The sequence below is a fragment of the Trichechus manatus genome, unplaced genomic scaffold (genome assembly GCF_000243295.1).
Source record: "Trichechus manatus latirostris isolate Lorelei unplaced genomic scaffold, TriManLat1.0 scaffold00007, whole genome shotgun sequence".
NCBI classification, from domain to species: Eukaryota; Metazoa; Chordata; class Mammalia; order Sirenia; family Trichechidae; genus Trichechus; species Trichechus manatus.
Window position 1 is genome coordinate 22,868,477 of NW_004443943.1, and position 72,089 is coordinate 22,940,565.

The 72,089-nt window shown below is 36.5% G+C and overlaps 1 protein-coding gene across 8 annotated transcripts; it reads left to right on the forward strand.

Moving 5' to 3' along the window:
- Positions 1 to 24,491: 24,491 nt before the first annotated feature.
- ZNF518A (zinc finger protein 518A) lies at positions 24,492 to 54,132 on the forward strand. Of its 8 annotated transcripts, none has more exons than XR_002825569.1 (6): positions 24,492 to 24,552; positions 27,169 to 27,254; positions 32,628 to 32,756; positions 37,934 to 38,078; positions 43,474 to 43,522; positions 53,926 to 54,132. XR_002825569.1 is itself a non-coding variant. In XM_023740268.1 (6 exons), the coding sequence occupies exon 6, from the start codon at positions 44,434 to 44,436 to the stop codon at positions 48,895 to 48,897; it is 4,464 nt and encodes a 1,487-aa protein (XP_023596036.1). In that variant the 5' UTR covers positions 24,492 to 24,552; positions 27,169 to 27,254; positions 32,628 to 32,756; positions 37,934 to 38,078; positions 43,474 to 43,522; positions 44,303 to 44,433; the 3' UTR covers positions 48,898 to 52,504. The 8 variants fall into 8 exon arrangements, 7 of the variants coding, with proteins under 7 accessions (XP_023596036.1, XP_023596040.1, XP_023596059.1 ...); XM_023740268.1 differs by lacking the exon at positions 53,926 to 54,132 and adding an exon at positions 44,303 to 52,504; XM_023740275.1 differs by lacking the exons at positions 24,492 to 24,552; positions 53,926 to 54,132 and adding exons at positions 24,857 to 25,060; positions 44,303 to 52,504.
- Positions 54,133 to 72,089: the final 17,957 nt, after the last annotated feature.

The following is a 72,089-nucleotide window of genomic DNA, read 5'->3' on the forward strand; positions in this document are numbered from 1 at the left end:
AAGTGTTTTCTCATCCGTTAACAACTCAGTGCTTTGCACATACAGGTAATTGTGAAAACAAATCCAAGGTGCTTTATACTGGCATTTTATTTTTTGTTCAAATACTGGGATATTCACATAGGGGGTAAATATATTTCTTTTTTTGTTTTTTAAGGCTTTCTGGGTTTAAAAAAAAAAAAAAAAAAAAAAACCATTGCCTTCTAGTCGAATCCAACTCATAGTGACCCTATGGGACACAGTAGAACTGCCCCATAGAGCTTCCAAGGAGTGCCTGGTGGACTCAAACTGCCGACCTTTTGGTTAGCAGCCACAGCACTAAACTGCTACACCACTAGGGCTTCCTTCTTGGTCAGTTCTTCTAATTATTCAGATTTAATTAAAACTCCAAATTATAACACATTATATTATGTAGAGAAGCCCTGGTGGCATAATGGTTAAGGGCTGGGCTGCCAACCAAAAGGATGGTGGTGAACCCACCAGCCACTCTAACAGAGATGTAGCAGTTGGCTTCCAAAAAGATTAAACCAAAACCCAAACTTGTTGCTGTCAAGTGGATTCTAACTCATAGCAACCCTATGGGGCAGTTCTACTGTCTCCTATAGGGTTGCTATGAGTTCGAATTGACTTGATGGCAGTGGGTATTATATAAATTGGCTCTAAATATTAGTTTCCCCATTTTTGTTTCTATGAAATTAGTAACATTCTGTACATGCATTTTACAAACCGGATCATTACATATTTCAAGCAAATAAAAGTGGTTTCCACTGAAATTCTGAATCCAGTTCAACTGAGATTTTGAATCCAACAGATAGGCGGCGCTTAAAATTAATTTTTACTAGGAAATATTAACGAATCAACTCACATTTGTTCCTGTTTCACCTGATGACAAAACCTATAGGACACCCTCCAAGCAGGAAAAGCAATTCAAATTAATATATCTAAACGATTATATTTTCAGAAGCTCTTGGTAGTTAATACCTTGTCTTGAGTTATAATTTTGGTGTCTTCGTGTTTTATCATGACAACTGAGCAGTAGCAAAGTTCAACAACTTTCTGAATATCTTAAATATTAACCTATTTTCTCATACCAGTTATTTAAATTTTTAGATAACAGGTCGAAAGAATGCTTTTGTTAAACTCTCACAAGCACTATCAACCAAATTTAAACCTTAACAGAAAACAGTTAAATGACAGTATGTGAACTTATTCTGAAACTTAAAACTAACATTCGTTTATGTTTAAGTGTTTTAAAAAACCAATCACATACTGCACTATACCCACCCTAGATACTTTCAAAGATCAAAGTCGATATAGGGCAGGGCCAACTATGGTGGAGTGTGGTTAGGTCAGCAGGAAAAGAGCTCTAAGAAGGCCAACTCTAAGCGCCCCACGGTGAGAGGACCAGGCCACAGGGGGCGCCCGTCGAGTCCGGGCACTGCGGCCCCACAAACTACAACTCCAGATTGCACTATGCAAGGCGCCCCAGAGTCTTGACCGCTCCCGAGCCATCGGCGCACCCCACCTCTCTCTATCCCAGAGCCGGCCCGCCCCTTCCTCTCCGGCCGACCGCTGCACTGCCCGCCCAGCTACTGGGCTGCGGGAAGTGACCGGAACAAAAACTCAGCACACAAAGAAGGCCCGGATAGGAAACTAGGGCTTGTCCCCCGCCACCCCCTTAAGTACACTCCGACAAGAATAGGACTTCTTTAGAAAACTTGGTGTCAAGTTAACCGGAAGCGCGGAGGCGCAGTTCCTAGGCCCGTTTGGGAGACCCTGTCGCCCGGAACACTCATCCTTTATCCCTTAAAAGTCCACCCTGAAGCCCCAAGCTCTGGGCGCCTTTTGGAACCCTCGACTCCATCTCCATTGCGGGCCCTCACTGATGAGCAGACATGACACTTGCATCCGGGTATTTAGGGAAGCTGTGGTTTCTCCAGGAAGTGACGCGACCGCGGAGGGATTCGCGTTCTGCTAAGGGAGACTAGGTCGAAGAGAATCCCGGAAGCTGGTCCGGGTGCAGGGGCGCTGCCAATGGTGGCAAGAGGCTTACCGTGTTGAAGAACCAACGACTTATGAAACATTTTACATGACAGTTATTGAGCTAAACACCAGCATTGCCTTACTATTTTATCATTTCTTCATAACAACCCCAGGAGACAAAGTATTATTACTGTTTAATGCTCATGGTGAAACTTAAGGCTGGGAGAGGGGAAGTGATTTGTTCAGTACCGTACAGCTGGTATTTGATGGAGCTGGATTCTAACCCAGGCAGTTTGGCTGCAGAGCCTGTGCTTTTAACTTACTTCATAGCGCATCTGCTTAGGAAAGTGCAAGCCCCTGGCACTTGGCATTCTGGTAACCCACTTATGCAAGCAATACGCTAACCTGAGCTCAGCATCCTATTACCTAAAGACGGTGGCCAAGTGACAGCCACTGTCCCTTTTACAGTGGACACAAGGCTGACCTGTGTGTTAGGGTCTCTTTCGCAAACCCCGTGATCCTGGGATTTTACCTGGTATCGCAACCCTTGCCTCTGGAGCAAAGATTAACTGAGGCAACTGCCATAGGCTATTGGACTCTGGGAAGAGCCCTGGTGGTGCAATGGTTAAAGCGCTGCTGCCTGCTGCTAACCCAGCCGCTCCACGGGAGAAAAGACCTGGCAATCTGCTCTCTAGGAAATCCTATGGGGCAGTTCTTCTCTGTTATATAGGGCTTCTATGAGTCAGAATTGACTTGATGGCACACAACAACCAGGCACTTATTAATTCAGGCCTGTTTAGACAACTGGAGGCCTGTCGTCATCATCAAATAGTGGCTCTGGCTTTAACAAAGGGCTGATGACTATTGTCTTTGACTTTCCATCCAAACAATTACGTTTCTTTTCACTCCCATTTCTTTAGAATATGACTGGAAACCAATCTACTGTCTGATCTTATTTCTACATTAACTATAATGGGCCCTCAACTAAAAAGTGTAAATAGCCATTAGAAAAAAGAAAAAAACATTAAACACCAAACTTGTTGCCATTGGGTCGATTCCAACTCATAGTGACCCTATAGGACAGAGTAGAACTGTCCTACAGGATTTCCAAGGCTGTAATCTTTATGGAAGCAGATTGCCGTATCTTTCTCCCTCATAGTGGCTGGTGGGTTTGGACTGCTGACCTTTCAGTTAGCAGTTGAGCACTTAACCGCTGTGCCACCAGGGCTCCTTGTGAATAGCCATAAGGTCCCATTTTTGTAAAAACAAATTATGCATTAAAAACAGTACTAACAAGAAACACATCAAAGTTAATGATAGTGTTCAAAGAGTGGGTGATTTTATATTCCCTCTACTTTCTATTTTCCATATCTTCTATGATATTTTTTAAAATAGAAAAGTAAATTAACCATGGGAAAGCATCTTGGTCTGTTATTATAACGGAAACAAAGGCATGTTGCCACATTTTGCCAAATGATGGACCTTGACACAAATCACATAGAAGAATCCTGTTTGCTTGGGAAAGTTTTGGGTTTTTATCAAGGTATTATCCAAGTACAGTTTGGGGTCCATAGTCCTCACAGGAAAAATAAAGCAAATGAGTAAAAACCGATAGGTTTTTCATACACTTTTGCATAAAAATACAGTACAACCAAAAAATTTCCTTCTTAAAAGAAGTGGGAGAGGGCACAGAGGGGGTCTTAAAATGCTGGAGAACATTCTTTAGCGTACAGCCTCAAGCAATTTATCTATTTCAGACTCTGCAAAATAAAGGCTTCATTCTTATTCTCTGCTGTATCCTCATACTCCACTTCCCACTATTGCTTTTTAGTGACCTCTCAAGCAGTGACATAACAAGAAGTTCAGAAGATAGAAGAGAAACATGAAACACGATCAGGGGAAGAAGAAAATGTAGAGGGATAAAAGAAGATGCTGATATTGAGGTTGAGTTTTCTTTGGCGTTTCCAAGGTAGCATGTAGCAGCTTTCTCACCTGAGTCTTGGCACAAGCCTGGCTGCCTACTAAAAGGTGGATTCGGATATACAATGTTCCCACTCACATACTCAGAAACAATGATAACTCTTGCAAAATCCACATTTATACTCGTAAAAATTGGACATATATATTAACAAAACTTGGGTGGTTGAACAACAAAAGATGCAGAGTCAAATCCGATAGTTTCCTCTAATGGCTGACAATCCTTCCCACAACTTCATTCATTCTATGGTTAGTAGCATAACTGGATATTGAACTGAAAGTTTTGCCTGTGACATCCCAATGCAATAACTATGAAATAGCAAATTGAGGTGCTGATGAAATTTCAAAGGAAATATCTTCATGTTAGTTTGGGTCTTCTGAGAAGCAGATATTAGAAGGGATTTAAATGTACAAGGATTTTATTAAAGAAAATACCTCTGATAGAGAGAGAATAAGGAGGGCGCCAGGGGAGGCTGGGAGAGCTGTGGTGCAAGTCTGTAACTTAATGAAAGAGAGAGGGAGGGAAGGTAGGGTGGAAGTCTCCTAGATTTCTATTTTGTCTAAGGGAGATTCAACAAGGCCACTAGGGAGTCTTCAAGCTAAAATTGCCTGTCAGAGAAGTCCTTCTTCTCCCAAGAACTAGCCTGCCATATTATCCATGCTACACTCAGTCAAGTCATTGGCTGGGAGAAGCCCATGGGAAGCTTAACCTAGCCCATGGGAAGCTTAGCTCTTGGTGCAAATGTAGCAAAGGATTTCAGAGGTTAGCATCTGGGGCCCTTGATCAAGTTTACTCCCTGAGTTTGTCAGCCACAATCCAAGAACTGGTTTTACAATCATTGGAAACTTTCACCAGTCTCAATGTTTAAAAGCAGATTTTGAAAAAGACGATTTTACAAGGAAGAGTTTTGGAAAGAGCTCAAGCTCCTTCAAGCCTAGTGAAATGGGCTTCAATGGCACTACTCAGAGATCTTGCTATGTGTTCTCTGGGTTTTAAGAGGTAGTGTCTGACTCACATCTGAGAAGTCCTGAGGACAGTAGAATTGGGCCAGTGAGCAGTTTTGGCAGAAGAGTGTAGGAGAGTGGCTGCTACGTTCAGATCAGCTTGCACTCCCATTGTTTGTCGAGACAAATGATGACTATTTCTTGTGCACCAGATGTGGGCCATAAGAGAGAACAAGAGAGCTGGCCTGGAGCCTTTTTGACACTTGTCCAAAAGGACTGCCTGGAAAGAAGACAGAACTCCAACAGAGACAGTCTGTGTGGTGTGGGTTTTTTAAAAAAACCTTTGGATGGAGCAGTAACTGGAGGAATAGAATGCATTTCCCATCCTGTTGTTGTTGTTAGGTGCCGTCGAGTCAGTTCCGACTCATAGCAACCCGATGCACAACAGAACGAAACATTGCTCAGTCCTGCGTCATCCTCACAATTGTTATGTTTGAGCCATTGCTGCAGCCACTGTGTCAATCTATCTCATTGCGGGTCTTCCTCTTTTACACTGACCCTCTGCTTTACCAAGCATGATGTCCTTCTCCAGGGGCTGTTCCTTCCTAATAACATGTCCAAAGTACTTGAGATGAAGTCTTGCCATCTTCACTTCCAAGGAGCATTCTGGCTGTATTTCTTCCAAGACAGACTTCATTGTTCTTCTGGCAGTCCATGGTATATTCAATACTCTTCGCCAACACCATAATTCAAATGCATTCTTCTTCTTCAGTCTTCCATTGCCAATCTAGGATGATCGATTTATCTCAGTGCTCGTGGGACTTTTCCAGCTGTAGTTCTGAAATATCCTGGGCAAATTGGGTTGGTTTTTCACTCTCCATGTCCTAGGAGTTGCAACAGAGTCACCCCAGCAGGGAGCCACCAAGAACCCAAGAAAGCACCCATGAGAGTAAGAGTCAAGTTTAAGTATCAGGCATGTTTAGAGTGTGTGAAGCCATATTATGACTATCCCAGTGTTAAAGTGGATTTTATCAGAGTGTAAGCAAAAAATGGTCTGAAGCATGACTGTCTTAGGCTGAGTTCTCTAGAGAAGCAAAACCAGTAAAGCCTATAAATATATATAGAGAGAGATTTATATCAAAGAAATAGCTCACATGCTTGTATAGGCTAGAAGGTCCCAAGTCCATGGGTTAGGATAGAGACTTCTCCAGATTCACATAGCTCCAGGGGCTGGTGAACCCAGGATCAGCAGGTCGGAAAGCAGGGCTCTTGCTCACAGGCTGTGAGTATTGTCGAATCCCAATATTTGCAGGCAAGACCACAAGGCTTCTCCTGATTCACATAGCTGCAGGGGCTGGCGAACCCAAGATCGGCAGGTCGGAGAGCAGGGCTCCACTCACAGGCTGTGAAGATTGATGAATCCTAAGTTCGGCAGATAAACTGATAGCTCAAGTCCGGAGAACCGGAGGTCAGACAAACAGGAGGCGGCCCCAGGATCCACAGCCAGCAAAAAGCCAGAATGTCTGCTTATATTCAAATGCAGGCCACACCCCCAAGGAAACTCCCTTTCAACTGATTGGCTACTCACAGCAGAGTCAATCATGGGAGTGATCACATATTAACACTGAGAATCATGGCCCAGCCAAGTTGACACACAATCTTAACCATCACAAGGGCCTTCTTTACATTATCATTTTGGAGTGTGACTCTAGAACTCAGAGATGCCCTTTTTGTGACCATTATGTCTGTCCAACACCTCACACCCTTATGGAGAAGATGTGCTATGGTGACTTTGCAGTCCTGTGTCTCTTTATGAACAAGAGTAGACATTATTATGTTTGGAGATTGTGATACTTAGAGATCTTTGAACATTATTTTAATCTTGTCGAGGTAAAATTGGACCCACCCAGAGACCTATGCTTTTCCTGTCCTGCAGTGCAGCTGAAGCTGCAAACTGGTTCCCATCTCTGAATCTATGCAGAAATCCACAACAGATTCTGCATACATGGTGATCCAGGCTTGGACTGAAAAGGGACTTAGTAAACAGTTTATATGGTACTGCTTATATTTACAAAACTTGATTTTTTAAAGTTCCATAGGATTGACTCATCAGAGAATATATCTTCTTATAGCTTTGCTACAAATATGTAAGACATTAAGTAGTTGTATGACACCAGATTAAAAGGCCAGTGCATTAAGAATAAGTGCTATAAAGAAGCCATAGAATTGGACCTATCCACATCCACTTGAATCCCTCCAGGAGGCATTTCTGATTTTTAAACCCTTGAGGGCTATAGTAGTCAGGGCTAGGTTCCGCTCTGAGCATGGAGCAACAGAAAGCCTCAAAATAAAAGTTACATAAGCACAATGTAAATTTATTCTTTCAAGAAGTCTGGATAAAATCAATTTAGGATTAGTATGGTGATTCATGGAGTGAGAATTCTAGGCTCCTTCTATCTTGTTTCCTCACTATGTGTGACTTCCATCTTCCAAAGTCATTTCATGGCCCAAGATGGCTGCCAGAGCTCTAACCATTATATTCACATTCCAAACAACAGGAAAGATGAAGGAATTCAAAGAAAAACACACCGCTTCCATTTAAGGACAATCACCAAAAGCTGTACACACTCTTCTGCAAGAGAAAGGTAGCATTTTTTTGATGGTGTCCTTAGAAGCACAAAAGTTTTAAAATTTTCATGAGGCCTGGTTTATCAATTTTTTTTTTTGTTGTTGTCCATGCTTTTGGCATTGTCTATGGCTGCATTTGTGCTACAACAGCAGAGTTGAGTAGTTGCCATAGAGACCACATGGCCCTGGCAAGCCTAAAACATTTACTACCTGGCCCTTTAAGAAAAAAAAAGTGTCAACGTCTGTCTAGAAAAAGGGGAGAATGGATATTGGGGGACATGCTGCAGTCTCTGTTGTGAGGAATACAATTTGACTGTCTGAAAACCTTTCATAAAGCATCTCAGTGTAGAAACATGGTAAATGTTTCAAGTACATCTTTTCACCTTCTAATAGTCTCTTGCCCTCATAGCTGTTGAAAGGATGCCAAACACCAGAGGCTGTATATTTTCTGGTAGCTTCACTACTCTTCCAGAACTTTTAAAATCTGCTTGAGTACTGACAACAGAATCATTGTCTTTACCATGATACCAACAGTAATAGAACTGGGACCCTCTTTTTGTGTTTACATAGATGAACAGATAAGTTAATTACCACTAAAGTGGCCCATCATCATTTCTGCTCACCTCAGTTGACATCGGTACAAGTGGTAAGTCCAAGGTAAAGGTTAAGAGGATCATACTGAATATGGGGTGTGTCTCCTGAGCTTACTACAGTCCATCTCTGTCCTTTCTAGAACTGGAGCTGATCAGAGAGAAGTCTATGTCCCCTCACACATGGGCATATAATTCTAAAGGAAAAAGCTAATACACATAGAGAAAAACGGAGACAAGCAACAAAGAGAGCCCTAATTTTATTCCATTTGTTGTAAAGGTAGGGTCTATCCCTCCCTTACCTGAGGATTGATTACATAAGCAAATAAATCCTCCTTTCTATTTAAGCTAGTTTGCATTGTTTTCCTGACACCTGGCAACCAAAGGAGTTCCAAGTATCTGTGAATAATTACAATTTTGTTTCTTCCTTTCTAATCTTTATACCTATTATTTCTTTTTCTTATTATAGTGCACCAGCAAGTATACCAAATACAGTGTTGTAATAGAAATGGTGTTATCATTCTTGTCCTATGCTAACCTCAGATGGAATGCATTTAATGTTCCAGTATTAAGTATAATGTTTTCAGTAGTTTTTTGGTATATGTCTTTTATCAGATTAAGGAATTTTCTTTCTTAGAGATTTTTAGTGCCTATTTAGTTATTTTATTGGTGTTCCACACCTAACAATTATATACTAGTTCCTTATTTCGGCTGTAATAAATACCACAGACTTACTGGCTTAAAGCAACACACATTTATTATCTTACAGTCCTGCAGGTCAGAAGTCTCACTGGGCTAAAAATCAAGGTGACAGCATGGCTGTGTTCTTCCTGGAAGCTCTAGGAGAGAATCTGTTTCCTTGCCTCTTCCAGCTTTGAGAGGCTGCCTGCATTTCTTGGCTTGTGGCCTCTTCTTCCATCTTCAAATCCAGCAGCATAGCATATTCGAATCTCTCTCTCATTCTGATACTCTTGCCTTCCTCTTATAAGGATCCTTGTGATTACACTGGACCCACACAGATAATGTAGGATAATCTTTCCATATCAAGATCCTTAACTCAATCACATCTTCGAAGTTTCTTTTGTTGTGTAAGGTAACATAGCCACAGGTTTTGGGGATTAGGATGTGGACATTTTTGGAAGGCCATTATTCTGCCTAAAACAGATTCAAGTATTGATATTCCCCTTTTTGGTTGATTTTTTAGGATAAATCCTGAAATACAGATATGGTTTCAATGTATCACTTTTTAATTTTATATTCAATGTTTAAAATAGTATACTATATTTTATATACTGTATTTTAAATCTCATGTTTTTACACTCAGCATCTCTCCCATTCTTCTGAGAACTGCTCCTAAACCAATCCCAGCTGTGTAGCTGCTACAGAGGAGGCATGTGACCCTAACTGGGCAAATCAGAAATCTTGGAGTTTTTCAAACTGATCCTGGAAAAGACAATTAGGTTAGTTTTTCTCAGCTGGTAGAAGAGGTGAGATGAAAGGCTTAGACACTGTCAACAATGATGTTCTCTACCATCTGGACAAAGCTTTTCTTGCAATGAGGTAGCATGAAGCTGACATGCAAAGAGAAGTCAAGACAGGAGATTGATGGAGAGAGATCTGAGAACTTTTATGTCTCAGCTTCTAGTAACTCCTGAGGCCCAGCACCATTCCTGCCCCTTCAGTGGTTGTTTTTGAAAACCCTTCTTTCATTACAAAGGAGCATATATAACATAGTATTTTTCCAATAAATTTATCTTTTCCAGCCAATTTTATTTATTTTTTGCATTTGCAACCAAAAGAAACAAGACTCGATGCATATGTGTTTGCTGCAAAAAGAAATTAAAAAATTATCACACAAAACATGAGGGGTTTTCCCGTCCTTCGTCCACCTTAGTATTCCCATTATACTGAGTTAACTACTCTTAAGAGTTTGATTAATACCTTTCCATGTTTTTTTCTAAGCATATTACACATGAGAGATCATATAATTTTATAACCCACTTCTGTTACTGTTTCAACCAGCAATATATTGTAGAAATCTATCCATGCATGACATATAAGATATACTTTATCTTTTTAATAACTGTATGCTATTCTATTGTATGTATATGGCACAGTTTGTTAATTAATTTCCTGTTGATGGTTATTCAAAAGATGTGTCTTGATTTTATAGTATTACAAATATTGAATATACCACGGATTGTCAGAACCAACAAATCTGTCTTCGAAGAAGCGCAGCCAGAATACTCATTAGAAGCGAGGATGGCAAGACTTCGTCTCGTGTACTTTGGATATGTTATCAGGAGGGACCAGTCCCTAGAGAAGGACATTATGCTTGGTAAAGAGGGTCAGCAGAAAAGAGGAAGACCCTCAACAAGATGGATTGACATCAACAATGGGCTCAAACGTAGCAACGATTGTGAGGATGGCGTAGGACAGGGCAGTATTCTATTGTACATAGGGTCACTATGAGTTGGAACTGACTCTACAGCACCTAACAACAACAAAACAAAGGTATAAAATTCTTTCATTCATTTATTGATTACAAAAATTATTGTGCCCATACTATGAGCGAGGCACTTTTTTAACGCAAGATAATTTCTCAAGCCTGCGTTTGGAAGGGGGTGGGGGATAAATAAACAAGAAAACAAATAAATATGAACTAAATAATTTTACCTAGTAGTAAGTTCTTTGAAGACAATAAAACTGGATGATTTGATAGGTAGTGAAGAATGTGAGTGTAAAAATTCTTTTGATGGAGGAAGCCGGGCCTTTTCCACAGGTTACATTTTACCTGAATCCTCAGTGATACAAATGAATCAGCCTTGTGAGATCAAGGCAGACAAAACAGCAAGCGCAAAGGCCCTAAGGCAGGTTGGAGGAAAAGAAAGGAGTCTTCTTATCAGTTACAATTATAAGTTGCAATCAGTAGAAACCAATCTAACTAGTTTAAGCAGAAAACGAATTTATAAAGTGTATTTGGTGGCTCACAGAATCTCTGGAATGGCCACAGAACCCATCTGAGAGACTGACCCACCAAGACAAACTCTCAAAATCACACCACAGAACTGTCTAGTGGGGACATTACTGCTGTGACTGATAGTTATAGATACATGGGGTAGCCATGAATCAGAATCGACTCAACGGCAACTACCAGTAATAACAAAAGCCTCTGTAATTTTGGGTCTCCATAACAGTAGCTGAAACTATATCCTAATGAATACAACCCACTTTATTTAACATTGCTAAATATTAAATGAGATAATGTAAGTGAAGTGCCTAGCTGAGGTATATAATACATGTGTACTGAAGTAACTTGCCTTAAAATCTCAAAATAAGTCATGGTAGATTTTAAATTTTAACTCAATTTGTTTTTCTTTTCTTCATGCATTCAATAAATGTTTATCAAGCATCTACCATATGCCAACCTACTATGTTTGACCCTAGATATAGAAAGGGGAACAGATACAATAATATGTAATAATCAAATATCCCCAACTAAAAGCCAAGTGCTACATCACAGGTAGGTAGGTGTTCATTCTCCAGGCAGAAGCAGGTCTTGAGATGGAGAAATGTGACTGATAATGCTGGGAAGGAGTGAGGAGCAGCCCAGAAGACCAGCGACTCAGGCACCCTGCCTGGCAGCCCATCTCCCTGTCCCACCACTGCCATTCACTGAAAATGGAACAGACCACAGCCCTGAGCAACTTGCTTTCATCTCCCCTACCAAGAAGACTGCATTAAGAGCAAGAATGGAAGAGTTCAAATTGTCATTATTTCCAGATGATACGATCAATCACAGAGAATAATCTAAGAATCAAAGGAAAAATTGCTATGAAAAATAATAGAATGCAGTAAACTTGCTTAATACAAGAGGACCATATAAAAAAACAATAATTAACTACTAAACAAATGATGCTAGGACAGCTGGAATTCCACATGCAAAAGAATGAAGTTGGACCCATACCTCACACCATATATGAAAACTAACTCACTATGGATCAATGGCCTAAATATAAGAACTAAAATTATAAAACTCTTAGAAGGAAACATAAAGGATAAAGCTTCAAGACCTTGTTTTTGACAATAGATCATTAGACATGACACCAAAAACACAAGCAGCAAAAGAAAAAAATGGATAAATTAGACTTCAAAATAAAAAATTTTTGTGCATCAATGGACTTTATAAAGAAAATGAAGAGACACCCTACAGTACAGGAGGAAATATCTGGGAACCATATATCTGATAAGGTTTCATATCCAGAATATACAAAGAATTCCTACAACTCAAGAACAAAAAGACAAACAATACAATTAAAAAATAGGCAACAGAATTGAATAGACATTTCTCCAAATAAAATATACAAATGGTCAATAAGCACATGAAAATATGCTCAGCATCATTAGTCATGAGGGAAATGTAAGTCAAAACTACAATGAGACACTACTTCATACCCACTAGAATGGCTATTATCAGAAAAACAGAAAATAACAAGTGTTGGTAAGGATGTGGAGAAATTTGAACCCTCATGCATTGCTGATGGGAATGCAAAATGGTACAGCCACTGTGAAAAATAGTATGGCAGTTCCTCAAAAAGTTATACATAGAATTGCTATTAAAAAAAAAATGAAACTCATTGCCATTGAGTCAATTCCAACTCATAGTGACCCCAGAAATTCCACTCCAAGGTATAGACCCCAAAAGACTTGAAAGCAAGGGCTCAAACAGATAACCTGTACACCAATGATAATTGCAGCAATATTGACAATAACTGAAAAGTGGAAACAACCCAAGTGTCCATCAGCAGATGGATGGATAAACAAAATGTGGTATATACATACAATGGACTATTTATTCGGTCCTAAAGAGGAAAAAAATTCTGATACATGCTAGTACATGAATGAACCTTGAAAATATCATGCCGAGTGAAATGTCAGACACAAAAGGGGCAAATATTGTATGATCCCACTTACATGACATATCTGGAATAGGGAAATGCATAGACGCAAAAGTTTATTTGTGGTTACCAGGGGCAGGACGGAGGGGAGAATGGGGAGTTTTTGCTGAAATGATATTGAACTTTTGTTTGGGGTGATGAAAAACTTTAAAAAATGGATAGTGGGGATGATAGCACAACATGGTGAATGTAACTAATATAACTGAATTGTACACTTAAATTTAGTTAAAATGGCATAAAAAACACCCCACAATAATCTAACAACAAAATTTACAAGACAGAAAATATAGTTATCATATAGTACTTGGACGTGCACTGAACATCATAGTCATAAGACCACTGTTTATTGATTTTTAAGTTTTAAATTACCAGACAAAAGGCAAAAGACTTATAGAACTATACAATTATATAGAATGTGTAAGCTTTGACAATGAGAAGGTAGAATTAGATATGCCAGAAGATGGGAAGTAGAAGAAAGGGAGGAGAGATGAAGGGAAGGGTATCTGGCCTGATATCTTTATCTTACAAATTAGGGCATCAAGAAATACTGTCTATATTGATGATTTTATCAGTATAGAAATAAAAAACAATATAGAACTTAAAGTGTAATCATATTGTTTAAAGTTACAAAGGTAATCAATAGAGGGACTAAAATAGTGCCATAACTAAATTCAGAAAAAAGGAGCAAGATTGAACCCTCAACTATCATAGCAGCAAGTCAAATGATGACGTTTAAAACTGATAAATCAAAAAATTAGCAGTATCAAACGCTAAGAAGGGTGAACTTTATGTGAATTATACCTCAATAAACTTGATTTTTTTTTTAATTAGCAGAATTACCATTTTATTTAGAGATGTGGAAGGTAACCACCAGAGGAACAAAAACCAAAATGGTTAAATGTGGTTATCTTTTGGTGGTAGTGGTGTGTGTGGGGTTTGTGGTATCGAGTAGGGAACCATTGCTTCGCATTATAAATTTCTTTTCACTCCTTACTTTGATAAAAAGAAATAAAACCATGACAACCAAAAAAATACAAACAAAGGAAGCAGGATTTGTGAGACTGATATATGACAAAGCTGAAATCAAGACAACTTTATGGTGAAGGTTATAATATAAATTCATTAATTGAATGCACACATTTATTAACAAATCACTGTAGGCACAGGAAATACAACACTGAATAACATCTACCCACCCTCTGACTTTATGGAACTGAATGTCTAATGAATAAATACTAACCGAAATGGGTTTTTAGGCACTGAACAAGACAACATATGAAAAGAAAGCCTACAAAAATGTACAGTGAGAAATTGACTCCCATGGTATCCTTTTGATTAGTGTTTGCATGGTACATCCTTTTACTTAGCCTATTTATGCTTTATTTTTAAAGGCTGTTTCTTTTAGGCAATATATAGTTGGGCTTCCTTTAAAAAAAACAAAAATCCTTGCTGACAATCTTTGTCTTTTAAGTGCTATGTTAAGAGAATTCACATTTAATGCAATTATTGGTACGGTAATTTAAAGTTAAAATAATTGTTTTCACTTAGTTCCACCTATTCTTTTTTTTCCCTCTTTTTCAGTGATATTTTGTTAATTGTGTATTGTTTATCATTCCTATTAGCTTATTATTTATACATTGAAGATAACATAGTGGTTGCCCTAGGGTTTATAATACATCTTTAATTAATCGGTCTATCTTCAAATATTATTATACTGCTTCATTATAGTATAAGAACATTACAGGAGTATACACGAAATCCTTTCTTCCATCCTTTGTGCTATTGTTATCAAAATGTCACTTTTACGTAAGGTGTAAACACACAGTACATTGCTACTATTTTCACTAAAACTCACTAAAAAAATCCCATTGTTGCTGAGTCAATTCATTCAAATTTTTTTCTAGAGATTAAAAATAAGAAAAAAATGTTGAATTATTTTGAATGCTTTTATTACATATATTGAAATGATCATGTGATTCTTGTGTTTTAAGTTTGTTAATGCGGTATGTTACATTAAAAGGTTTTTTGATGCTGAATCAACATCCCTTGAGTAAATCAAAACTGGTAATAATGCATTAACTTTTATTGATTGATTTCTTTATAAAATATTTTTGTTTGAATTTTTCATCAGTGATATTGACCTATAAATACTATTTTCCTTGAATTGTAATTGTTTGGAATTAAGACTATTCTAACATCATAAAATAATTTAGGCAGCAGTACCTCTTTTTTCATTTCCTGAAAAAAATTGTATAAAATTAGAGTGAATAGTTTCTTAAATGTTTAAATTTGTGGGTGACAATGAGGGGCAAAATATTTAATCGCTGATTCAATTTATGCAATGGTTAAAGAACCACTCAGATACTCTATGTGTTCATAAATTATTGTTGTTAACTTATATTTCTTAAGAATGTGTCAATTTTTTCTAAATTTTCAAATTTACTTGCCTAAATTATCCTTGGTATTCTTATCTTTTAAACCTTCTATGTCTGCCATTTTTAAACTTCTGACTTTGCTTGTGTATTCTTTTTTTCCCATGCTCATTCCTGCTAGAGGTTTACTTAGCTCATTAATATTTTCAAAGAACCAACTTTTAAAATTTACTTACTTTTTAAAATTTCCCTTATACTTTTTTTGAGTTTATAGTACTGTTACTTTTATAACATCTTAAATTAGATGCTTGGCTCATCAATTTTTAACCTGCCTTCTTTGCTAAAGCAAGTATTTACAACTATATATATCAATCAAACTCGAGAAATGCTTTGTTTGCATCTGACACATTTGATACACAGTGTTTTCATTATCATTTAGTTCTAAATATTTTCTGAACGTCCTTAGTATTTCTTCTTTGAAAATGAATATTTGGAAGTTTAAAAATCCAAATATTTTCTTTAATTTCTGTAACTTAATTGCGTTGCGGTCAGAGTATTTGATCTGTATGATTGCTAATTATATGACATTCTTAAAGACCTTTTTTTTTTTTATTGTACTTTAGGTAAAGGTTTAAAGAACAAATATTTTCTCATTAAACAGTCAGTACACATATCGTTTTATGACATTGGTTAACAACCCCACAACATGTCAACACGCTCCCTTCTTGGCTTTGGAGGACCTCTTGCTTTTTTGGTGAAAATATGCATAGCCAAAGATACACCATTTCAAAAATTTCTTCATGTACAATTCAGTGAGGTCAATTACATTCTTCTAGTTGTGCTGCTATTCTCATTTTAGATGAAGGTTTACAGAACAAAATAGTTTCTCATTAAACAGTACACATATTGCCCTATGACAATGGTTAAGAACCCTACTACATGACAACACTGTCCTTACTCAACTTTGGGTTCCTTATCACCAGCTTTCTTAAAGACTTTTTATGGCCTACAAAAGGGTAACTTTTCATAAACATTCTGTGTGTGCTTACAAGCAATGTATAGTCCACAGTTGTTGGGTCAGTGTTCTATATATGCCCATTAGACCAAACTTGTTTATTGTTTTCAAATATATTCTATATTCTTACTGATTTTATTCTTTTCTGGAGCTAGTAATTACTGAGAGGGTTATATTAAAATCTCCCTACTTGAAGGCTGTTGTGTGCCATCCAGTCGATTCTGATTCATAGAGACCCTATATGACAGAGTAGAACCGCCCAACAGGGTTTCCTAGGCTGTAATCCTTACGGAAGCAGACCACCACATCACATCTTTCTCCTGTGGAGAGCTGGTGGGTTCGAACCACTAACCTTCCGTTAGCAGCCAAGCCCTTAATGACTGCACCACCAGGGCTCCTAGGGAAAGCAATAGTAACGTCAACTTTTAAAATTTACTTGCTTGTTAAATTTCCCTTCTACTTTCTTTGCATTTATACTGGCTTACTATTTAACTCTTCTTCTTTGCTAATGGAGCCCTGGTGGCACAGAGGTTAAGAACTCGACTGTTAACCTAAAAGTCGGCAGTTCGAATCCACCAGCCGTTCCTTGAAAACCCTATGGGGCAGTTCTACTCTGTCCGATAGGGTCTCTGTGAGTCAGAATTGACTCAACAGCAACAGGTTTGGTATGGTTTTGGGGTTCTTTGCTAATAAAAGCATTTACAACTGTATATATATCCCTTGAACTTCAGAAATGCTTTGTTTGCATCTGGTACATGTGATACATAGCGTTTTCATTATCATTTAGTTCTAAATACTTTCTAAGTTTCCTCATTATTTCTTCTTTGAAAAAATGCTTATTTGCAGATGGCATACTGGTGTGTATAAGAAATCCAAGATAATGTTTGGATAAATTAATGTTAAAAATAAGTTTAGCAATGTTTTTGGACATAGTCAACATGCCAAAATCAATTGTTTTCTAGATACTAGGAACAAAATATTAGAAAATAATTGATTGAAAATAATATTTACAAAATATTAAAATATTACATATGTAGGAATATATGGAAGACTTTTATACAGAAAACTATAAAGTGTTACTGAGTGAAATTAAAGAAGACTTAAATTAATTGAAGAATATGCCATTTTTGGGAATTGGAACATTCAACATTGTAAAGATGTCAGTGTTCCACAAATTGGTATGAACTTAATTCAAATTCCAATAAAAATTTTTGTAAAAATCGACAGATTATAAAAGTATATGGAACTGCAAAGGACCAACAGGTATTTTTCTGAAGTCAGATTCAATGCTACTTCTATTATAACTGATGTTTCTTCCAGAAAATATGGGTATGAAAGCATAATTCTATTAAGATAAATATCATACCACAAACGTGACTATGAAGTTTATAGTGAAAACACTGGCTCTACAAAAATCCTCTCTTTCAGGTATATATATATACACACACACACACACACACACACACACACACACACACACACACATATGCTGCAGTGAAATCTGAATTAAACAAATGTTCTTGGAACCTCCATATCCCTCAGGAGGAGGAAGAAACTGACAGTAGATAAAGTAGTGGTTCTGCTGCAAGATTATTTCCTACACCAGATCAAATACATTTATAATAACTGGAACATGACAACATTAAAATTAATATAGATGATTTTATTTGGAAACTAATCTATATGAGATAAAATTAAAGAAGATGAAAACTTACTGGAAATGCTTTCTTTGAAATAAGATTATAATCATTCACTAAAAATAAAAAATACAGTCTGAAAAAGTTGTTTAAAAGAGCTCATCAGAGTGATTAAATAGAGATGCAATTATTGGCAATGAAGAAAACAGAAGAAAAAATTTGGCATGACTTACAACTAGCTCATCATTTTCCAATTCCAGCATAAAATAAGAGATATTTTAACAGCTGGGAAAAAATGTACACAAAATATACTTACAACTCAATGATGTCACCGTTGATACACTTTGTTTTTTAAGGTTACACTTTCTAACAAAAATCACCATAAGTGATTTCATTTTCATTTTCAGTTATATTTAAACCCTTTTTGGGCAGTGCATAATTATTTTTCCTATATCTTATCTTTAGTTACCTCTCTTAAAAGTTTATTATCTTTGAATGAAAAAGTATGTTTAATTTTTATAAAATTAATGAAACACGAAAGAAGGCAGTAAGGGTGGAGTTAAGGAACAAAAAAGACATAAGACATAGAAAAATTTAGAAAAATAACGAAGTAAGTCCTTTCTTACCATTAATTAAATTACATGCAAATGGATTAAACTCTCCAATTAAAAGGAAGAGGTTGGCAAAATGGAGGAAAAAAAAAACATAATCCAACTATATGCTGTCTACAAGAGACTCATTTTAGATATAAAGACACAAAGAGACTGAAAGTAAAAGGATGGAAAAATACATGTCATGAAAATAGTAGCCAAAAGAAGTTGAGTGGCTGTACTAATATCAGACAAAATAAACTTTAAGTAAAAAAATTGTTACAAAGGTGCATATTATATATTGATAAATGATCAATCAAGAAGATATAACAATTATAAACATATAAACACCTAACAAGATAGTCCCAAAATATATGAAGCAAAATTTGACAGTATTGAAGGTAGAAACAGACAGTTTAACAGTAATAGTTGGAGATTTCAATACATAACCTTCGATAATGGCTAGAATAATGATGCACAAGATCAATAAGGAAGTAAGGACTTGAATAACACCATAAATCAATTAGATCGAACAGATACGTATAGAACCTCCCTCCAACAACATCAGAATATACATTCTTCTACAGTGTACATGGATCATTATTAAGGATAGACCACATGTTAGGCTACAAAATAAGTCTCAATAAATTGAAAAAGACTGAAATCATATGAAGTATCTTTTCTAATAACAATGGAATGAAGCTAAAAATCAGTAACAGAGAAAATCTGGAATATTCACAAATATATAGAAATTAAAAAATACAACCAGTGGGTCAAAGAAGAAATCACAAGTGAAATTAGAAAGTACTTAGAGATGAATGAAAATGAAAACACAACATACCAAAATTTATGGGATGCAGCCAGGGGTGGATTAATCAGTAAGCAAGGTATGCATGGGCTTACTTCTGTGTATTTACTAATCTGTAGTGAAAAATTTCACGAGTTTCACCACATCTTACACCTTAAGGAACTAGAAGAGAAAAGCAAACTAAACCCAAAGCTAGGAGAAGGAAGGAAATGAGAAAGATTAGAGTGGAGATAAATGAAACAGAGGGAAACAAAACAAAACACTCGAATAAACAAAACCATAAGTTCATTCTTTGATGTGGTGAAAAACAGGTGAAATTGTTTGCTACAGATTAGTAAATACACACAAATAAATGCATGCATACCTTGTTTATTGGGTAATCCAGCCCTGGATGTAGCGAAGGCAGTGCTCAGAGGGAACTTTTTAGCTGTAAATGCCTGCATTAAAAAGAAAGCTCTCAAATCAACAACCTAACTTACACCTTAAGGAACTAGAAGAGAAAAGCAAACTAAACCCAAAGCTAGGAGAAGGAAGGTAATAAGAAAGATCAGAATAGAGATAGATGAAATAGAGGGAAGAAACCAAAACAAAACACTAGAAAGCATCAAAAAAACCAAAAGTTCAATCTTTGAAAAGATCAATAAAACTTATAAACCTTTAGGTAGACTGACAAAGAAAAAAAAAGAACAAAGATGCAATAACTAAAATTAGAAATGAAAGTAGGGACGTTACTACTAATCTTACAAAAATAAAAAGGATTATAAGAGAATAGTATGAATAACTGTATGCCAACAAATTAGATAGCATAGATGAAACGGACATTACTAGAAATACATAAAATACCTAAACTGACTAAGAATAAATAGAAAATTTGAACAGAACTGTAACAAGAGATTGAATTAGTCATCAAAAATCTCCTAACAAAGCCAAGTCCAGGACCATATGGCTTCACTGGTGAATTCTACCAGTCATTTAACAAAGAATTAACATCAATCTTTCTCAAACACTTACAAAAAAAAAATAGAAGAGGAAGGAATAATTTCCAACTCATTGTATGAGGCCAGTATTACCTTGATACCAAAGCCAGATAATGACAACATAAGAAAAGAAAATTCTAGATTAATATCTCTTATGATTATAGTTGCAAACATTCCCAACAAAATACTAGGAAACCAAATTCAGCAGTACATTAAAAGGATTATACACCATGACCAAGTGGAATTTATCCCAGTAATGCAAAGGTGGTTTATCAAAAGAAAATCAATGTAATACACCACATTAATAGAATGAAGAAAAATAACCACACGATAATCGCAATTGATGCTGAAAAAGCATCTGACAAAATCCAACACACTTTTATGATAAAAACACTTAGGAAACTAGGAATATAAGGAAGCTTCCTCAACCTGACAAAGGGCATTTATGAAAAACCCACAGCTAACATCATACTCAATGGTGAAAGACTGATAGCTTTTCTCCTAAGATCAGGAACAAGACAAGGATGACCGCTTTCATCACTGACATTCAGTATCGTGCTGCAAGTTCTAGCCAGAGCAATTTGGCAAGAAAAAGAAATAAAAGTCACCCAAATTGGAAAGGAAGAAATAAAACTATCTCTAGTTGTGAATAACATGATCCCATATATAGAAAGTCCCAAAGAATTCACAAGAAAGTTACCAGAGCTAATAAACGAATTCAGCAAAGTTGTGTGGTGCAAGATCAACACACAAAAATCAACTGTGTTTCTATACATCAGCAAGGAACAATCTGAAAAGAAAATTAAGAAAGGAATTCTATTTACAATAGCATCTAAAAGAATAAAATACCTAGGAATAATTCGAACCAAGGAGGTAAAATACTTGTACAGTGAAAACTAAAAAAACATTGCTGAAAGAAATTAGAAAAGACCTAAATAAATGGAAAGACATCCCATGTTTATGGATTGGAAGATTTAATATTGTTAAGATGACTACTTCCAAAGCAATAAAACATTTCAAATGCAATCCTCATTCAAACTCCCAACAGTTAGGTTTTCGTTTGCTTGTTCATTTGTTTTGTTTTGTTTTGTTTTCCCACAGAAATGGAAAAGCTGATCCTCAAATTCCTACGGAATTGCAAGGGGCTCTGAAACTGGCAAGACTACTTCACAGGTGCTATTGTGTCCTTCCACAATGCCTCATTTTCCCACTTTTTTGTAATATTGGAAGATGTCAAACATCTTTAATTGCCAACCAAAAATTATTCACCTTTCCTCCTTACGATTAGAACTAGTATTTTTTGCTCAGATGGCAATTTTCCCTATCCCAGTGTATAAATCATGATTGGTTTAAGCCCATCACAACAAACCCAATTTTCTTTTGCCACAGATTGTTTTATAGGTGGGCTTATAACTGGTCAATGATACCTAAAGAGAAGTTTACTGGAAAAGAATTTTCTCCCTGATAAAAGGTGAAAGAGTGTGAGAACAAAGACTTTTTTTGCTTTTCCTCATTTCTTCCTGTTTAGAATACAGGCAGTCCCTGGATTATCAACGTGTTCCATTCCTAAATCTGTCTTTAAGTCAAATTCATACAGCAGTCAGAACAGTTGGGTACGGTTTGTATCTAACATCAGTTAGTCAAACGTTGTCTTAGCATATAGTATATAGATAACTATATATACTGCATAAAAAAATTAAAGAAATACTTCCAGATACACTAAAACATCTTTAACATAATACCACAGTAGTAATAATATTCGGATGGGTGTCAAAAAGTAGCTCGTTTCTTATTATGAACTACTGCATGTACTTTGAATTTTTAATATAATAAGGTTACAGGGTTGGTTCTTAACTATGGGTTATATGTAAGTTGGACGTCTGTAACCCAGGGACTGCCTGTACTGCTGAAGGATAACATCTAGACATTTAAGAATCTCCCATTGAGCTGGTGGCTCCTTGAGGAATCATGTCTAATTTATTATTAGTCCAGTTTCTGGCACATAATAGGTATTCACGGAAATGTATGCGGAATATTGAGTAATGTACGTTGCAAGGAGCCCTGGTGGTGCAGTGGTTAAAGCGCTTGGCTGCTAACCAAAAGGTCTGTGATTTGAATCCACCAGCCACTCCGTGGGAGACAGATGAGGCGAGTCCCCTTCGGTAAAGATTGTTACAGTCTTGGAAACCCAATGGGGCAGTTCTACTCTGTCCTGTAAGATTGCTATGAATCAGAATCGACCCAAGAGCAGTGAGTTTCGTTTTTTTTTTTTTTTTTTAACATACATTGCAAAGAACATTGGGAAGGACAATACTTAAAGCTCATTTTCAACTAACATTTGGTTGATAGATTTAAGAGTGTTATCAATGATAATATCCTTGACCAATGAATGTGACCACTCTACACTAGATCACCCAGGCTCTTGGTGTCTTTTTTCTACTTCTGGTTGCTGTGACTATATTGTTGGGGTTAGGGAGACTGGACTTGAGTTGAGAGATCAGCAAAAAGAAGATAGCCATATTTATGAGCCTCTTGCTTCCTAAATACCATTTAACTGTAATGATGAGTATATTTACTTATTTATTCCTTAAAAACATGCTTATATTTTCGTAAATGCATACATAAGTTTATAGCTAAAACTTTATTATGCCGTTGTCGTTAGGTGCTGGTGGAGTCAATCTTCCACTCCTAGCAACCCCATGTGACAGAGTGGAACAGCCCCATAGGCTGTTATCTTTTTAGGAGCAGATCACTAGCTCTTTTCCAAGGACCGCCGGGTGGGTTTCAACTGCTAATCCTTCAGTTTGCAGCCCAAGGCTTAACTGTTGTGCCACCAGGGCTCCTTAACCTTATTACAGTATGCTTCAGTGGAGTGAATCCCTACATTGAAATTTAAGTCCAAACTATATTATTTTTTGGAGAAAATCTGACAGTCTCATATAAGTGATCTGCTTTTTAGCATAGTGTTCATGAAAAGCAGAAAGTGGTTTGTAATCAAGATGGAAATTTTGTGACCAGAACCACTACCATCATTTTCACCATTTGCATTACATAGTGAATGCAACGGATTACTCTCTTCAATCTATCAACCAAGTATTAGTTATGCATTACCCAGTTCTCTGTGGCTCAGAGGTTAAATATCCTAAACATTTTTAAAAGTTTTTTTTTTTTTTTAATTACAAAAGCCATACATGCTTAAGAAAATATAGGACATAAAAATTAGAACACAAAAATTCGATCTTAGTTCTGCCATTGTTTTTTTTTTTTAAACATAGCAACTATGCCTTTTTTTTTTTTAAGAAAGGTAATTTATATAGAAAATGAAATTAATTAATGCGTTGGATTTTTCATAAATTCTCTAAAGGAGGGAAGAGGAGCCATACTGGCCTTTGGGTGAAGTCAACCATAATATTAATTGACCTCTTTGTCCAGCCTTGTTGCGTGATGTATACAAAGGATTCCTTTGATGTTGACGAATGCTTCCCTCGTTGTTAAGACAGATTTTCAAATTAATTATTAAATATGTCCATGTTTGGAGTTCAACATGTCTTCCAGAGCTGCTTGTGCCAGCTGACTTCATTGACCTGGGCTGCAATGGCTGCTAAATCCTGCGTGTCAGAAGCAAAGGGTGGGGAGAGGCCATTTGCAAAGCCGGAAATCTTAGGGTTGAGACCATCCCCAGTCAGGAAGAGCTGCCTAGAGAACGCAGTTCCCAGCCCTTTGGTGCCTACTCTGAAGAGCATAAAGTCGTCGTTTGTCTAATATTCCATTAGCAGTAGGATCTCTGCAGCTGCTAGCAACCAAAAGGGGAGCAGTCAGTCACTGGAGTAGCGAGCACCGGGAGAGCGCACTCCTTTCAGAGGTCAGCCGCGAGCCCAACCCTATGGCCTAGTCTCACTAGGATAAGGCGCGGTTCCTCCCGGCCTCCGTCCTCTTCCGCTTGTCTCAGGTACAGCGCGGATCCCTCCGCCGCAGCGTGCGCTCCCGGTAGCGCTGCGATTGGCTTTTCGAGAATACCCGGATGAAAGTATAATGGCCGCCGTCAGGGGCTCGCAGGCAATGGGAACCACGGCAGGTATTTCCCGTGAGCGGGGCCGCCCAGACCGCTTAGCATGCCGGGACTCCTAGAGGACCAGACAGGGTGCAAAGGGCGAGCTTGTAGGGCTTCAGGGTCCCCCGCGCAGGCCCAGGGATAAGCTTTTTAGGATAGGAAGCGCCTGTTAAATAGTCCCGGCCATTCAGTGCTTCCGCCTAACTTGCCGCAAAGTTTTTCTAGAGAAGTCGGCCCTTTTATCCAGTGCTTTTACGGGTTGCTAGAGTTGACCATCGCCTCTTAGCTTGGGCTTTCTACGCCTGTGGGCTTTTTTGACCTGTCTACTCTCTGAAAGGCTGTGCGGTGGAGAGTCAGCGCGGCGACCGTGTGCCTCCGCGCACCCGAGGGGCAGCAGAGCGCCGGAGGAAGGGGCGGATCGTGCGCGGCTTTTGGGGCGTAGCGGGGCGCGCGGCGCTCGAAGCACCCACTCGGAGGAATCCTGGTCTGGTGAAAGCAGTATGGGTACCACTCAGATCTCACCCCTCGAACTGTAGGTTCGCAGACACACCGCGGCCCGACTCGACGGCGTTCCTGTTGTGGGCCTAGTTTTGGTCATTGGGGGCCAATTCTTGCAGTCAAGATGCCCAGCTCCCTGGCGCGCGCTCCCTCTTCAAGAGTTGGCCATAGCTGTTCTTGCAAATGCCAGCCATGCCCAGTCGCAGATGGATTTCTTTGTAACTGGTTTTCTCACTTGTAGGGTCCATTTTGAGTCTATTCTTAATGTGGTGTCCGCATTGTTGAGTGGACAGTCTCTTTCTAGATGTCTATGATAATTTAAAATGTATAGGGTGAGTGTATTTACTTAAAACTCTTTAGTAGACCAGCAAAGCAGATGCAGTAGCTTTAAGGTTCAGTATACAAAAGTTAAGGTTCAGTTTTTTTTTTTTTTTAAAGTTTAATTTGGGGTTATTTAGTGTTTGTGCTCTATTTTAGCAAAAACATTCCTTGAGTGTTTTATCTAAAGTCTAAAAGACTCTAGAAAAGTAAAATAAGTCAATGTTTAAAGAATTCAGAACAATGCTGAACTTTGTACCGTTGTCACAGTGATCCATGAAGATGCCAAACGGTACATCAGGATAGAAATTTCGTTAAATTGAGTTTTTATGATATATTAGGCCTACTTTTCTGATGTTGAATTGTAAGGGATCTATTTTGAGTATATGCTTACTTTAGTATTACCCTCAGGTTGACTAGATAGAAACCATTTAAATTGGTTTCTTGCAATTCCCTAACATTTGCAGAATTTAATTGCAAGTCTATACAAATGGATACATTATCTTTCATTATGAAAACTTAGTAAAGACATCACATTGTAGTAACGTTTTCAAAACATTTCATGGGGCTAGTAATCAGAGTAGACCATGTAGATTTTTGCTAAAACTCACGAATGAGATAAACCTTAGATCTAGAAAATTGCTAACAGCGATTATGGGGAGAGGCAAAATATCTAAACTGTTTTGGACATCTAAAAATTTTCTTATTGTTGCAGTGAAAATAAATATAAATACTGATTCAGAACATTTTATATTTTGTTTATGGGAAGATAAAAGGATAACATTCACAATGAACGCCTACTGTGTGCACTGTTAATGGATTAAAAACTGCTTTTAAGTGGTTGAGATGTTTTATCATTGTCAGACTTCTGTTCAAATCCTGTTCCCTCTAGTAATAATAGTATGCAGTGATCTAAAAATTTTTTGTATCTTGAGACATTGTAGAGGAAGTATAGTTTAGCATAAATCTACAGTTTGACTTTTTTTTTTTTTAAATGTATTTTTATTGTTTGCTCTTCGTAGTCGTTTGGAATTGTTCTTATTGAAGCATTGTGTGCCCTAGAGCACTTAATTTTTTTAATGATAAAATACTTGAATCTTGCCCAGGCTCCTTCAGGTACTCTACAGTTTTTGGCAAAGCACTGTATGTAGAAAAAAAGTTATAATAAAGTTGAAATTGTTTTGGTTATTTATTGGTCATTTCTGCTGCTAACTGAAAGGTCAGTGTTTGGAATCACCAACTGCTTTGTGGGAGAAATATGTGGCATTCTGCTTCCGTAAAGATTTACAACCCTGGAAGCCCTATGGGATGGTTCTTCTCTGTCCCGTAGGGTGGTTATGAGTTGGAATTGACTCATCTGCAGTGAGGTTTTTTTTTTTTTTTTTGGTATTCAGGCTGTTAGTTCTTTAGCTAGGTATTGGCTTCACGTGGTAATATTCGTGGAACGTTAGATGAAATCAGACAGAAGTCAGTATTAAGAGGTAGCATTGTGGTGTTAGGATAACTGGGGTGGAATCAGACCCAGATAATTGTCCTAACTTTGTGACTTTGGAGTAAAACTCACTTATCCTGTCTCGTAATAGATGGAGATACTGAATTTAAGCTTCCTTCTAAGCTTTGACTTTTGACTTTTGTAAATTTATGACATGTTATCTCTGGGTATCAGTTGTATGTTGTTGCCTAAGTGCAGAGAGGTTTTCGTTGGTTTGTTTTAATTTATAAACTTAAGTTGAATATGGAAGTGTAAGAGAATCAAGAGAATAGAAATATTTGATTAACTTTTTTTTTCAATCAGAGTTTTAAAATCTTGCTCTTCATTTCCAGATACCATCTCTTCTTTTGATCACTCTTCCTGATTGTGGCATTGTCTAAGCATTAAATTGTATCCTTTTTGTTCCTTGAAGAAAAAGGTATGGTGGATATTGAACTACTTGAGTATGTAGTCTCTTAAATCATAAATTAATATGTTCTAATATTGTACTAAGTAAAATGAAACAGTTAGGTATACATAAGTTTTCACAAGTTATAGTTTTATTTGTGACCTAAATAAAGTACTTCTCCATAGATTTTCATTTTAATATAAGCAGAAAAGTAATTCTTTGTTTCATAGTTTATTATTAACATTTTAGTAGCAATGTAAGGTGATTTTAACTGTATTATCCTTCTAAAGCTGGCAGTAAGGGCTTCTGGGTAATGAATGATGGAGATAAATATGGTAGGAAGATGTTTAGAAGCTATATAAACAGCCAGAAACGTGTTTTGGTCTAGTAAGCATAAAGTAATGCATCTGTCTTAGTCATTTAGTGCTGCTATAACAAAAATACCAGAAGTGGATAGCTTCAACATAGAGAAATTTATTCTCTCACAGTCTAGTAGGTTATAAGTCCAAATTCAGGGCATCAACTCCAGGGGAAGTGTTTCTCTGTTGGCTCTGGAGAACCGTCCTTCTCATCAGTCTTCCCTTGGTCTGGGAGCATCTCAGTGCAGGAACCTCAGGTCCAAAGGACACGCTCTGCTCCTGGCACTGCTTTCTTGGTATGAGGTCCCCCTATCTCTCTTCTTGCTTCTCTCTTTTATATCTCAAAAGAGATTGGCTTAAGACACAATCTAATCTTGTAGACCTCATCAGTATAACTGCCACTAATACATCTTACTACATCATAGTGATGGAGTTTACAACACATAAGGAAATCACATCCGATGACAAACAGTAGACAATTATACAGTACCGGGAATCATGACCTAGCCAAGTTGACAGATATCTTTGGGGGACACAATTCAATCTATGACAGCATCTAAAGAAAAATTTCTCCAGTATGTATGTGTATTATTAGTAATAGGATCTACTTATGAGTCAGAAAAGGGGCTTGGGAATTGAGAGTCCTAACTGGTTTCCTGGAGACAATCATCTGAATAGCCTGATGTGGACAAAAAGAAAGGGGAAAAAGGCCAACAAATCCATGGTATTATAAGGGAAGCTTTGGGAACTCGGTGGAAAATTTTGTACCCTTGTACAAAAAAACATGATGTAGTTACCCTTGAAACACAGTTGTCCCTTGCTCTTTTTGTTGAATGGGTCCTAGGATCTTTCAAATCCATAAATTCGTGTATACCACAGTATCATATTATTCCCCTCACTGAGTGCAGTAAGCGTATCTATAACTGAGTTAGGAATAAAACTATGTACTTAACTGTTAAAATAACGAAAGTAGACTATACCACCTTACGTTATTTAGTAATCGTAATCCTGTTTTTCACTGAACTTTACCAGCAGATGGCTTTTTATTTTGTTGTAGTTGTTGAGAATATACAGAGCAAAACATACATCAATTGAGGAGTTTCTACGTGTACCATTTAGTGATATTGATTACATTCTTGGAGTGGTGGAACCATTCTCACCCTCCTTTTCTGAGTTGTTCCTCCTTCATTAACATAAAATCACCGCCCCTTAAAGTTCCTATCTAATCTTTCGAGTTGCTTTTGTTAATTTGATCCCATATAGATAGTTCTTAAAAGATCATAATGCTCAAGGCAGACATTTTTTATTAGTTAAGCTAAACTATTGTTTGGTTTTAAGAAGATTTCAGGGATATTTTTGGTTTAAGGTTTAAAGATTATCTCAGGGCAGTAGTTTCAGGGGTTCATCCAACCTTCATGGCTCCAAAAAGTCTAGAGTCCATGAGAATTTTAAATTCTGTTCTGCATTTTACCCCTTTTGGTCAGAATTCTGTGGAATCTCTGATCAAAATATTCAGTAATGGTAGCCTGGTGCCATCCAGTTCTTCTGGTTTTATGGTAAAGAAGGCAGTTGTTCATGGAGGCAGTTAGCCACACATTCCATATCCTTCCCCTGTTCCTGACTCTCCATCTTCCTCTGTTGTTTCAGGTGAATAGAGACCAATTTTTATGACTTGGATGGCTGCTTGCAAACTTTTAAGACCCTAGGCACTACACATCAAACTTGAAGGTAGAATAGAGGCACTAAACGTATTAGGCCAGTTAACTGGGATGTCCTGTGAAACTATAACCCTAAACATCCAAACCAAGAAATCAAATCCCATGAGATTTTTGGTTGTACATAATCAATATGACTTTTTTCTCAAGTCAATTTTTCATAAAGGCACAATTTTTTAATTTAATTAGAAATTAGTGTTTAACAACTACACTGAGTAGGGAGCAACAAAGGTGAATTAAGATACCAGGTTATCATATATATATTTACTGAAGCAGTTTCTTTTTCTGTAACATTTTCTTGGTCTCTTACCATGTGAGAGTCACATGGGTGTTGTGTTGTTCCTGGACAGAGAAAGTAAATACTGAATGCCAAGAGTTTCCTATATTGTGTTTGATCCAGACTACTCAGAAAAAGTAATATGAAGAATGAAAGCTTTAAATGTGATGAAGTAAATGTTGTTAGGTGCTGTCCAGTTGATTTTGACTCATGACGAACCCATGTTACGGAGTAGAATTGCCCCACAGGGTTTTCTTAGCTATAATCTTTACAGAAAGGAATGCTGGTGGTGCAGTGGTTAAGTGCTTGGCTACTAACTGAAAGGTCAGCGGTTTGAATCCGCCCAGCGGCTCCACAGGAGAAAAGCCATGGTCATCTGCTCCTGTTAAGATTTCAGTCTAGGAATTCCTATGGGGCAGTTTTACTCTGTCATATAGGGTTGCTATGAGTCGGAATCAGCTTGACAGCCCACAACAAAAACAACCTTTTTGGGAGCAGATCACCAGGTCTGCTGGTGGGTGGGTTCCAGCCTTTCAGTTAGCACCCGAGTGCTAACCGTTTGCACCACCAGAGCTCCTAATGAAGTAAATAAGAGGTTGCTATATGATAACTGACCAAAATGATTTGGGTTATTCCATGTTGAATGATTGTGAGAGAAATCTGACTAGAAACTTAAAATTGTCATTGGTATAGCTCCATGAAACAAGTATCAGAATATTGGAATAAAAGTGTATAACTTGAAGCTTAGGAGAATTAAGTGAGCTTTACTGTTGTTTTACAGGTCCTTGCCTACCTTCTTTCCTACAGCCATTTATCTGACCCTCAACTCAGAGATATTAATAGAGACTATTTTCTTCTATCAGAGGTCGACAAACTTTTGCTGTAAAGGGCCAGATAGTAAATATTTTAGGCTTTTGAGACCATATGGTTTCTTCTGCACCTGTCAGCTGTTGTTGTAGCACAAAAGCAGCTGTAGATAATATGTAAATGTAAGTATGACTGTTCCAATAAAACTTAATTTACAAAAACAGTTGGGATCAGATTTAGCCCACAGTTCATAGTTAGCCAACCTCTATCTTAGACTTAACGAGGCATTTTATTCTACAAGCTCTCACAATCATATCTCCCCACCTGCAAGCATCTTATCCTTCCCTGTAGTTACTGTAGTTACCTTGCTTCTTTCTAAAGTCATCTCTTCCGGTTGTTCACTAGATCCCATCCCTTCTCATCTAGTGAAGGGCATTGTTCCTGCATTTCTTTCTCTTATCATCAATTTTTTGCATTTTTACTAGGTCATTTCAGTAAACATGCAGTCATACTGTAATTTCTCCTACTGTTAAAAAACAACTAAAACCCACTTCCACTCCTCTACCTCTTGCCCCTTTACAGTAAGAGTCTCGGAAGAGTTGTTTATATTACATCTCTACTTCTCTTCCCATCTTCTCTTAAACCCATGCTAGTGAGGTTTTTTCCTTCATAACTCCATTGAAGCTTCTAATTAACGTCACTGGTGATCTTGACATTAAGTCCAGTGGTCAGTTCTCAGTCCTCCTTTTACTTGACAGAGTTGATTGGTCCCTCATTCTGGACATACTTTCTTCACTTTGTTTTCAGGATGTCATACTCCTGATTTAACTTCAATCTCACTGGTTGTTCTTTTCAGTATAGTAGGCTCTTTCTCATCTCTCTTTCCTCTAAACATCAGGACTTGGGCCTTGGGCTTCTCTCTTTATGTGTTCTCCCATGGTGATTTCATCCATTCTCATCACTTTGTTTATCATATAGGTAAGTGTGTATGTGTACACACACACACACACACACAAATGACTCCCAAAATTTTATCTTCTGCCTACACATTCCACATTGCCACTTGAACATTGAATAAAACCCAAAACCAAACCTGTTGCCATTGAGTTGAATAGACGTCTCCAATTTTCCATGGCTAAAACTGGACTCTTGGTATCCTGGACTCATTGTATCCTACAGTGACAAACCTACTACTCCTACACAGTCTTATATATTTCAGTAAATGGCAACTCAGTTCTTCCAGTTGCTAAGGTCAGAACTTTGTTATCTTTGATACTTTTCTTTTCTCTCATAGCACATTCTATCTGTCAGCAAATCCTGTAGGCTCTATCTTCAAAATGTATCCAGAGTCTAATCATACCTTATTGTCTCCACCAAGCCTCCATCATTGCTTACCTGGATTATTGTCATGTAATAACTTTTGAACTGGTCTCCCTGCTTCCATCCTTACTTTCCACTTAAATACTCTGTTCCTAACATAGCAGCCAAAGTGATCTTCTTAAAAAGTAATTCAGCTCATGTTACCTCTCTCTCCAGAATGCTCCAGTAGCTTCCCATCTCATTTGGAATAAAAGTCTTACAGTGGCCATCAGGCCCTGCACGAGCTGTCCCTCTGTTATTTTGACTGCATCTCTTGCTGGTCTCCATCTCATTCTGTGTTCCAGTCATATCGACCTCCTTGCGATGCCCCAAACATATTAGACATACTCCACACCCAGGGTCTTAGAACCTACTGTTTCTTTTCTTGGAATACTGGCTCCCTCAACTCAAGATCTTGGCTGAAATACGACCTTTTCAATGAGGCCTCCCTGACTTTGTATTTAAAATTGCAACCCCCTCGTTCTGCCTGTCCTGCCCTGCTTTATTTTTCTCTGCAGCACTTGTCACCTTTGAATATATTATGTCATTTACTTATTTTGTTTATTGTCTAAGTAACCAATAGAATGTTAGCCCCTGAAGGGAGAGATTTTTGTCTTTTTCATTCAGTGCTATATTCCCAGTGCTTAGAACAGAGACTGACCCAGCTTTGGTGCTGACTGTAAGCTCAGCACTGTGGCAAATGCTAGTGATAAAACAACAAAACATGACAGATGTAATCCATATACTTACGCAGCTTATATTTCAGTGGCTGAGACTGATAGAAAATAAATTGACAAATAAATAAATTTATTTCTAGAGATAAAAGTGTTACCAAAGAAATACGGATGGCTGAAATAGAGAATACTTTTTTCTTTTTTTTTTTTAGGACAGGATGATTTTTAGGTTGGGGAAGGCCTTTCTGAGGTGTTGATATTTGACCTGAGACCTAAAAGATGAAAAGGATCTAGCCATTTGAAGAGTGGAAGAGTGAACATTTCAAGCAGGGGAACAGCAGGTGCGAAGGCCTGAAATAGGAGTTTTTGAGGAACTGTGACGATGGCGCGGTGCTAGAGTATATTTACAGATGGGGAGAGGTGTGGCATGAAGTTGAACAGAGAGGCCCAGAACCAGATGTCATTGTTCTTTGCAAGCCTTTGTAAAGAGGTTAAATTTTAAGTTCCACGGGAAGCTGCTAAGGAGTTTTAAGCAGAGGAGCATCGTGATACATTCCCCACTCTTTATTTGGATTGCCATTGTAGTCCTCTCATTTTCTCACTTCTATTTTTACTTACTTTTTCCAGTTTAGCTTGCATTCTACTGCAATTCTAATACTATTTCTAAAATATTGCTTTTGTATGAAAAGGGACAATGTTTTTGAGGATACAAGGATTTCCTAGAACTCAAGGGCAGGACTGCAGGCAGGCCTCAGTAAAAGCTTATGGTGCTGACATGGCCCTCTGGGTTTCAGTCATGGTACTTAGGAGAGCTGATAATTCTCTCCCTGTTGTTGTCTTGGTTGGTTGGTTGGTTTTTAGCAGTGCTGTGCTGTCATTTCTTTAAAAAAATTAATTTGTTGTCAGTAGTTTGGAGGGTATCTGATAGATTTGTCTGTGTTTATATAACACATTCATGGGATCTTTCCTCCTAACATAAAATAACATTAAAATGAGGCTGTTTCCGTCTAATATAAAAATGTCTTAGAAACCTTAATCTGCAACTTCTTTTTTCTAACATATTTTTTAAATCATCCACAATAAATGTCTAAATCAATTCAATACTTAAGCCTCTTACTTTATAATGTTTTCGTATGAATGTTCCGTTATTTATTTAGTCATTTTCTACTTACAGACATTTATATGATACTAACACGTATATATTTTCTTTTCCTTTTTTTTTTTTTAATTGTACTTCAAGTGAAGATTTACAGAACAGCTAGTTTCTCGTTAAACAGTCAGTACACATATTGTTTTATGACATTGGTTAACAGCTCCATGACATGTCAACCCTCTCCCTTCTCGACCATTTTTTTTTTTTTTTGGTGAAAATATACATAGCCAAAGATACACCATTTCAAGAATTTCTACATGCACAGTTCATTGGCATCGATTATGTTCTTCCAGTTGTGCTGCTATTCTCACTTCAGATGCAGGTTTACAGAACAGAATAGTTTCTCATTAAACAGTACACGTTACCCTATGACAATGGTTAACAGCCCCAGTACATGTCAACACTGTCCTTACTCAACCTTGGGTTCCCTATCAGCAGCTTTCCTGTCCCCTTCTGCCTTCTAGTCCTTGTCCCTGGACTGCTGTGCCTCATTAGTCCCATTTTGTTTTGTGGGGCTGTGCAGTCCCCGGCTGAACAGTGAATCTTGGAAGTGACTTCACTGACATGTATAGTTTTATGTTGTACTTTTATTTCTGTAGGCCGTAGTCTGGCTTTTCTGTAGAATCGATCCTTAAAAGTGAGATTTATGGAAATGTACTTTGAAAATGTGAAGGAAACATTATTTTCAAGGAAAAGTATAATTTCCCAAAAGTGACTCAAGCAGTAGAAAACCTGAAGCGACTAGAAACTGTAGAACTTGGAAAGGTTATAAAGTCTAAAATCTGAAGAGGTACTGGGGCCATATGGTGTTATTGGTACAATGTATGTAATTTTAAGGAGTGGGTAATTCTCATGTTGAGTGAATTATTCCAGAGCAGGTGAAATGATGGAAAGTCCTGCAGTTTGTTTTACAAATTTTCCGTAATGCTAATACCAAAGCTGTTAAAAATAGCATCAAAAAAAAAAACTAAGTAAAATTTATCAGATAAAATCCAGCACTTTATTAAAAGAACAGTACACGGTCACTTTTTGCTTAAATAACGCATGAATAGTTCAACATTATACTTGGTGTTCCTTTCTTTGTATAGCATATAAAATGTGTGTGCATTAGTATATATACACACACAGTCAAAATTTGATTGATCTTACAATATTTATTGTTTCTTTTAACAATGTACTGAGGTCAGGAAACAGATTATTAGTTAAATACCATCTGTTTTCTGTATAAAATAGATGGAACTTTTAATTTGTGTAACAACACTGCATACATAGCTGCTCTTCCGATGGTGCCAGCTCCAATCTCTTACTTTCTAGTTAATCTCATGATTCACAAATTAACTGTTAAATAAACAAACAAAAAATTACTTCTCTTACAAAAATTACTTCTCTTATAGCATGGATTTATATAGCATGTTGACATCCAGTAGCATAATTTTTTTTTCTTGGAGTGTTACACAGTATTTGTTGTCAGCTTTGTGGCTGGTTTTACGGTCTTGTTTGCAGTGGTATGATTGCTACCTATGTGTTGATACAAGGAGTGCAATGTTGAATGATATCTGTATTTTAATCTCTTCTCCACCTTGAGTGCCAATATTTATCAATTTGTACTGGCATCAAGAAGATTATTTTGAAATTGTTCAGGAAATACTGAGTTGGTTTACCACAGAAGTCACTTTCTTTGTTTAAGAATTTCAGAATTTTGATGACATCATGCCACTTTTTGATGAAGTTTTATAACATCCAGATGTAAGCTGTTTGTGCTGTGATAAGGAAGTGTGTCAGTGTAGAGACCATGGTGACCCAAGGACAACCTTTTAAGAAACACCTAATGATAACCGATAATCACAGTAGATGTGTGTGTTATTGGCTTTTTAACTCTGAGTTTGTGTGCATCTGTCTCTCTGTTCTGTTGATATTTGATTAATTTTTACTATTAACAATGTACCAGAATCAGGAAACAGATTATTAAATACCATCTGCTTTCTGTAATAAATAGATGCAACTTTTAGTTTGTATGACAAAACTGCATACATACTGGTAATTCCCTGCTTTTTTCCCTTAATGTATCTTGGATAACTTCATGTTAATAAATGTGGGATATTTATATATATTCAGATTCAGAGATATAGATTGTTTTTTAACAATATTTTAAAAATTGGGTAATATTCCATTAAACGAAATTACCATTAATCATTTAATTATTACTTGTTTGTGGATGGACGTTTAGTTATTTTTAATTTTGAGATTTTATAAACAGTGCTACAGTGAAGATCTTTTTGATTATTAGTGAATTCCAGGCTTCCTGTATATATATATTATAGACTGTTTTTTATAAAGTTGTGCCAATTTATATTCCCATTATTATTATGTCGTAGTGCCTCTTACTTCCTCAAAATCTGACCCACACTGAGTATTAGAAATATGTAACATCTTTTACAGTCTGATTGGCAGAAGTTGTTTTCTCATTATTTTAATTTGGTATCTTTGAATTCTGGTGGGCATATTTTCACTCGTATTTCTCTGTAAGTTTCTTGTTTGTGTCCTTTACCTGTAAATGTGTTTATACACAAGTTATAAAATATATATTTGTGTTTTAAAGACAATATGATAAAACATACCTGTATACCTACTATCTAAGTTACGAAGCAGAATCCCCTTCTTTGCAGCCTCAGTGTGTTCTCTGTGGTCATATCCATCTCCTCCCAACCCATGTGAAACAACCATTCTAACTTCTGCTGTTTTCATGACTCTAAACACCATATTATTTAGTTTTGAAAATTTGAGTAGCAAACTTAAGTCTAGCTATGCAGGGAAAGGGGAACAGTGTTACTATTAGATGAAGGCTCCTAGGAGAAGTTAGGGTGAATCTGGGCCAAAGTCTAGCTTAGCTTCTCTGATAATTTACCACAGCCCCTTTTGAGTAAGTCAGTGTGTAAAGTCATGAGTGAATCCTAGGAACTTTAGGGTTCACCATTATCAGAAAATCTGGCAAGGTTATTGTGTAAACCAAATATTGGATGTCTGGCAGAGGAGTAGGCTGCTCTGTAACTTTGGTTTCTAAGCTTACCATGACCTCAGCTGATCCATACATAAGGACATGGAGGAAGAACAGACCCGTCATCAGCTTATATCAACACAAGTCAGATAAGAATTAGTCCAGGCTCACTTAAGTGTTGTGTACTCAGGTTTAAAAGATGCTGCTTGTAAGACCTTCTTTATATATTTGTCGCACTGCATTTTTTCCACTTCTCCAGTCTTTTCCACTTTCTTAATTGTATTAATATTTACATTTATTTCTGTTTTGTAGATTTTATTGTCCACACTTATTTCTTTTGTATCACATTATTCCCTTTCTTGAGTTCTTTTTATCTGATTGAAATCTGGTTTTGCTGAAGTATTTACTTAAACCTTCCCCCACTCCTCACCCAAAGAGTAAATATGTAATATATTTTCTGAATCCTTACATATCTAAAAATTGTGTTTTCCTTCACATATGAATGAGATGTTTCTTGTGTATAGAATTAATTCTTGGAGTAATCCTTTAATCCTTTTTCCTCATAACTGTAAATGTTTATTGTCTTCTCACATTTAGAGTTGTGAACAAAATATCTGATATCAGTTGATGTTGCTGATGAAAAATAGACTATCTTTTTAGTTAATTCTCCCTCTCTGCTTTTTTTTGTACCATTTGATTTTCTCTTTTAAATATTTTACTAAGAGAAGTTTCTATCTTGATTTTTATTTTCTTCTCCCACTAATAATCTTGCTTGGCATTTAAAGATTTTCATTTTGAAAATTCAAGTCTTTTTTTAAAAACTGTGTAATTTATTCTCTTGTTTTTAAAATCAGTTAATCCCCCCCATCTACTTTGTTGTCTCTTTCAAGACATTAAGCTCTTATTTTTTTTAATATTATATTTCAGGTCTCACTGAGGTTGCAAATGCTTTTTTTTTTTTAAGTTTTCTTTTCAGTAACTGTCTCTCATTGCAGTTAGTGTTTTTCAGAAGGAGGAGCTGAAAGAGTCTCCTCTGAGTGGAAGGGGGAGCGGGGAAGAGGCTCCTCTGAGTGCCCAGGTTGTTTTGCCTTTTTTGAGCTGCTGCATTCAGTGATGTTTTTGCCCACTTGTCTGTATTGGTGGCATTGGTAGTTGAGATGAGTTCTTAGAGAATAAACCAAGATTTTCTCAGTGTTTTAAGTTAGGAGGGAAGGTTCAGAGTTAATGTAATTTTTTCCAGACAACTTTTCTGATAATGATTTACTTAGACAAAGGAAGGACAAAACTGTTAAGCAGAAGAAAATAGCCATTAGTGTAGGAAATTTCATCTTAGTCCAGGAATAATTTCTTCTTTACATCTCTCTTGACAGCTGGTGCTAGCAATCTCCTACACTACCTGGCCTCTGGACCTAGTCTGAGACTCTGGATTCATTCCCTTTCTCATACCTCACCCTGAGCTCTGTCATTCAGAGAGCTCTGCTGGTCTCCTTCTCAAGCCCTCACTTTATCTCCAAGGTATGCTCAGGGGAATTGGAGGTATGGGGGTAGAGTGGGCAGAATTATGACACTCCCTTCATTACTTGAGACATACTAGTTCATTAAATACTGGTTGAATAAATGTCCCCCAGAGAGCCTTGCTGGTACAGTGGTTAAGCACTGGGCTGCTAACTGAATGGTCAGCAGTTTGAACCCAGCAGCTGCTCCATGGAAGCAAGATGTGGCAGTCTGCTTCTGTAAAGATTTATAGCCTTGGAAACCCAGTGAGACAGTTCTGCTGTGTCTTGTAGGGTTGCTATGAGTGGAAATCAACTCCACAGCAATGGGAATGTCCCCTAGTGGACTTTCTTCTTAAAAGTGGTAGTTGACAGTAGATCAGCATTTGGTTTCCCCCTTCTCTCCTTGAACTATTTCTTACAAAATCACCTTGCGGTATGTGTATGGCATGTCTCTGTGGTTTCTGGCCGTTTTGTGGCATTTTCTTTATTGGATTTTCTTGGTCATTTTAGTGGGTAATTTGGAGATGGAGGAAATCAAATGACTTAAGTTGCTATCTTGATGCTGGAAGCTCTCCAGTTTACCTTAAAGACCAGTCATGTTTCATACAAATAAACCAAAACCCACTGTCGTGGAGTTGATTCTGACTCAGTGACCCTATAGGACAAAGCAGAACTGCCCTGTAGGGTTTCCAAGGCTGTAAATCTTTACAGGAGCAGACTGCCACATCTTTCTTCTGCGAGCAGGCTAGTGGGTTCAAACCACTGACCTTTTGGTTAGCAGCCGAGAACTTAACCACTGTCCCCCCAGGGCTTATTCATACAAATAGTATTGTTTATTTCAAGACTTGAAATGTTGGTTAAGTCTTATGAGGTAATAATACTAGTATGTAAGGCAGTAGTTTAAATAGCAGGTTTAAAACCAGTAATCCTTGTTGGTAGGGTAGAGATTGAACTATAGTTTAAAACAAAACAAAACAAAAAATGCATTAGCTAATTGGTTAGAAATTTAAATTATAATAAAATTTTCTTTTATGTTATCTGATATGTTCACAACATGCAAAATTTTTTTGTCTGTAGGTGGCAATTCTAGTTAATTTGCTGTTAGGTATCATCTTTGATTACTCCCACTTCTACAGGTTGAACATAGTTGAAGGAAGAGAAAATAGATTGTTCAGACAAACTTAAAATTTGAAAGCACATAACAAACCCATTTGCTGAGGACTGTGAAACCAAAGCAAATTCATCTTAATTGTATTTAAATAAGTGTAAACAATGCATGAGAGTGTGCAGGCATGTACTTTAATGGGTGAACTTTGTGGGATCTGTTTTTGCTGCCAGGCATCCTGCTTAATAATTTTCTATTCTTTGGGTGTATACTGGAAGGATGAGGTTGCTGGATGATCAACAGTGACTAAGTAAAGTATTAGTGTATATGATCTGTCTTGTCCCTTAGATTGTAAATTGCATAAGGAAGGATAGGGACCATAACCATGTTTTTGAATCTCCCTAGAGCTCCCATCCCCCACGCGTCTGCCAGTTTGTCACACTGTGGGGGCTTGCATGTTGCTGTGATGCTGGAAGCTATGCCACTGGTATGCAGATACCTTTTCAGCAACATAAATGGCAACTATACACGTGAACCTTGCCAGATGGAATACACAGGAATCAAATTGATTATATAGTAGAGAGAGATGATGGAAAAGCTCGACACCATCAGCCAGTACAAGGCCAGGGGCCTACTGTGGAACAGACCATCAGTTGCTCACTGCAGGTTCAAGTTGAAACTGAATAAAATTTTAAAAAGTCCAGGAGAGCCAAAATACGACCTTGAATATATCCCACCTGAATTTAGAGACCATCTCAAGAATAGATTTAATGCATGGAACACTAATGACTGAAGACCAGAAGAGTTGTGGAATGACATCAAGAACATTATACATGAAGAAAGCAAGAGATCATGAAAATAAAGACAGGAAGGAAAGAAAAGACCAAAATGGATGTCAGAAGAGACTCTGAAACTTGCTCTTGAACGTTGAGTAGCTAGAGCGCAAGGAAGAAATGATCACATAAAAGAGCTCAATAGAAGATTTCAGAGGGCGGCTCAAGAAGACAGAGTAAAGTATTATAATGACCTGTGCAAAGACCTGAAGATAGAAAACCAAAACGGAAGAACACGCTCGGCATTTCTCAGGCTGAAAGAACTGAACAAAAAATTCAAGCCTTGAGTCGCATATTGAGAGATTCTATGGGGGAAATATTAAACGATGCAGGAAGCATCAAAAGAAGATGGAAAGAATACACAGAGTCACTGTACCAAAAAGAATTGGTCGATGTTCACCCATTTTAGAAGGTAGCGTATGATCAGGAACTGATGGTACTGAAGGAAGAAGTCCAAGCTGTACTGAAGACAGTGGTGAAAAACAAGTCTCCAGGAATTGACAGAATACCAACTGAGATATTTCAGAAAATGGATGCAGCGCTGGAAATGCTCACTGATCTATGCCAAGAAATTTGGAAGACAGCTACCTGGCCAACCAACTGGAAGAGATCCATATTTATTATTCCCAAGAAAGGTGATCCCAAAAGTGGAAATTATCAAACAATATCGTTAATATCACATGCAAGTAAAATCTTGCTGAAGATCATTCAGAGCGGCTGCAGCAGTATATTGACAGGGAACTGCCAGAAATTCAAGCTGGATTTAGAAGAGGATGTGGAACAAGGGATATCATTTCTGATGTCAGATGGATCCTGGCTGAAAGCAGAGAATACAAGAAAGATGTTTACCTGTGTTTTATTGACTGTGCAAAGGCATTCAACTGTGTGGAGCATAAAAAGTTACAGATAACATTGGGAAGAATGGGAATTCCAGAACTCTTAATTGTGCTCATGAGGAACCTGTACTTAGACGAAAAGGCAGTCATTCCAGCAGAACAAGGAGATACTGCGTGGTTTAAAGACAGGAAAGGTGTATGTCAGGGTTGTATACTTTTACCATACTTAGTCTGTATGCTGAGCAGATAATCTGAGAAGCTGGACTATATGAAGAAGAATGAGGCATCAGGATTGGAGGAAGACTCATTAACAACCTTCGATATGCAGATGACACAACCTTGCTTGCTGAAAGTGAAGAGAACTTGAAGCACTTACTGATGAAGATCAAAGACCACAGCCTCCAGTATGGATTACACCTCAACATAAAGAAAACAAAAATGCTCACAACTGGACCAGTAAGCAGCATCGTGATAAATGTAGAAAAGATTGAAGTTGTCAAAGATTTCATTTTACTTGGATTCACAATCAGCACCCATGGAGGCAGCAGTCAGGAAATCAAAAGATACATTGCACTGGGCAGATCTGCTTCAAAAGACCTCTTTAAAGTGTTAAAAAGCAAAGATGTCACCTTGAAGACTAAGGTGTGCCTGACCCAAGCCATGGTGTTTTCAGTTGCCTCACAATGCATGCAAAAACTGAGCAGTGAGTAAGGAAGACCGAAGAAGAATTGATGCCTTTGAGTTGTGATGTTGGCAAGAATATTGAATATATCATGGACTGCCAGAAGAACGAACAAATCTGTCTTGGAAGAAGTATAACCAGAATGCACCTTAGAAGCAAGAATGACGAGGCTTTGTCTCACCATACTTTGTACATGTTATCGGGAGGCATCAGTCCCTGGAGAAGGACATCATGCTTGGTAAAATAGAGGGTCAGCAAAAAAGAGGAAGACTTTCAACAAGAAGGATTGACACAGTGGCTGCACCAGTGGGCTCCAGCATAACAACAATTGGGAGGATGGCAGAGGACCGGGCAGTGTTTTGTTCTGTTGTACGTAGGGTTGCTATGAGTCAGAACTGACTCAAGGGCATCTAACAACAACAGATCTCCTATCAAAATACTTTGCATACATAGTAGGTATTTAGTAGTTAATTGTTAGTTGATGCAGTTATTTTAAAATCATATTTTTATACTGGATATCAGACTTTGGGGTATGTGTTATTTCATAAGGAAAATTTTAATTGTGTACATGTTTTGAATTGAGATTGATGATACTTAAAAATATCACAATCTGTAATTTTCTAGTATTACAGGAGTATATTTTTGGGCATAGGCAGTATTACTGTAAGAAGCAAATTGCCCTTTTTAATGAAACCCATTATGTAGTCTCTTGATTATATGTAGTAACAGGAAGGCTTGGGTATGGATAGTCCAGAATGACCACAATATGGTATTCTGGCAAATGGAGGAGAACCATTATTAGGTATGCTTAAAAAGTCTCACATGCTTGAGCCCCACTCTAAGCTTCTGATGCGGTAGAAAGCTCCATAGGTGATTGAGGCTTTTTACTGTTGAGAAATCACCCTCCAGGGAATCTTCTCAACTGTTGTAGAGTATCCACCAGGAATCATTGAACTTTTTTCTAGTCACTTCTTATTTTTACTACTTTTGAAGGAAAAGTTTTTACATTTAGTTGTAAGTAATATAGTAAAAAATTTGAAGTAAAATTTTTAACATTTTACTGTTAAAAAATAGTATGTGAAAAAATTGAGTAAGAAGCAAATTGCCCTTTTTAATGAAACCCATTGTATAGTCTTTGATTATAAGTAGTAACAGAAAGGCTTCTAATTAATTATCAGTTTGGCATTTAGCGATTACATATATATGTGAAGAGTGTATTTCTTAGACCTAGACAAAAGGATTAAGTTTGAGAAATGTTAGACTTTTTAAAAAAATTTTTTTTTAATTTTGTTGAGAATATACTCAGCAAAATATACACCAGTTCAATAGTTTCTGCGTGTACCATTTAGTGACATTGATTACATTTTTTGAGTTGTTAACCATTCTCACTCTCCTTTTCTGAGTTGTTCCTCCCATTAGACATCTCAGTATAAAGTAATTTAACTTAAAATTGTATTCCCTTAGTAATAGGAAACTTTATAGATTTCTAAAACAGTGAAGTTCCTAGGTATTTAGATTAGTTGAAATTTAAAGCTGAGACGTTTGAGGGTACAAGTGCCAACCAACATTATGGATGGAGCTTAACATGATTTATACTTTTATTTTCTTTAGCTTATCTGATTTTACTTATTATTCATATACATACTTAAGAGCATGAAAATAAGAAAATGCAGTTCTTCTAATATGCAGGTTTTTTTTTACTATTGCACCCTCAGTACTCAGATTCCAGTCTCAGCAATATATTGTCTTATCTTATTACTTTACTATTTTTTATTTCTCTGCAATTAAAATGATAAAGTCTCATGTACAGTAGTCACACACAGTAATTAATAACAATAGCTATGATTTATAGGGCACTTTATAGGATATCTCTACATATGTTTTCTCATTTAATCCTCACAATAACCTGTGAAAAAGATAGGATAAGCACTAATTTTTTTTTTTTTTCCATTTTACAGATGAAGAAACTAAAACAGAGATTGAGACTTGTCTGAAGTAACACAGCCAGTAAGTGCTTAAATTAATGGAGACAGATAGTAATGGGTATAATCCAATCTGTCATGGCCTTTTCCTTGCTTCAATTTCTAGGGACAGGAAAACCAAATAGCCAAAATGGTAGAGAACCAGAAAGGTAGTATGTAGACTTTGGGTTCAACCCAAGGAGATGTGCTATTATTTCTTCTTTTTTTTCTTCTTTTTTCCCCAGTTAGCAATGATAACTTGCTGAGAGCAGGTACTGTCTTTTTGTTTGTTATAAGATAAATGAAATTTTTATTTTTAATGTAACTTATCCCTGAGGCACTAAGGAGGTAGAAAATCTGAATGAAAGTCTGTTGGGATTCTTGAAAATAGCTATAGGATCACCTAAGCAAATGAGAAAGTCAGTTAGTGGTACATGGGTAAACCATATGTGTTTAGGTTTTTAGGGCTGCCTTGCTAACATTTTAAAAATCCTGTTAAAAAATTGTAGTATCAATTTTATATAAAATTCTTAGAGCTTGGGTGCGCTTATCCAAGTCTGATACTCTTGAGGCACAGAGAAATTGAAACTTGCCCAAAATCACAGAGCCGAGTTGGAAGTAGAGTTTGCATTTCTTGACTCCCAGGTTATTATTTTTACTTCAAGCTAATACTTTTTGACAAGCTCCTCATAAAATACTTAACAAGTCTTTTGTATCTTTTATTTATGTGTTTGATTAGCAGCCTACTTTGTGTCAGATGAGCTTAAAGGTACTTAATTTACTGATACTTTTGTGATGAAAATTTCAATTTTTTGTTTAATTTTAGGTGAGTTAATGTGGGAAAAATCCTGGTATTTTGAAGATGTCTCAACACAGTATTGTTTCCTGTTTAAATTTCAAATAACTTCAAGAGTTTTTCAGGAAAAAAAAAAATTGGGATTTTTTTTTTGTTAAATCATGCCATCTGAACAGAAACAGTTGTTTTGTGATGAAAAACGTACTACTTTACAAAAAGATAATGATGTGAAAAATGAGATTGTTGATACTATCAGATTAATACCTAAACCAAGTATTTCAGAAAGTAGTTGTCATTATGAACTAAGAAATGTGAAAATTGATTTGCCGAAGATAAATATTCCAAATGGAGTCCTACTGAAACATGAAGTTGACAAATACAGAAAATTATTTCAGAGTAAACCACAGACTGCAAGAAAATCTATTAGTATAAAGACCGTAAGCTGTGTTGAAGAGTGTATGTTGCTCCATAAATCTGAGATAACTGAAGAAGAGGGTATAAAAATGTCTGCAAAAATACTCAATTTTAACTGTTCAAAATGCCGAGACAACACTCGATATAGCCCAAATGATTTGCAGAAACACTTTCAAATGTGGCACCGTGGTGAATTACCTTCCTATCCTTGTGAAATGTGCAGTTTTTCAGCAAATGACTTCCAGGTATTTAAACAACACAGACGCACCCATAAAAGCACTTTAGTAAAATGTGTCATTTGTAACAATGAGAATGTATATACTTTATTAGATTTGACAAAGCATTTCACATCCACACATTGCATTAATGGTAATTTTCAGTGTGAAAGGTGCAAATTTTCCACCCAGGATGTTGGCACATTTGTTCAGCACATTCATAGACATAATGAAATTCATTATAAATGTGGTAAATGCCATCATGTATGTTTTTCCAAAGGAGAGCTTCAGAAGCACCTTAATGTTCATTCTGGTACATTTCCCTTCACTTGTCAGTATTGTAGTTATGGTGCCACCAGGAGAGAGTACCTTATAAGGCATGTTATAACTTTGCACAAAGAACATTTATATGCAAAAGAAAAACTGGAAAAAGACAAATATGAAAAAAGGATGGGGAAAACTTCAGCAGGTCTTAAGCTAATACTGAAAAGATACAAAATAGGTGCGTCAAGGAAGACATTCTGGAAACGTAAGAAAATTAGCAATGGAAGTGACAGAAGTATAGAAAAAAATACACAGGTAATTAAAAAAACGAACAAAACGCAGACTAAATCTAAAGACCAGAGCTGTCTTGTTCAAGAACATTTAAATGAAAAAAAGGATGAAAGAGTACACTGTGAGAAGAGTGATAAACCCACTGAGTTACAGTCAGAAAAGTCCACTCTTCTGTCTACTGGACAATGTAATAGAGCTGAAGAGGGATTGAATTCTACTTCAGGTTCCTTGAAGACTTCTTCTGTACAAGGACCTACAGTATTAATGGTGAAAAATAATAAAATAACAATTCCTGCTAACTACAGCGCTAAGTTTATGGGCTTCAAGATGGTGGATGGAAAACAACATATTGTAATAAAATTGTTGCCTGCCAATAAACAAAATTTATATTCACCAGGCTTACAGTCAGGTGCTTCTAAGGACAGTACTGCTAATTTGCAGCCCCAGACTTTGGACACCACTGGATTTTTATCTGCAGGAGTAGCAGCTGAGTTAAATGACACAGTTTACATGAAAACAGCTACTCCATTTTCATGTTCATCTCCTATACTTTCAGGGAAAGTAACTTCAGAAAAGGAAATGGCTTTGATATCTCAAATGAATAATATGCTTCAGACAGTGAATAATGAAAAAAGTGTGTCTTTTTTGCCAACACCATCGGAATTTGTTACAGCATCAGTGAATTTGACCACAAAAGTTGAAACCAGAGATAATGTTGACTTACGGGGAAATCATATTACTCAGAGTCACCCTCAGGTATTAGGTACCACCATTAAAAGTCCAGATAAAGTCAACTATACTGTCAAACCAAATGCATACAACAGTGGAGATATGCATAACTATTGCATTAATTATGTCAACTCTGAGTTACCTGTTGAATCCTCCAACCAAGGATCATTACCTTTTCATAATTACTCAAAAATGAATAATTCTAATAAACATCGTAGGTTTTCAGGAACAGCAGTGTATGAAAATCCTCAAAGAGAATCTTCATCAAACAAAATGATGGTTCAACAACCAATAAGTGAATCAGTTTTATCACTAGTGAAGAAGGAAAGCTCAAATCCAGATAGTCTGTTAGCATCTATTAGCCTTTTAAATCCTAAATATGGAACTATAAAAACGCAGGCTGAAATTGAAGAACCGTGTGACTTAGGAAGAGGCCACAACATTGATGGACATAACCTGTACACTAATGAAAATCAAAATTTAGAGAGTGTGACTGAAAAACCTAAATGGGATAGCTTTTCTAGTGTTGATTCACCTATGATGCCTAGAATCACGTCTGTTTTCTCTCTCCAGAGCCAACAGGCTTCGGAATTTTTGCCACCTGAAGTGAACCAGTTACTTCAAGATGTATTAAATACAAAATCTGATGTAAAACAAGACTCTCATAACACTCCAAGTAAAGGCCTGCCACTCCATGCTGACCAGTCATTTCGGAAACATGAGGGAGAGGGCAAAAGAGTTGAATCCTCAAGAGACTTGAAAATGCAAGGCATCTTCCCAATTCCATCTGGCAGTGTAGGTGTTAGTGAGCTTACAAATGATCTGAATTTAAAATGTAATGGAAAACAGGTGCTATCAATGTCACAAAATGTGAGAGATTCAGAGAAGACACCTAGAATTTCAGGAATTGGCACATTACTTAAGACTCAGTCAGATGCAATAATAACACAGCAGCTTGTAAAAGACAAATTACGAGCCACTACACAAAATTTAAATTCTTTATGTATACAGAGTCCACTTCTAAATTCAGAGCAAAAAAAAGCTATATTTGTTCAGACTCCAAAAGGCCTTTTTGTACCATTGCACATTGCTAACAAGCCTGGATTACACGTTTCAGGAAGACCACTTTCACTGGTTAACACACAAAGTGTACCCGCTTCTCTTCTTTTAAACAAGAAACCTGGGATGATTTTAACTTTTAATAATGGGAAACTTGAAGATGTTTCCAGTGTCAAAATTGAGAATGCTCAATCTTGTGGTGGAGTTACGACTAAGGAGCCTTGCAGAACACCTTTTTTAAAGGTAGAGCCAAGTAATAATTGTCTGACACCGACACTTTGTTCCAGCGTTGGCAGTTGTTTGAGCATGAAAAATAGCTCAGAAAATACTTTGTCATTAAAAGGCCCTTATGTTATTAAAACATCAGCAAATTCTTCAGTGAAAACTGTTCCTACTCCTGTGCTATCTGAGCATCAGGGCACTAAGTTGAATATCTTGGATTCAGTAAAACAGCCGAATGAGGTTTTTCCAAAACCACCTCTTTATACCCTCTTGCCTGATGGCAAACAAGCTGTTTTTTTAAAGTGTGTGATGCCAAATAAAACTGACCTGCTTAAGCCTAAAGTAGTCCAAAATAGTACTTATCATCAAAATATACAGCCAAAGAAACCTGAAGGAACACCACAAAAAATACTACTGAAAGTTTTTAACCCTGTTTTAAATGTGACTGCTGCTAGTAATCTGCCAGTAAGCCACTCTGCATCTTTATTGCAAAAAGCTGAGGTACCATCTAATCAGCCTGTGGAAGGACAGCAGAAAGAGCCAGAGTCTTCCAGAGATGCCTTACCTGTCTTATTAGATGATTTGATGCCAGCAAATGAAATTGTGATAACTTCTACGGCAGCATGCCCAGAATCTCCTGAGGAGCCAGTATGTATCACCAACTGTTCAGATGCCAGGGTTTTAAGGTCTAAAACGGATTGTACAAATGAGAGAAGCTTCAATAGAAAAAAAGCTTCCAAAAGAAAATTTTCAAGAATAAAAGCTCATGTAGGAAGTAAAGATTTTGAAACTGCCTTTGCAACTAGAGACAGAAACTGTAAGCGAAAATGTAGGAATAGTTACCAAGAACCACCTAGAAAAAAAGCAACATTGCATAGAAAGTGTAAAGAAAAGGCTAACCCTGAAAATTCCCATGAAACGTTTGAACCTAGGTTTTCAAAAGATACAGTTAGAACTTTGAGGCTTTTCCCCTTTAGTTCCAAACAGCTTGTGAAATGTCCTAGGAGAAATCAACCAGTTGTAGTTTTGAATCATCCTGATGCAGATGTACCGGAAGTTGTAAATGTAATGAAAACCATTGCTAAATTTAATGGACGTGTACTTAAGGTTTCATTGTCAAAAAGAACTGTGAATGCCTTACTGAAACCAGTTTGTTGGAACCCTTCTAAAACAACTTACGATGAATTTTCCAAGAGACACAAAACATTTAAACCTGTTAGTTCGGTGAAAGAAAGATTTGTGCTAAAATTAACACTCAAAAAGACAAGCAAAAACAATTATCAAATTGTGAAAACTACCTCTGAAAGTGTTCTGAAGGCTAAGTTTAACTGTTGGTTTTGTGGTCGAGTGTTTGACAATCAGGATGCTTGGGCCGGGCATGGGCAGAGACATTTAGTGGAAGCTACTCGGGATTGGAATATGTTACAATAATTTACCGTAATTACAAGGAAAAGAAAAGTAAAACTATATTAGAAGAAAACAGTAGGTTGGATGACCATAATGCAGACATTTCCCACTTCAAAACAGGACCTGAAATTAAACACTTTTAAAGTTGGTTATATTTCAGTGGAAGAGCAAAAGTTTTATGTGTGATAATTGGTAATGGTATCACTGTACACACACAAGTTTTGAAAGAAACTAAGCACAGATGTACCTTGATTTGATTTTTAAAAAATGTGTTCTTGGGAGGTTAGGGCTAAAAAAACTTTTATAAAACAGTTTTATTTTCCCAATTTGTATTAAAAATTTTTGTGACTCTTAGTAGAGGGTGACAGCTGATAGCCCCATTCCCTCTCTTTCACCAGCCTTATGAATCTGATTAGTGTAGCTCCTCTGAATGTGGAGAGCTCTTTCACCATGCAACTGAGAGTTTCTCATTTGTGCAGGTATACTGAGAGAGCTTGGGGAAAGAGTTTATAGTACATCTGGTAAATAAGAGTTCTTTTGAAGGATATAGGCTCCTTTGAGAGCACATATAATTTACTCCAATTACACCTCATATAATGCTTGAAAAGAGTTTTTGGCAAGTAAATCTAAAACTTTTTAAATTATTTTCTTAAGTCTTTTTTTCTTATTAAGCTATGTTCCATGCCAGAGATAGGAACACCTTCCCTAGGTGATTTTCTTACTCTTTGTAAATGGCTGTGTCAAGCACTGTAGTAGCTTGGCAGCCTAGAGAGAAGAATTAAACTCTCTCGGTCTAGTTTAGAAACCAATTATTTAGACCATTTCTCTGAATTTGATTATATTCTCTTGTGATCCCCTTGCAAAGAACTATGCTTATTTGATTTGTTTCTCCCCCATAAACCAAATGGCCATTTTTTTCTTGGTTGCCGTCCCTTTAAAAAGAGTTGAACGTAGAAGCACTTCCAAGGGAAAGGCTTTTCTTGAAAATTAAAAATTATTCTGTAGAAACACTTTTTTGAAGCAGGATTAGCAAAACAAATCAGATTTTTGTTTATTTTATTACTGTTGGTGTGGGAATATGGCCAAATTGGAGCAAACCATTTTATTAGCAACTTTTCAGTATGAATGACAAAGCAGATTTTTACTAATTGTTGGCAGTTGAAAGTGGGGGAAGCATTAACAGTGGTTGCAGTGGCAGTGCAGAAAACTTCAGGACAGATTCCTAAGGGACATATTCAACAGGGAGAGTTAAATGGACGTTTTCATGACAGCAACAGAATCATAGATTTAAACTTCTGACTTCGTAGGTTTGGATCAGATTTTGCTGGATCATTGAAAAATGACATTCTTGTATTACAAAGTTACTTTGCTATATGATTTTTGTTACATTGTTACTATAAGTATTATGACATTTTGATTTGAATTAAAACTTCAGGGCTTCTTTTCTGTATATAATGAAGAATTTAAACCTGTACATATTTTTTATATCTTCAGTTTGTTATGTAAATTTTGCACAGAAAGTTTTTGACATAAAAGTTTATTTTCTTTCAGTTTAGCTTTGTGCATGCACTAATAAAACTAGTTGTTTAATTTAAAAGGAATATGTAAGACCTTATACCCATGTTATTTTTTTGGTTTTTATTTCAGATGGAGAATTTTTTTTTTCTGTAAATTCATTTTTCAGGGATTGAACACTATTGTTAGCAAGTGCCTAAAAGATGTGAAACAGTTTACATATGTCAACTGTAAAAGTAGGTCCCAAATGGGCCCACCCCCCCAATAGTTTTATTTTTAAAAAAGCCATATGTAGATGCTTCAAGCTATCTTGCTATGCACATTATACTTGTACTGTTTCTGTGCAGTTTGTCTACTTTCTTAGTGAAGTATTTTTTGTATAAAATCTGTTACAATTGTGTTTTTAAAATTGAGCCTAAGAATGGAACTGATTGGAAACATACAGGTTATATTAATAATGTTATGATGTTTAAAGAATGATAAGCATTGCTAATTTCTGTAATGAAACTTTTCTTCAATTAAATTTATCTTAAGCTTGTGTAAAAGATTTTGTTTTACTGTGTAGAGTCTAATGGGAATTTTATTCAAACGGGAAATATTTAGATTTCAGAGTTTTTTTTTAAAGCTAGTGAACTATAAATAATAAAGTGGGATTTTTTTCCTCAAAAAAAATCATAGGTAAAATTTTGTTTGAGGATAGCATTTATCATAATTTTACTATGGTTGTGCCTACAAGGTAAGCTGTAGAGAAGCTTACGCATTTGTTTGAGTACTTAAACATCATAAAAATTGAAATGTACTTTTCTTATGCATAGCTTTAATGAGCCATCGTTGGCTGTGAGTAGAGAGGATCAAGAAGGAACTGCTTTGTTGATACCACAGTATAAAAATCTATTTCTTTGTCAGAAAAATCCAGTAGGGAAAATCTAATGTTGAGAAATACACTCACACTTGTTGCCTTAAAGTTTTAAAAGTTGTTTAAAATTAGCTTCATGAATTAGTCCATCCAAGTCATTAAAATAAGCAAACAAATAACAGTAAGTCTGGGGTAGGGGAGAAAGTAGGATCAGTATCCAGGGTTGATGTACTATATTAACTAAACTCCAATTTCCAACAACAAAATATGAGATATGCAAAGAAACAGGGAAGTGTGACCTGTACGCAGGAGAAAAAAAAAAGCAAGCAATAGAAACTTCCTTTCAGGGGGCCCAAATGTAAATGGCCAGCAGCTATTATGCATATGTCCAAAGAACTAAAGGAAACCATGTTTAAAGCGTTAAAGGAAGGTGTGATGCCAGTGTCTACTCAAATACAATATTGATAACAAAATTATAAAAAAGAACCAAATGAAAATTGTAGAGTTGAAAAGTACAATAATTGAAGTTCACTAGAGGTGCTCAACAGTATGAGCTGCTAGAAAAAAGAATGTGCAAACTTCAAGGTAGATCAATAAAGATTATGCAATCTAAAGAATACAGAGAAAAAAGAATGAAGATTCGCACCAAAAAGAAAAAAAAAAAAATGGATTGTATATCTAAAGTGAAAGCAAGAAAATATAGAAGTATATCTTCATGAACTTGGGTTAGGTAAAGCCTTCTTAGATGTAATACCAAAAGAATAAATACATTTCTTAAAAAGATGTGTAGGATTTTAATTAGAAGAGATTCGTAGAACTGATTTATTTTGTAGTTTTTTCAAACTCAAGTACCCTCTTTATTTTTCTCATACCTAAGTATCATCCGCTTTTAAGTTTTCCTTCAAATTGACTCCCTTTTTATTGGTCAAATAAGTAATGTGTGGTTTTTAATGCCATATTTTAATTGACATAAAAGTCATTTTAGAATGTACAGTGGTTTTCAGTATATTCACAATATTGTGCAACCATCACCATTAAATTCCAGAATATTTCCATGACTTCAAAAAGAAACTTTAGACGTTACCAGTCATTCACAATTCCTCCGTTCTATTGCCTGGCAAGCACTAATCCACTTCCTATCTATGGATTTGCCTATTCTGTACATTTCATATGAATGGACTCATACAATATGTGGTCTTTTGTGATTGGCTTTTTTAACGTGCATAATGTTTTCAAGGTTCATGTTACAGCATTTATCAGTACTTCATTCCTTCCCATGGCTGAATAATATTCCACTGAATGAAAATCCACATTTGTTTATCCATTATTCAGTTGATGGACAATTGGGTTGTTTCCACTTTTTGGCTATTATGAAGAAGGTTACGATGAACATTTGTGTACAAGTTGTTGTGTGAATATATGTATGGATTATATGGTAATTCTATGTTTAACTTTTTGAGGAACCACCAAATTGTCTTCCACAGCAGCTGCACTATTTTACATTCCTACCAGCAATGTATGAGGGTTCCAATTTCTCCACATTGTTGCCAACAGTTGTTATTTTCCTTTTAAAAAATGTATTATGATGGCCATTATGGTGTGTGTGTGAAGTTGTGTCTCAATTTAAATTTGCCTAATGACTAATGATATCAAACACGTTTTCATGTGCTTATTGGTCATTTGTATATCTTAGGGGTATTGTCTACTCAAATCCTACAGTGGGGGTTGTCTTTTAAGAGTTCTTTGTATATTCTGAATACTAGACTCATCAGATAAATTATTTGCAACTCTTTTCTCCCATTCTTTGTGTTGACATTTCATTTTCCTTTGACATAAATGTTTTTAGTTTTGTCAAAGCCCAATTTATTTCTTTGCTTTGGTTGCTTGAGCTTTGGGTGTCTTATTTAAGCACCCATTGCCTAATTACATCATGAAGGTTTACAGTCATGTTATCTTCTAAGAGTTTTGTAATTTTATCTCTTACATTTAGGTCGTTGATCCATTTTGACTTAATTTTTATATATGGTGTGAGGTGGGGGTCCAAATGTAATTCTTACGCAAATGAATATTCAGTTGTCCCGGCACCATTTGTTGAAAATACTGTCATTGTCCTGATTGAATTGTGTCAACACTTCGGTCAAATCAATTGACCATAGAAATATGAGTTTATTTCTGGACACTTAATTCTGTTCCGTTGGTTATGTGTCTATTCTTACGCCAGTGCCACACTGTCTTGATTACAGTAGCTTTGCAGCAAGTTTTGAAATGGGGAAGTGTGAGTCTTCCAGTTTTGTTTTTAATATTATTTTGACAATTCTGATTTCCTTACATTTTGATACGAATTTTAGAATCAGCTTGTTCATTTTTGCACAAAAGGCAGTGGAAATTTTGATAGGAATTGCATTGACTGTAGATTAATTTGAGGAATATTGCCATCTTAACAATATTAAATGTTCCAATTCATAAAAGCAGGCTGTCTTGTCTTTCATGTATTTAAGTCTTCTTTAGTTTCTTCAACAATGTTTTGTAATTTTCAGTATATAAGTCTTACACTTCATTGGTTAAATTTGTTCCTAGATACCTAATTCATTTTGAGATTATTGTAAGTGGAATTGTTAATTTTATTTTGGATTGTTCATTGCTAGTGTGTAGAATACCAATTGAGATGTTTCAACAAACAGATGCAGCGCTGGAAGTGGCTCACACGTCTATGCCAAGAAATGTGGAAGACAGCAACCTGGCCAACTGATGGTAGAGATCTGTATTTCTACCGATTCCAAATAAAGGTGATCCAAAAGAATGTAGAAATCATTGAACAATGTTGTTAATATGACACACAAGTAAAATTTTGCTTAAGATCACTCAAAAGCAGTTGCAGCAGTACATTGACAGGGAACTGTCAGAAATTCGAGCTGAATTCAGATAGATCTTGGCTGAAAGCAGAATACCAGGAAGATGTTTACCTGTGTTTTATTGACTATGCAAAGACATTTTACTGGGTGGTTCATAAAAAATTATGGATAATATTTCAAAGACTTGGAATTCCAAAACAATTTTGCTCATGCAGAACCTATAAATAGACCAAGAAGCAGTTGTTTGAACAGAGCAAGGGGGATAGTACATGATTTAAAATCAAGAAAGGTATGCATCAGGGTTGTATCGTTTCACTAGTCAAATCTGTATGGGAGCAAACAATCTGAGATACTGGACTATATGAAGAAGAGTGTGGCATCAGGATTGGTGGAAGACTCATTAACAACCTGCGATATACAGATGACACAACCTTGCTTGCTGAAAGCAAAGAGGACTTGAAGCACTTACTGATGAAGATCAAAGATTACAGCCTTAAACATGGATTGCACCTCAACATAAAACAAAAATCCTCACAACTGGACCAGTAAGCAACATCATGATACATGGAGAAATGATTGACGTTAAGGATTTCATTTTACTTGGATCTACAGTCAATGCCCATGGAAACAGCAGTCAGGAAATCAAACAATATGTATTGCATTGAGCAAATCTGGTGCAAAAGACCTCTTTAAAGTGTTAAAAAGCAAAGATGTTACTTTGAGGACTAAGGTGCGCCTGATCCAAGCCATGGTATTTTCAATTGCCTCATACACATGCGAAAGCTGGACAATGAATAAGGAAGACCATAAAAGAACTGATACCTTTGTATTATGGTGTTGACGAAGAATATTGAATATACCATGGACTACCAGAAGAACAAACAAGTCTGTCTTGGAAGAAATACAGCCAGAATGCTCCTTGGAAGTGGGAATGGTGAGACTTTGTCTCACATACTTTGAACATGTTATCAGGAGGGACCAGTCCCTGAAGGACATCCTGCTTGGTAAGGCAGAGTATAAGGGAAAAAGAGGAAGACCTTCTACGAGATGGATTGACACAGTGGCTGCAACAGTGGGTTCAAACATAGCAATGATTGTGAGGATGGTGCAGAACTGGGCTGTGTTTCATTCTGTTGTACATAGGTTTGCTGTGAGTTGGAACTGACTCAATGGCACCTAACAACAACACAATAGCATATTAGAAGTACAGTTGATTTTTGCAATTTATCTTGTATCCTGCAACTTTGCTGAACTCGTTAGCTTTAATATTTTGTGTGCATGTGGGTAAGGTTTTCTGTATAGAAGATCATGTTATCTGCTAATAGAGATAGTTCTGCTTCTTCCTTTTCGATCTGAATGTCTTTTATTTCTTTGCCTGTCTGATTGCCCTGGCTAGAACTTCCAGTACAGTATTGAATAGAAGTGGAAAAATTGAGCATCCTTGTTGAGTTTTTTTCCTTGAAAGGGCATTGCATTTGTGTCAATTGCTTTCTTCTCCTTTATTGAAATGGTAATGTGTTTTTTTCACTTTATTCTATTACTATGGTATATTATATCAATTGATATTCATGTGATGAACCAGCTTTGTATTCCTGGGCTATGTACCACTTGGTCATAGTGTATATAATCTTTTAAATATTATGCTAGATTCAGTTGTTAGTATTGTGTTGAGGACTTTTTAATCTATATAGATATGAGGTATTGGTCTATAGTTTTCTTGTGATGTCTTTGTTTGGCTTTGGAATCCAGTTAATACTTGACACTTAGAATGAGTTTGGAAGTATTTCTTTCTCCTAGTTTTTGGAAGATTTTAAGAAAAATTGATCTTAATTCTTCTTTAAACATTTGGTAGAATTCATCAGTGAAGCCACCTGATCCTGGACTTTTCTTTGTTGTGTGTTTTTTAAAGTACTAAGTCTCTTTGCTTACTATAGGTCTATTCAGATACACTATTTCTTCTTGAGTCCATTTTGATAGTGTCTGTCATTCTAGAAAATTGTTCATTTGGTTGTGTAATTTTTTGCCATTACAGGTGTTCACAGAGTTCCCTTACAATCCTTTATTTCTGTAATGTTCCCCCCTTTCAGTCCTCATTTTAGTAATTTGAGTCATATCTCCATTTCTTGGCCAGTCCAACTAAATTTGTCAGTTTTGTTGGCCTTTTCAAAGAACTAGGTTTTAGTTTGTTGATTTTCTCTATTGCTTTTCTATTTATTTTATCTTCACTGTAATCTTTATTATTTTCTTCTTGCTTTGGGTTTAGTTGTCTCTTGTTTTTCTAGTTGCTTAAGGTGGAAGATTTGGCTGTTGGTTTGAGATATTTTTAAATGTAGGCATTTACATTTCTCTCTGAGCACAGATTTTATTGCATCCCATAATTTTTGGTATGTTGTATTTTTTTTCATTTGAAAGTATTTTCTAGTTTCCCTTGTATCTTTGATCCATTTATTTTGTGAGAATGTGTTGTCCTATTTACACATTTTTGTAAATATTCCAAATTTCCTTCTGTTACTGATTTCTAATTTCATTCCATTGTGAACAAAGAACATACCTTGTATGATTTAAATATTTTTAAATTAATTGAGATTTGTTTAGTGCCCTGAAATGTGGTCTATCCTGGAGAATGTTCTATGTGCACTGAGAAGAATGTATATTCTGTTGTTGCACAAAGTGTTCTACATCCATCAGTTACATCTAGTTGGTTTATAGTGGTTTCTGAAGTCTTCTATTTCTTTTATGATCTTCTGCCTATTTAATTGTTCTATGCATTATTAAAAATGGGATATTGAGGTCTCCAGCTTTTATTGCTGAACTGTCTATTTCTCCCTTCACTTCTGTTTTTGCTACATGTATTTTGTGACACTGTTGATAGGTGTATATATCTTTATAATTGTTATATGTTCTTCAGGAACTGACCGTTTCATCATAATATAATGTCCATTGTCACTGATAACAATTTTTGCCTTAAAGTCTACTTTGTCCAGTATTAATATATCCACTCCAGCTCTCTTTTGGTTATAGTTTGCATGGAATATCATCTTTTATCCTTTTACTTTTGACTTATTTGTGTCTGATTCTCAAATGAGTCTATTCTAGACAGTATATAGTTGGTTCAGACTTTTAAGTCCATTCTGCTAATCTCTGCCTTTGTTTCTCTCTATATGTTTTTTTATATATCATATCTTTTTGGTACCTCAGTTTCTCCATTACAGCCTTCTTTTGTGTTAAACAGGCATTTTCTAGTACACATTTTTAATCCTCTTGTTTATTTTACAATATTTTAAAAGTTATTTTCCTAGCAGTCGCCCTGGGGATTAAAATTAACATCTTAATTTATAGCAATCTCTTTCAGATTAGCACCAACTTAATTTCAATTGTGTATAAAAACTTCGCTTTTATATAGCTCCATTCCCACCGTGCTGTTTGTCACAAACTATATATTTATAAATTGTGTGCTCATCAATATAGATTTATAATTATTGCTTTATGAAGTTGCCTTGTAAGTCAGGAGGAAAAAGGAATTACAAAGAAAAGATACACTTATACTGTCTTATATTTACCTATGTAGTTACCTTTACTCTGGTGTTTTTATTCCTTAACGTCAATTTGAGTTACTATCTAGTTACTACCTATCATTTCAGCTTGAAAGAGTCCTTTTAGTATTTCTGTTAGGGCAAGTCTGCTAGTGAAAAAAATGCTCTCAGATTTTGTTAACCTGGAAATGTTTTAATTTTTCAATTTTTCCTTCATTTTTTAATTTGTTATTGCACTTTAAATGAAGGTTTGCAGAGCAAGTTAGTTTCTCATTAAACAATACACATACTGTTTTGTGACATTGGTTGTTATCCTTCATTTTTGAAGGATAGTTTTGCCGCATATAGAAATTTTGGTTGACAGTTTTTTTTTTTCTTTCAGCACTTTGAATATTTCATCTCACTACTTTCTGGCATCCATGTTTTCTGATGAGAAATTAGCTGTAAGTCTTATTGAGAATCCCTTGTATGTAATGAGCTGCTTTCCTCTTCCTTTCAAGATTGTTTCTTTGTCTTTGTTTTTCAGTAGTTTGGCTATAATGTGTCTTTGTGTGGATCTCTGAGTTTATCCTTTTTGGAGTTTATAGAGTTTCATGGATTTGTAGGTGAATATTTTTTATCAAATTTTTCAAATATTCTTTCTAATACTTTTTTTTCACTCTCTATGAGACTCCCATTATGTGTATGTTGGTATGCTTGATGGTGTTCCATAGGTTTCTGAGGCTCTGTTCATCTTTTCTTTTCTTCTTTTTCTTTCTGTTCATTAGACTGGATAATCTCAGTTGACCTATCTTCAGATTTGCTGATTCTTTCTTCTTACTGCTCAGTTTGGTTGTTGAGCTTCCCTAATGAATTTTTTATTTAACTTCTTTACCTTTGAACTCCAGAATTTCTATCTGGTTCCTTTTTATAATTTCTTCCTCTTTATTGATATTCTTTATTTGTTGAGACATTGTTCTCTTATTGTTCTCTATTTCATTTAGATATCTTCCCTTAGCTCTTTGAATATGTTTCAAATAGCTGAATCAAAGCCTTTGTCTAGGAATTCCAACATCTGGGCATCCTCTGGGATAGTTTCTATTGATTTCTTTTTTAATTGTGTATGCACCATACTTTCCTGTTTCTTTGCATTCCTCATACATTTTTGTTGAAAACTAGACATTTTGAATACTATAATGTGGCAACTCTGGAAATAAGATTCTCCTCCCCAGGGATTATTGTTGCTTCTTTTTGTAGTTGTTTGTTTAGTGACTTTTCTTAGTTAAGCTTGTGAAATCGGTATTCTCTTTCAAAGGTGGCCACTGAAGTCTCTGCTCTGTTATCTAAATCATTAGCTAAAGATGGGATAGAGATTTTCTTAAATGTCTGGAATGAAAAATAAACTTTAAGTCTTTGCTGAGAGGCTGTATGTGTGTGTTGGGACACATCTTAAACACTCAACCAATACTGCCTTAACCTTCACTTCCTGTTTCTGCAAAGCCTCTAGGTGCATCAGAAGTGAAAATTAGGCCTTTTCTGAGCATGTGCGCAGCCTTGGCCAGGTGTGTGAACTTCTAGATTCCTAGGAGTATATCAGAGCTTTTTGAAGACATTATAGACATCTCATTCCCCAGCCTTTTCTCCAAAGATTTTTCATTAGCGTTTTCCTTACTCCAACTGTTACCTATTGCCTCAGGCAGCAATGTCTAAAACATTTGCCATAAATGTCTTTCAGGTCAAAACAGATAATTACAATTCTTTTCCAGTGAGGGCTGTTTTCTCTTCCATACTGGGAATGCAGGCTTTTAAGGCTACTGTTGAGATGGGGAATCAGGGATGCAACTAGCGTAAGTTAAAATGTCACAAAACTCACTGATCTTACCGAGACTGGGCCATTTTTCTTGAATAACTGTTTCATGGGTCACTAGAATCATTTGATTAATTTTCAAATTCCTGAAAAAAGTTAATTTTGACTACTTTTTGCAGTCTTTTTTTATTAATTTTTATTGGAGAGAGTGGAATTTCAGAGTTCCTTACTCTGCCAGTTTGGCCAACATCACAAAATTGATTAATTCAACTTCATCAAAATTTAAAACTTGTGTTTCAATGGATACCATCAAGAAAGTGTAAAGATAGCCCACAGAATGGGGGAAAATATTTGCAAGACAATTTAAAAATTGGGGAAGGATCTGAATAAGCAGCTCTCCAAAAAGATATGCAAATGGCCAATAACCACACGAAAATATGTTCAACATCATTAGTCATTAACCAAAAACCAAATCCATTGCTGTCCAGTTGATTCCGACTCTTAGCAGCCCTATTGTACAGAGTAAAACTGCCCCCATAGCTTTTCCAAGGCTGTAAATCTTTACAGAAGCATACTGCTACATCTTTCTCCTGCATATCAATCATTAAGGAAATGCAAATCAAAATCATATACCACTTCACACCCACTTAGATGGCTGTAATCTAATAGAAAGTAAAAAGTATTGGAGAGGATATGGAGAAATTGGAATCATGATACAGTGCTTGTTGAAGTGTAAAATGATGGAGCCATTTTGGAAAACAGGAACTTCCTCAAAAGGTTAAACATTGAGTTACCATATGATCTAATAATTCCATTCCTGGATATATACTCAACAGGAATAAAGCATATCTTCACGGAAAAACGTCTACATAGATGTTCATAGCAGCATCATTCATAGGGGCCAAAAGTGGAAACAGCCTCAATATGAATCGACTGATGAATGAAAACAAAAAGTGGTTTATCCATATACTGTTATAATTTAGCCCTAATAATGAATGAGGTGTTGGTTCATGCTACAACATGGTTGAACCTTGAAAATTTGCTAAGTCAAATGAGTCACATAGACCACATGTTGCATGATTCTATGAAATATGTAGAATAGGCAAATTCATAGAGATAGGGTATTTTAGTGGTTGCTTGGAGTTAAAGGGGTTGAAAGAAACTGCAGAGTGACTGCTAATGGTCTGGGGTTTCTTGGGTGATGAAAATGCTAAAATGGATTGTGGTGATAGTTGCACAACTCTGACTATACCAAAAACTATTGAACTGTACAGCTTACATGAGTAAATGGTATATATATATACATATATATATTCATATTCACATACATACAGAGAGAGCCCTGGTGGTGCAGTGGTTAAGTGCTCAACTGCTAATTGAAAGGGTGATAGTTTGAACCCACTAGCTGCTCCATGGATGGAAGATGTGACAATTGGCTTCCGTAAAGATGTATGGCCTTTAGAAACCCTATGGAGGGAGTTCTATTCTGTCTTACAGGGTAGCTATGAGTAGGAATCAACTTGATGGCAACAGGTTATGTAAGTATATTAAACATAATCTCAAGGAAATGTGGACAACACCATAAGCACACCAACTTACATGTAATGGCAGTCCTAGGAGAGAAGAAAATATTTGAAGAAATAATTACTGAAAATTTCTCTAATTTGATAAAAGACATCACACCTCCAAGACACTCAACAAACTCCAAGTAGGATAAACGTAAGGAGATCCATGCCCAGATGAATCATAGTTAAATGTTGAAAGCCAAGATCAAGGAAAATATTGAAAACATCAAGAGAAAAATAATCATGTACAAGGGGACCTCAATCAAATTAACAGCTGACTTCTAATCAGAAACGATGGAGGTCCGAGGACAGTGGGATAACATATTCAAAGTTCTGAGAGGAAAAAGCAAACTCAAGCAACAATCATGCTTCAAGCCAAAATATCTTAAAAAAATTAAGGGAAAATAGACATTCTCAGATAAAATAAGAAGAGATCGGCTTTATAAGACATACTGAAGAAAATTCTTCATACTGAATGCAAGTGACACCAGACAATAATTTGATCCACATAATAAAATAGAGGACAAAGAGTGCTATTAAAGGTGATTATGTAAGTATTAAAGACTTTTAATTATATATTTTTCCTTCTCTTATTTAAAAAGCAATTGCATGCACCCAACGACTGAGCTGATGATGTTAATGAAAAGAGAAATAGACAATTCCACAATAGTAGGAGACTTTAACACACCACTTTCAATGAAGGACAGAACAACTAGAAATAAACTCAACAAAGATACAAAAGATCTGAACATCACAAGCAACCTGACCTCACAGACATATACAGAACACTCCACCCAAGAGCAGCACAGTACACATTCTTCAATGCATGTGAATCATTCTCCAGAATAGACCATACTTTAGGCGAAAAAGGAAGCCTAACTAAATTCAAAAATATCAAAATAATACAAAACATATCTGATCACAATGCTATAAATTAGAAAACAATAACAGGAAGAACAAGGGAAAAAAAGTCAAATACATGGAAACTGAATAACACCTTGCATAAAAACCACTGGGTAATAGAAGAAATTAAAAATGAAATAAAAAAATACCTAGAATCAGAGAATGAAAACAACATTGCAAAACCTTTGGGACATAGCAAAAGCAGTCCTTAATTTGTAGCAATAAATGCACACATCAAAAAATAACAAAGGGCCAAAATCAATATCTTAACCCTTCAACTTGAACAAATAGAAAAAGAGCTGCAAAAGCAGCCCACAGCCACCAGAAGAAAGGAAATAATAAAGATTAGAGCAGAAATGAATGAATCAGAAAACAGAAAAACAATTGAAAGAATCAACAAGACTAGAAGTTGGTTCTTTGAAAAGATCTATAAAATCGACAAACCACTAGCCAAACTGGCAAAAGAAAAGAACAAGATGCAAATAACTCAGATAAGAAATGAGATGGGTAACATTACAACAGAACCAAATGAAATAAAAAGGATCTTAACAATATTATGAAAAATTACACTCCAACAAATTTGAAAACCTAGCAGTGGACAAATTTCTAGAAACACACTACCTACCCAAATTAACACAAACTGAGGTAGAAAATCTGAACAGACCCATAACAGAAGAAATTGAAGAGGTCGTTAAAAAAAACTGCCTCACTCCCCCCTCCCCCACCCCCTGCTCCACACACACAAAAAAAGCCCTGGCCCAGATGGCTTCACTGGAGAATTCTACCAAACATTTAGAGAAGAATTGGCACCAATACTATTCAAACTATTCCAGCATATAGAAAAGGAAGGAATATTTCCAAATTTATTTTATGAAGCCAGCATAACCCTGATACTAAAACCAGGCAAACACATCACTAAAAAAGAAAATTATAGACCAGTATCTCTCATGCATATAGATGCAAAAATCCTCAACAAAATTCTAGGCGATAGAATTCAACAGCATATCAAAAAAATACTGTCATGACCAAGTGGAATTCATACAAGGTATACAAGCATGGTTCAACATTAGAAAATCAACATAATCCACTGCATAAATAAAACAAAGAACAAGAATCACATGAGATGCAGAAAAGGCGTTTGCTAAAGTCCAACACCCGTTCTTGATAAGAACGCTCATCTAAATAGAAATTGAAGGGAAACTCCTCAACATAATTAAGGGCATATATACAAAACCAACAGCCAACATCGTAGAAAATCCCAGAGACTCCACAAGAAACCTACTGGAACCAATAGAAGAATTCAACAAAGTGACAGGGTACAAAATCAACATACAAAAATCAGTTGGATTCCTCTACACCAACGAGAACTTTGAAAAGCAAATCAGGAAAATAATACCATTTACAATAGCCCCCAGAAGATAAAATACTTAGGAATAAATCTACCAGGGACATAAAAGACCTATACTAAGAAAACCAGCAGCAGCAGAGAACTGGCAGCCAGAATGAGGAGACTGGTGTGAGATGGCACTGGAGCCGACCCACGGAGCGAGACAGCTGAGTGCCTTTGTGCAGGACACTTGCTGGCAAACTGGGGTGCCTCCGGGCAGACCCATGGAGCAAGAGAGCTGAGTGACATCTGGCTGAAGTTTACTGGCAGAGTAGAGTGCCTCCAGGCACTTATTGGTGGAGCTAAAGAGCTTTGGAACACTAGCCCCAGCAGGGCAGACACAAACGATGAGGCCCAAGGGGCCAAGAGGTCAAGGAGCCAGGAAGCAGAGGCTGAAGAGACAAGGAACACAGAAAGCAGAGCTGCCTCAGTCTCAAAGGGTGGAGTCGCCACTCAGATGGACTAGGAGAATGGGGCCATCCAAAATGAGGAGCAGAATTACTGTTCCAGTGGGCCTGGAAGGCAGATCTGAAGTCCAGGGCCCAGGGGCCTCCACTCAGAATCTGGAGAGTGTGGCCAATTCCTAGAGTCTGGAAGGCAGGACCATTGTGTAAATGATCTCAGAGAACAGAGGATTATTTTCAAGCCTTGAGGGCTAATGTAGTGTGTTCTACTGACTTGCTTCGTGCCTGTTATCCCTTCTTTCCCTCCAGTTTCTCCCATTTGTAATGGAAATGTCTAGCTTGTGCCTGTTCCACCACTGTACTTTGGAAGCAGATAACTTGTATTCTAGATTTCACAGATAAAGGGGAATATTTGGATTTTGGACTGGTAGTTGATTTAAGACTTTTGCTATGATATGATGGGGTAAATGTGTTTTACATGTGGCAAGGACATGAATTTTTGAGGAGTCAAATAGTGGAATGTCACGGATTGAATTGTGTCCCCTCAAAATATCTGTCAACTTGGCTAGGCCATGATTCCCAATATTGTGTGATTGTCCACCATTTTGTCATCTGATGTGATTTTCCAATGTGTTGTAAATCCTACCTCTATGATGTTAATGAGGCAGGATTAGAGGCAGCTATGTTAATACAGCAGGACTCAATCTACAAGATTAGGTTGTGTCTTAAGCCAAATTCTTTTGAGATATAAAAGAGAGAAATGAGCAGAGAGACAGGGGGACCTCATACCATCAAGAAACAAGAGCCAGAAGAATAGCGCATCCATTGGATCTGGGGTCCTTGCACTAAGAAGCTCCTCAGCGGGTGAAGACTGATGACAAGGACCTTTCCCCAGAGCCGACAGAGAGAGAAAGCCTTCCCCTGGAGCTGACACCCTGAATTTGGACTTCTAGCCTCCTAGACCGTGAGAGAACAAATTTCTCTTTGTTAAAGCCACCCACTTGTGGTGTTTCTGTTATAGCAGCACTAGATAATAAAGACAGGGCCCTAATATATGTCATAAATAGATGACAAACATAACTCAAAATGCACAAACAACAGAAGATAAACTAGATAACTGGGATCTCCTAAAAATGAAACACTTAATGTTCATCAGAAAACTTCACCAAAAGAATAAAAAGAGAACCTACAGACTGGAAAAATTTTGGCTACACTATATCTGACAAGGGTCTAATCTCTAAAATTTATAGAAAACTTCAACACCTCAGCAACAAAAAGACAAACAACCCAATTAAAAAATGGGCACAAGACATGAACAGACACTTCACTAAAGAAGCCATTCAGGTAGCTAAAAAACACATGAAGAGATGCTTGCGTTCATTAGCCATTATAGAGATGCAAATCAAGACTACAATAGAAACAATCACACCCTGACAATAATGGCACTAATCAAAAAAACAGAAAACAACAATTGCTGGTGAGGGTGTGGGGAGATTGGAACTTTTATACATTGGTGGTGGGAATGTAAAATGGCACAACCACTATGAAAAATGGTATGGCACTTACTTAAAAAGCTAGAAATAGAAATGATTCAGCCATCCCACCCCTAGGTATATATCCTAGAGAAATGAGAGCTATGACAAGAATAGATGCATGTTCATTGTAGCGTTATTCACAATCACAAAAAGATGTAAACCACCTAAGTGCCCATCAGTGACTGAACGAGTGAACAAACTTGTACATACACACAATGGAACACTATACAACAATACAGAATAATGATGAATCTGAGAAACATCTCACAAGATGGATGACTCTGGAGGACATTATGCTGAGTGAAATAAGTCAATCACAAAAGGACAAATATTGTATAAGACCACTATTATAAATAGTCCGGAAAAGGTTTACTCAGAAAGAAACTTTTTTTTTGATGGTTATCATAAATGGGAGAGAAAAATCACTAACTAGAAACTAGACGTGTTAACTTTGGTGAGGGGAAATGCAGTACGCAATATGGGGGAAGTCAGCACAACATGACCAAGGCAAGGGAAGACACTGAGAGGTATACAAAAATAAAAGGCAATGACAGTAAATACTATAACATACATAATCCTGCAACAACAGTATTAACAAACAAGAATTTAGAAGAGGATACATAGATATGTATGCTGAAAAGGTGTGGGAGGGCGTATGGGAGTACACACGTGTGTATATAGATTTGGCTGTGGATATTTCTACATACTTGTATGGGCTGCATGTGTATTCATATATATAATAGAGCACACAGGGGACACAATCATGGAAACATCCTAGACATAACCAAACACTTTCTGGGACTGAGTTACTGAGCTTTAAGGCTAAGGATCATAGTCTCAGGGGACATCTAGGTCAATATGCATAACATAGTTCATAAAGACAATATTCTACATCCTACTTTAGTGAGTAGTGCCTGGGGTCTTAAAAGCTTGCAAGCAGCCATCTAAGATACAACTATTGGTCTGTTTCCATCCTGAGCAAAGGAAAGTGAAGAAAATCAAAGACTCAAGGAAACAGTCCAAAGGACTAGTGGACCACAGGAACCGCAGCCTCCACTAGCCTGAGACCAAGAAGTATATGGTGCCCAGCTACCAGTACTGACTGCTCTGACCAGGATCACAATAGAAGGTCCCGGTTAGAGGAGGAAAAAAATGTAGAACAAAATTCAAATTTATAAAAAATATCAAATTTACTGGTCTGAGAGAGACTGAGGAACTCCCAAGACTATAGCCCTTTGACACTCTTCTCACTTGGAACTGGAGCCATTCCTGGAGATCACCTTTCAGCCAAATAATAGACAGGCCTATGAAACAAACTAACACCTGTGAGGAAAGTGCTCCTTAGAACAGTCATCTATATGAGACCAGAAGAGCAACATCTACCCAAAAGCAATGATGAAAAGGCAGAAAGGAGCATGAAAAAAAGACAAATGGAAATGGGAAACTGTGGATGCTAATGGGAAGAGTGCTGATATATTGCGGGGATTGCAACCAATGTCACGAAACAATTTGTGTATAAGCTTTTGAATGGGAAACTAATTGGCTCTGTAAACCTTCACCTAAAGCATAAAGTACAAAGAAATTGTATAAAACAATATGTATATAATTGTATATTTGGGCCAATAATAGAAATGTAATATACTTGATAACATCACAAAGGAGTAAAATGAGAACAAAGCTGTATTGGAATAAGGAAATGGCACCAGATGATGCCAGAAGATATAGCAATTATAAACATATATGAACCTAACAGTAAAGGCCCAAAATATTTGAAGCAAAACAGATACAATTGAAGGGAGAAACAGGAAATTCAATAATAATAGTTGGAGACTTCAGCAAAAAAGAGAAAGACCTTCAATAAGATGGATTGACACAGTGGCTGCAACAATGGGCTCAAGCATAAAAACGATTGTGATGATGGCACAGGACTGGGCAGTGTTTCCTTTTGTTGTACATAGGGTCGCTATGAGTTGGAATCAACTCGATGGCATCTAATAACAACTACAGTTGGAGACTTCAGTACTGCACTTGCAGTAAGATTAATAAAGAAATAAAGGCCTTGAACAACACTATAAACCAACTAGACTTAAAAGACTTCTGTAGAACTCTCCACCCAATAACAGTAGAATACACATTCTTCTCAAATTCACACAAAACATTCTCCAGCACAGACCATATGCTGGGCCATGAAGCATACAGAAATAAATTTAAGAGGATTGATATCATACAAAATGTGTTTTCCAACAACAATGGAATTAAATTAGAGTTGAATAACAGAAGGAAATTTGGAAAAGTCACAAATATGTGGGAATTAAAAAGCACTCCTAAATAACCAATATGTCGAAGAAGGAATTACAAAGGAAATTAGAAAGTACTTTCAGATGAATGGGGCCCTGATGGCACAGTAGTTAAGAGCTATGGCTGCTAACCAAAAGGTTGGCAGTTTGAATCCACCAGCTGCTTCTTGGAAACTCTATTGAGTAGTTCTACTCTGTTCTATAGGGTTGCTGTGAGTCAGAATCGACTCAACAGCAATGGGTTTTCAGATGAATAAAAGCAAAAACACAACATTCAAAAACTTATGGGATGCAGCTGAAGCAGGGCTTAGAGGGAAATTTATAACTATAAACACTTATATTAAAAAAGATTTCAAATCAATAACCTAACTTTCTACTTGAAGACTGGGAAAGAAAGAAAACAGCTCAAAGCAAGCAGAAAGAATATAATAAATTTTAGAACACAAATAAATGAAATAGAGAATAGAAAAAACAATAGAGAAAATTAACAAAACCAAAAGTTGATTCTTTGAAATCAACAAAATTGACAAACTTTTAGCTAGACTGACTAAAACGGGAAGAGGAGAGAATGCTTCCAAACTCTTTTTATGAAGCCAGTATTACCCTCATACCAAAGCCAGACAAAGATATAAAAAGAAAAGAACAACAAAGAAACAAAATGAACCAGTATCTCTTATGAATATAAATGCAAAAATCCTCAACTAAATACTAGTAAAATGAATCCAGGGACATATAAAAAGGATTAAACACCATGACCAAGTGGGGTATATCCGAGGAAGACAAGATTGGTTCAACCTAGGCAAGCTGATTAATATAATACACTATATTAATAAAATAAAGTACAAAAACCGTATGATTATCTCAACAGGTGCAGAAAAAGCATCTGGCAAAAATCTAACACTCTTGCAGGCTAACAACATGCAACAAAACAGGAATAGAAGGAAAGTTCCGCAACCTGATACAGGGCATCTACAACAAACTTACAGTTAACATTGTATTTAATAGTCAAAGAATGCTTTCCCCTTAAGATCAGGAACAAAGCAAGGATGTCTGCTCTTGCTAATTCTCTTAAGCATTGTGCTGGAGGTTCTAGTCTGGGCAGTTAGGTGAAAAAGTAACAAATGGCATCCAGAATGGAAAGGAAGAGGTAAAACCATCTCTATTTGCAAATGACATAATTTTGTATATAGAAAATCCTAAGGAATCCTGTAAACTTAAAACTCATAAATCAGTGGAGTGCAGAAAAAAAGATTAATATACAAGAATCAGTAATTCTATGCAATGGCAATGAACAATGCTAAAATGAGATTAAGAAAACAACAATTTCATTCACAATAGCATTAAAAAGCATAAAACATACCCAGGAAAGTTATATTAGTTAATTAGGTCCACCATAACAAAGTACTAGAAATTGTGTGACTTATAAGAACAAAAATTTATTTTTTAACAGTTCAGGAGGTCAGGAGTCCAAAATCAAGGTGTCATTGTGTTGATTCTTTTGAGGGTTCTGAGAAAGAATCTGTTCCATGCTCTTTCCCAGTTTTTGGTGACAGCTGGTGGTCCTGGGCATTCCTAACTCCAATCTCGGCCTCTATTGTCCCATGACTGTCTTTCGTCTGTGTCTCTCTGTTTCTCTGTGTCTTCTGTTTTATAAGGACACCAGTCATATTGGATTTCATTCACCTTGTATGCATGTGAAAGCTGGACAATGAAAAAGGAAGACAGAAGAAGAATTGATGCATTCAAATTGTAGTATTGGTGAAGAATACTGGATATACCATGGACTGTCAGAAGAACAAACAAAACAGTCTTAGAAGAAATAAAATCAAATGCTCCTTATAAGCAAGGATGTCACTAGAAAGGGACATCACGTTTAGTAAAGAACAGGATCAGTGAAAACCGGATATCCACACACAAAGGGATGAAGTTGTACCCTTACCTCACACCATACACAAAATTAAGTCAAAATGGATCAAAACCTAAATGTAAGAGCTTAAACTATAAAATTCTTAGAAGAAAACATAGGTGTAAATCTTTGTGACTTTGGATTAAGCAATAGTTTCTTAAATGAGACCAAAGGGGAAAAAAATAAATTGAACCTCATCAAAATTTAGAACTTTTGCGTGTCAAAGGAAAAGTGAGATGAAAACATACATAATAGGAGAAAAGATTTGCAAATCATATATCTGATAAGGGATCTGTATGCAGTATATATAAAAAATGGTTACCACACAATAATAAAAAGACAACCAACCCAATTAAAAAATGAAGAAAGGATTTTAATAGACATTTCCCCCAAAGAATATATAAAGGAGATCGATAACCACATGAAAATGTGCTCAGTATATTTGGTTTTAGGGAAATGCAAATCAAAACCACAACGAGATACCATTTCACACCCACTAGGATGGCTATGTCCAAAATACACAATAAAATACACAATAACCAGTGTAGATTAGTATGTGGAGAAATTGGAGCCCTCATACGTTGTTGGTTAGAATGTAAATGGTGCATTTGCTTTGGAAAACAATTTGGCAGTTTCTCAAACTGTTACACAGAGTTACCATATGATCCAGCAATTCCACTCCTAGATATATACCCAAGAGAAATGAAAACATATGTCCACTCAAAGTTTGTGCAGCCAAAAATGAAAACAACCCAAATGTCCATCCACCGATAACAAGCAAAAATGGTATATCCATACAGTAGAATATTATTTGGTGATAAAAATGTACAAAGTACTGATACATGCTATAACATGGATGAACCTGGAAAACTTTATACTAAGTGAAAGAAGCCAGTAGCAAAAGACCACATAGCATATAATTTCATTTATATACGATGTCCAGAATAGCAAGTCTATAGAGGCAGAAAGTACGTTAGTGGTTGACTAGGCCGGAGGTTGGTGGAAAATGAAGAGTGTCTGCTTATAGGTTTGGAGTTTCTTTCCAAGGTGACAACAATGTTCTTAATTAGATTGTGGTTGCACAACTCTGTGAATATAGTAAAAGTGACTGAATTGTATACCTTCAGTGGGTGAACTTTATGGTACGTAAATTATATCTCAGTAATGCTGTTAAGAAAATTATCAACCAGTAAATGTGGTGTCTTGGTTATCTAGTGCTGCTATAACAAAAATACTACAAGTGGATGGCTTTAACAAACAGAAATTTATTTTCGCACAGTTTAGGAGGTTAGAAGTCTGAATTCAGGGCACTGGCTCTAGGGGAAAGCTTTCTCCTTCTGTTGGCTCTGGAGGAAGGTCCTTGTCTCTTCAGTTTCTTTTTCCTGTTTTCTTGGAGAGCTCCCTGTGGCTAGCCATCTATCTTCCCCTCATATCTGCTTGCTTAATTTGCTCTTTTTATATCTTGTAAGCGATAGACTCAAAACACACCATACACTAATCCTCCCTTATTTATATAACAAAGACAGCCCGTTCTCAAATGGGATTATAACCACAGGCATAGAGGTTAGGATTTACAAGACATATTTTTGGGGTACACAATTCAATCCATAATAGGTGGTTAACTATTCAAAGAGGGACGAGGACTCTGGATTACAAAAAGGGCAAATATAGGCATCACCTACTATCTCTAGGATTGAGAGAGAGTAAACAAGACCACCACATGTCTGTCAGTTTGTTGTGCTGTGATGGCTTACATGTTGCTGTGATACTGGAAGCTTTGCCACCGGTATTTCAAATAGCAGCAGCGTCACCCTTGGTGGGCAGGTTTCAGTGGAGCTTCCAGACTAAGAGAAACTAGGAAGAAGTACCTGGCAGTCTACTCCTGAAAAAACTGGGAGTGAAAACGTTATGAATAACAGTGGAATCTTGTCTGATATAGTGCTGGAAGATGAGCTCCCTAGGTGGGAAGGCACTCAAAATATGACTGGGGAAGAGCTGCTTCCTCAAAGTAAAGTCGACCTTAATGACGTGGTTATAGTCAAGCTTTCAGTACCTTCATTTGCTGATGTGGCACAACTCAAAATGAGAAGAAACAGCTACAAACATCCATTAATAATTAGAATGTAGAATGTACAAAGGATGAATCTAGGAAAATTGGAAGTGGTCAAAAGTAAAGTAGAATGCATAAAGATCGTTATCCTAGGCATTAATGAAAAATGGACTGGTATTGGCAACTTTGAATCAGACAATCATATATATGGTCTGCTATGCCAGGATGACAAATTGAAGAGGGATGGCATTGCATTCATCATTAAAAAGAACATTTCAAGATCTATCCCGAAGTACAACGTTGTCAGTAATAGGATGATACCCATATACCTACAAGGAAGAGCCCTGGTGGCACAGTGATTAAGCGTTCAGCTACTAACAAAAAGGTTAGCAACTGGAATCCACTAGCTGGTCCTTGGAAACCCTATGGGGTGGTTCTACTCTCTCGTACATGGTCACTATGAGTCGAGATTGACTAGACGGCATCGTTATTTTTAAAAGGAAGGTTTAATAGGACTATTATTCAAATTTATGCACTAATCACTAATGCCAAAGATGAAGAAATTGAAGATTTTTACCAACTTCTTCAGTCTGAAATTGATCAAACATGCAATCAAGATGCCTTAAA

Excerpts from the sequence above, each read along its gene's own strand:
- ZNF518A (XM_023740268.1), top strand. The coding sequence starts at position 44,434 with ATGCCATCTGAACAGAAACAGTTGTTTTGTGATGAAAAACGTACTACT.